Source organism: Pelodiscus sinensis, chromosome 21 (assembly GCF_049634645.1).
Source record: "Pelodiscus sinensis isolate JC-2024 chromosome 21, ASM4963464v1, whole genome shotgun sequence".
NCBI lineage: Eukaryota > Metazoa > Chordata > Testudines > Trionychidae > Pelodiscus > Pelodiscus sinensis.
Window position 1 is genome coordinate 23,368,898 of NC_134731.1, and position 72,089 is coordinate 23,440,986.

Sequence of the window (72,089 nt, forward strand, 5' to 3'; positions counted from 1 at the left end):
CTAGTCGTGATTTTATAGACCTCCTTCATATTCCTCCCTTAGTCTCTTCTCTGCAAAGCCACTCTGGCCTACAAAGCCCATATGCAGTCTCTGAGGGCCAGGAGCTCCTTGCACCAAATGCACACATACGCCACCTGCCCCCACTCAGCTGCTGAGCTTCTGCCTGCATTCTCTCCTACAGAAAATTAGATTATTGATGGGGTTATTATTTAAAACTAGCCAATTAGCCTGTCATAAGACAGGATTTTTAGGTCTCTCCTCCACGTCAGTCTTCTCTCCTGAGCCTCCAGTCTCTCGCTCCGTCCGTCTCATTCTCTCTCTCCTCCTCCTACTGCCTCCCCCTTCTCTTGCTCAGCTCTCCTCCGCCTCCTGCCTCTCTCTCTGTCTCTTCTCCTCCCTCTCTTGCCTCTCACTCGGGGGACCGCGGAGCCCAAACTCCCCGTGATGTAAGGGGAGCGCAGAGCCCAAATGGTCGCTTGCGTCACTTGCTCCCACACGATGGCCTGGCTGAGTGGCGCAAGCGGCCATTTGGGCCCCGCACTCCTCATGCAGCACGGGCTGCCCAGTGGGAACAGCCAGCATTTCAGCAACAGCACCGCCCAGAGGGAACAGCCAGCATTTCAGGTACCAGCGCCCCCCCCCCCCCCCCCCCAGAGGAAACAGCCAGCATTTCGGCATTACAGACTCACAGACACTGGGCTACTATATATATGACGAGCTAGTTTTGGTTTTAGTTTTCTTTAAATGTTTTAAAGAATCCCAAGTGTATATAGCCCCCTTCCAACTCCCCCTCTAAATTCCCTCATGAAACTCCCTGTTAGCTGCTCCTGTTCACTAAGCTCCCTGGTTGCTTACTAGCAGGCTTTATGTAGCTCTGGCCATTCCGATAGCCACACCCCCTGGTTAAGGCTTGACCAATGAACAGAGGCTTCTAGATTTCAAATCCTCGTTAGGATGCTCACAGCTTCCAACTGCTGGCCTTCAAACAAACCGGTCAGCACACGGATCTCCAAGCAAACAGAAAGACACATGCTCAGCACACAGTATATTTCAGGCAACCCGCAAGTAACCTCCAAATACAAACACACACTACAGACAGCCACTTACCCTAAAGGTCCTGTAATCGCTCCTCCTCCATGTGGAGAACTCCCTCACAAAACTCCCTGTTAGCCACTCGGGTTCGCTAATCCAGATGGCCCTCCTGGCCCCCTCTCTGTTTGGCCCCACCTGACACACCTATTCCCTGCTTCCCAGAAAAAGAATAGTTCTAGTATATTGGCTAATTTGGCTTTCTTCATGTGGTAGGGAACAGCTTACATCACAAACCGCCCTCTCCCCCCACACTCCTGCTTGCTTCGCTGAATCAGCCACAGCAAATGCGGCTCCTAACATTCGAAAAGTTGATCTTTTATTCTCTTTGTACGTTAATTAGTCTGGTTGGATTATGAGGATTTTCCATCTTTTCCATCAAGATTGTTTAGTTAGCATAGCCGATCAGTTAGTAAGTGCCCCATTGTCTGTTCGGTGTCTCTGGGTCCTTCCCTAAAGGAGCTGAATGTTAACAAAATGGCATTGAAGAAAAGGTTCCATACGTGTTTTGTGGAAACTTTCAACTGTAGCCCACTGGACTTGACTTGCTCTCTCTCCCAAGGTTTTGTCGTGGTCGGGGAAGGTGCGGTTCCCTGCTTAGCGGGTGGACAATGAGGGAATGAGAGTTGCAAGGACAACTTCCTGTTCAGCATCTGGCAGATTAGACCCAGAATACAGTCACACACCTTCTCTGCTTCCTACCCTCATCAACTGCATTGATGCTGATAATTAGCTGTCTGTAAAGCATTGTGAAACCCTGATAGAAAATACCAAATAGTGGCTAAATATTGTTCAGTTTGCTTCATGGTGAGAGCCTGTTGTAATATTCTTTTATTAATCAGAAATGCATTGGCTCAGAAGGTATCAATTAAATCATTACTTATAGATTTACGTCTATATACTTTTTTCAAATGTTCTAAATACTTGATTTATTTTTGCTTGTGTAGCTTTTCATCAAGTCATCTTTCTATTTAATTGAGCTAATAACTTTACTCCTGTCCTCCTCTTTGTTCCGTCTGGCAAGCAATTTCCCAGCCTCATCTCCCTGCTCATATATCCTCTTTTGATCTGGTTATTAGCATTTCATCTCCCTCTGCATTCAATATGTTGTATTCAAGTTGAGCTTTATTTAAGGAACTAATACCTTTTGGTGTGGTGGATGTCACACAATCCCTTTGCAATGTAACAATTTTATCTTTAGTTATTGCAAATTACTTGTGCTCCCCCCTCCCCTTTTTTTTTCATTTTCACTGATGTATGACCTTTCATAAGAAGTCTTAAAATAACTGAAAATGGAGAATGAAAATTGAGTTAAGCCCAGATTATAATGCACTAAAGTCCCCACTAACCAGGCTATGGGGAGAAATCAGCACAGAACTATATATTGAACTAGCTCACTTTTTGTTTCATACTTTCTCTATGAAATCCACTGGACACTTTCAGGTTTCAGGCTCCTAGGGCTGACGAAAACACATTTCTATAACATGACCATTTTGAAACAAAATACAGGACTGTGTAGCACTTTAAAGACTAACAAGATGGTTAGTCCATCTTGTTAATCTTTAAAGTGCTACATATTCCTGTATTTTGTTTCAGCTACACCAGACTAACACGACTACATTTCTATCACTATGACCATTTTGAGTATTTGAAAGTCTTGTTTTTGTTCATTGTGAAACTTCTTTAGCCCTCCTCTCCAAAAAAAGGGGGGGAGCAGAGAGAGAAACACACATCCCAGAATATTGGATAAGGCACCACCTTGACATGGGGGGAACCAAGGTAACAGATGCGGCAAGGAGTCCTGTGGCACCTTATAGACTAACTGAAGTGTAGGAGCATAAGCTTTCGTGGGCAAAGACCCACTTCGTCAGATGCATGTAGTGGAAATTTCCAGAGGCAGGTATAAATGTGCAGGCTAGGATCAGGCTGGAGATGACGAGGTGGATCCAATCAAGGAGGATGAGGCCCACTTCTAGTAGCTGATCTGGAGGTGTGAATTCCAAGAGAGCAGAAGCTGCTTTTGTAGTTAGCGAGCCATTCACAGTCTTTGTTTAATCCAGAGTTGATTGTGTCAAACTTGAGGATGAACTGTAGCTCAGCAGTTTCTCTTTGAAGTCTGGTCCTGAAGTTTTTTTGCTGCAGGATGGCTACCTTTAGATCTGCAATTGTGTGTCCAGGGAGATTGAAGTGTTCCCCTACAGGTTTTTGTATGTTGCCATTCATAATATCAGATTTGTGTCCATTGATTCTTTTACGTAGGGACTGTCCAGTTTGGCCAATGTATATAGCAGTGGGGCATTGTTGGCACATGATGGCATATATTACGTTGGTAGATGTGCAGGAGAATGTACCAGTGACAGTATGGCTGAAAAGGTAACAGATCTCACTCCACCTGTCTTAGCTGCAGTGAATATCTCCCCAAATAAACCATTCTATTACTCTATAGACAGCAGAAGATTCATGGTCAGTTAATAAAGTCATCTCACAGAAACAGTTTAGCCTAGCACACTATTAAATATCAAGAAAAGACTGAAAGGAGGTATAAAAGATCCCCAGGGCAAATAACCCAATGAGCCCTAAGCTAATAGTGAAAAATTACTAGAAAGGTTCTGAGCAGAAAAACTAGGATTTACAGCTTCAGCTGCACTTCCCAAATGAAGCCCTACATGGCCCTCTGCATATACAGCCTATTGCACGTCTCGGAGATAAATACTTTTCTCCAATGCCCATTGAACTTGATGGAGAGGCTCCTGCTAACTGTCAAGGCCCTGGGGAAGGGGCAAAATTCATTGCTGAGGTGCTATGTCTTGTCTGCCCTGTATTCAAACTTCTACTCCATGATGGGCATGGATTGCCGTGATCCAGACAGAAAAGTTTTTGACACGTCATTCTTCAAGGCAGGACAAGCTCCCCGTTGTCAATGAGGCGTATCCGGCTCACAGAAGTTGGCAAGAACAGGGCTGATAGTACAAAAACAATCACATCTAAGATGTACCAGGCACAGGCTGTAAGCACATCCCAGAGGGCCCACAACAGAACCCCTCGTTAAGAAACATCTTGGTGCCAACCTCCTTCCCGCAGAGAACAGGCCAACCTAGGGTCAGGACCGGGTCTAAACTGACAACGTGATAGATAGTGATCGAACCCCACGTACACGGTATTGGGTGGATCTAGGTAATGTCAGAGGGTGGCAACCTGATACGTCAGGAGTGGTGTGTAACTTGTTTGTACCCACGTATAAAAGTGTAAGCCAAAGAGTTGTCTTTGTCTGGCTTACAGGGCAGTGATGGAGTCTCATATCACCCCCTATCACAGAGTCAGTCCATTGTTATGGGGTAATATGTGTAGTGGCTTGGAAGAGTCAACTGACAACTATTATTTTACTTCATTTCACAATAAACCTGGCCGGATGCCTTTGATACTTATCTGATTTTGTGGGTTTGGGGGGGATCTCTGAGAGTCTGCTGTGCTGACTAATTGCACGTAGTCAACCGAGCAAACGGGAGCAAACGTAGAAACGCAAACAACCGACTGGTTACCATCGATGACAGACCCGGAAATCTGTTGGGACACCACGCCAATGAATCAGGACTGCTACACCTGGGGGAGGGAGGAGGAGGCTCAGGGGTGGGCAGTCCAGACAGGAAGTGGTGTGCCCCCAATCATCCCCTTTCACCTGCCTTCTGAGTCTCTCGTTTTCCTCGCACACCAAACCCTTACCTTAGTTATGCTAAAGGAAGCTCCATAACAAATTTGGTGGTCCTGGCTCTTGCCTTTTAGGAGTTATTAAACAAACATACAGATACCCAGACAGACTCATGCACAGACGCACAGACAGACAAACTCTCAAATATATAGTAGATGTGCTTGGTGGGGATATCCTGGCTGTGTTACACAATAGGCAGCTTCATACGGTAGATGCTCTTCCATACCTCCTTCATCTGAACTGCAAATTTTAGCCTGCCGCTTTGCCTTGCTGCTGCTTGAGATGTCTTTGGGGGTGACTTTCAGGCACCCTTATTTACAGTGTCTTTGCTGTCCCCGAAGGGCTAACCTGTGGGCATTTCTCAAGCCCACAACATGTCTGAGCTCTGAACACACAGCAAGTTTCGTTCTTTTTGCATGCCGTGATGATACACATACAGGGCTGCCAACAGAACAGCCAGCCCCCTGGGCAAAGTGTGGGGGTCACCACTGGCTCCCCCAGCCAGTCTTTCCATCCACCAGGAGACCAGCCACAATTAAAAGGGCCTCCGGGTCTCCAGCCACTGTCACAGTAGCAGCCGCTTTGTAACCATCAGGTCCCAGGGAAACTGCCCCATCTTCCCCACACCATTCCTGTTGACGGCCCTATACCATTTAAAAGAGGGTAGTAATACTTAGCAGACAACAACTTTTCCAATGATACCTCACAAGGTCTAGTTTGTGCACATTTTCTCACGCTACGCTGGTGCCCGTATTAGTACAGCTGGTCACCTTCCCTCTAGACTGCATTCCACTGTATACGCAAGCTTTTATTCCTCGAGGTGGATCAATCCATTGTTGCCGTGACATGTCACAAGGGGGTCAGAACAAGCCTGCAGGTAACTTAGATCAGGATCATGGAGGTTTGAAGCGGAAAACAAGAGCCTTGAATTTGACCAGGCGTTCGACAAGAGTCAGCGAAGGGAACGGAGCCTAGGGGATGGTGCCCCTGGTGGATTGTACTGCTGAGCAGCCGCCAGCATTCCTAAAAAGCAAACACACACACATGCACATATCATGGTCTCTTTGTCTATATGGGTATGTCTATACTACCACCCTAGTTCGAACTAGGGTGGTAATGTAGGCAACCAGAGTTGCAAATGAAGCCCGGGATTTGAATTTCCCAGGCTTCATTTGCATAAAGCCGGGCGCCGCCATTTTTAAATGTCCGCTAGTGCGGACTCCGTGCCATGCGGCTACACGCGGCACGGACTAGGTAGTTTGGACTATGCTTCCTAGTCCGAACTACCGTTACTCCTCGTTTCACGGTAGGAAGCCTAGTCCAAACTACCTAGTCCGTGCTGCGTGTAGCCGCGCGGCACGGAGTCCGCACTAGCAGATGCAGATATCAGCTTCCTAGTCCGAACTACCTAGTCCGTGCCGCGTGTAGCCGCGCGGCACGGAGTCCGCACTAGCGGACATTTAAAAATGGCGCCGGCCGGCTTTATGCAAATGAAGCCCGGGAAATTCAAATCCCAGGCTTCATTTGCAACTCCGGTTGCCTACATTACCACCCTAGTTCGAACTAGGGTGGTAGTGTAGACATACCCTATATTCTTCTAGCTGTTCTTCAGCAGAATCTTGGGTGGGCATCCAGTTACTTGCTTGGCCAGGCACAAGTTGAAACATAGTATTTTAAAAAATAACTAATAAGAGGAAACAGTATTAGAAATAGTATACACGTGCCACACCACCACTAGGTCTGCTCTGTGTGCCACCCTGCAGGACCAAAGCAAAAATGTTTCGGTCTAGTACAAACTTGTAACAGAGGCCCTCTCCCACATACAGTCCTTGCAGCGTGGGCCAGGCCCCCAATGGCTTTTGGTTCATTGGTGGAAAATAGCCATCCTCTCGGTGGTTGGATCCCAGGGATGAGCATTCTGGGCATTGGTATGAGGTTAACATCAGCCAGTCCCTTAAGGACTTTTGTTCTGCAGTTAAATGACCCCCGTCCCATGTCTCGTACTTTGTCCCAAGAGAAGCCTTTAACACTTTATTTAAACCCATTGGCTAGCCATGAAAAGTACCGAAGGAAACTGAGGCACGCAGGAACCATACAATATTACAGCAAATTCTCGCTTTGTCATAGGACGTTTTCAGATTTCCCTGGTTAACTACACTTCTGGCCCCTCCTGGGGTCTTTGAGTTTGCCCGCTTCCAGCCTCAGGCCGGGATAATGCAGGAAATGCGCTGGTTCACAATCCGCTGTCTATCAACCAGGGGTTTTCCAGTAGGTCTGACCTACGTCGGAGCCCTGCCATTCGGTTTGTTCTGGGAGGAATGCCTCGGATAGTGCTTGGATGCTTATGTTTTCTTTAGGCAGCATGAAAATAAAGCGCAGTTTCATTTAGCAGGCTCTCTTTCCCCCGGTGGTTGAAACCCTTCTGCAATTACCTTGGGAAAAGGTTCCCTTTGGATCTGATTTATGGCAACACTTTAAATGTAACACTTTGTGTTATTTTATGCAAATGTATTTAAGGAACATCAATGATCAAACTGAAAAATAGGGTAATATTGTATGCTTCGGGGAATGAACAAGTTAGAATGGCTAGAAATGCTGTAACTATGGCAACAAATTAAGAAAACTTATTCCAATTTTTCATTCCTTACATTCATGCATATTACATTATTCTCATAACTTACCGCTCAAACCCAAATAAGTAGGCAAATCATGCGTGTGAGCCAAGCTGTGGAGGTTTTTTTATACTGTAAAAGCAAGTGATCATGTCTAGGAAACTTTGGCAGGGGACATTGCTGGGTAACAATTGTGCTTGTCACAGCAAGGGAATTAAGAATGATGCTTGTCAAATCATTTTTTCTGTAGTCCCATTTCTGTTGTTCTGAGGGCCCTGTGGGTTGTTAATTTGTGGAGGCTAGAGTCAGTGGACTCAGTTTCTATCTACTCTATATTTGAGAAAGTTTGTCTGTTTGATCGAGAGCTGCTCCTGAACGGTCAGAGCTAGGACACAAAATTCAGTACAGTTTTCTCTGATCATAACTTAAAGCAACACAAGGGTTTGGTTGTGCCAGGAAAATGGGATGTGCCTGGAATGAGACTGCTTCTCAGAAAACCAGTGGAGCTGGTAGCACCAATATGGGTTCACTATTCACGAAAAAGATGTTCAATCTAGAAATTGAAAAGTCTGAGAAGTAGGAGCTGACTCTTACTTTTTAAATTGGTTTTGTTAGCATGTGAAAACCTAACAAGCCTATTGGAAGTAATTGCAACTTTACCATTTAGAAAACATGTATTAAGAATCAGCCCCCCCACACACCTGCACATTGAATGGATATATAAACTTTTCAGGCATGCACTTCTTTTAGGGGTTTTTTTTTTATTGAGAAACTTTCATAAATATCCCCACTTCAATAATGCACGTAAAAGACATTTTGATGTGTGAAAGCTCAAGAAGAGTTGGTAACATGATAAAAGCACAAGCCTGAAGGCAATGATAGCTAAAGGGAGATCCTGAAATCAGACAGAATACAAAGAAAGCTAAAATGACAAACATGTTTGATCTTATCTACTTAAACAGAAAATCGTTTCTGAGGCCTGTCGCATCCTATGAAAGAACTGATCAACCTCTTGGATTCCGATTCTTGCAGCTACGTTCGCTACTGAGAAAATTGCATGCTTTGCTCCTTGCAAATGAACTAATCCTATGTTTAGGGCATTAGGATCATTCATTCATTAAAATCTCAACCAGCATGTGTGGTTTTCTTTTTGTTCTTTTTTTCCCCTTCTTCCCAAAAAGGCATCTGAGGAGCATGACCTCTGCTTCAGCAAAGGAGGAATTGATTCCTTTAAAGGAACAATTTTGTTATGGCTGTCACTTCAGAAATGAGGCTAGAAATCCCAGTGTCATTTGGGCATGCAAAATTGGACTGCAGCTACAGGTTGAACCTCTCTTAACTGGGACTCTCTGGTCCGGCAACATCCTTGGTCCGGCAGGACCACAGGACCAGAGGGTCCCAGTGGAGGGCTGGTGGCTGGGAGCCCTACAGTGGGGTTAGAACCCATGGCAGTGAAACTGGGATCCCAGCAGTAGGGCAGCTACCTGGGTGCAGCAGGAAGTGGGGCAAGGGCAGTGGGGCTGGAGCCCAGCTGCAAAACTACCCAGTGAGACGAGGAGGCAGTGGGACCTGGCAGCCCCTCTACCGCCAAGCGGCTCAGCTGCATGGTGGGATGAGGAGGCAGTACAGCTGCCCCACGGAACCGGGAGCCTGACCACGGAGCTGCCTGCTGGTGGAGCTAGGAATCTGGCAGTGGGGTTGTTGCCTAGCAGAGCTGCCAAGTGAAGCCTGGAGGCAGCAGGGCTGCCAAGCACGGCTGAAGCCCAAGTGGAGATATCACCTGGAAGTGCAGCTGGACCCCAGCAAGTGGGGCTGTGTGTGCCGGAGGGGGGCTGCCAGCATGGGGCCAGGAGCCCTGCATGTGGAGGGGCTGGCAGGAGTGGGGCCATAGCTCAGGGGTTCGGTAACAAGGGGGAGCCAGAAATGACCTACCTTGGCCTGGCAAAATTCCTCCTCCTGGACGGGTCAGGTCCCAAGGGTGCCGCACCAAGGAGGTCCAACCTGTGCTTTGGGCCATTTCTGTATGACCGTTCAGGGAGATTGGCAGTGCCGTGATGTACAAAATGCTGATGCCCACAAGGAAAGCAAGCGGTGAACCTGGGTAACGAGCTTGCATGGTCCAGTGGCTCATTGTGGCCCTCCAGCGATTCAGACTGTGGTCTGGGCAGTTTGGGAGGCTGGGCAGGCATGTTTGTTTTCAAGTGAGATTCTGGGTTGAGTGTCTTCTCTTATCAGAGTTAGCGCGTCCCTTTGCCTCAGAAAGAAGACAGCGTCGCCTTGATTGACACGGATGCACATTCAAAATGAGTTTCCCAACCACAAGTCAGAGCCTTTTAACTTTCTTTTTCATCTAAGCGCCATTTCTACTGAAATGACACTGGGTACGTACCCACGTCTCCTCCTGGGAGCTAAGGAAAACTTTACCACAACCTTGAGCTGGCAAAGCACTTACATAGGTGCCAGTTCGTAAGTACCTGTCGACCTCCACGGGACCAGGCCCATGAATGAAGTCAAGCAGGTGTCTGGGTGCTTTGCAGTGTCAGGGCCAATGAGCAAATAAATCTTTGTCATTCGGGGAAAGAGCACCTGTGTAAACTCATACTCTGACAGACTCACTGGGCCCGACTCCATGCTTCCGGAAGGGGCGGGACCTTTGAGAAGAAGGGGCGGGGCCAGAACAGCCAACCCTCAGCAGTACCATCTGGGCTGTGCCACCCCTCTGAACGCTATCCAAAGCATGTTGTGGGGCTCTGGTGGCAATTTAAAGGGCCTGGGGGTGGCTGCCCCATTGAATTGCAGGGCCCTGCAATTCAATGGGGCAGCCACCCCCAGGCCCTTTAAATTGCCACCAGAGCCCCACAACATGGGCCAGTTGCTCCCTTTGCTCCCCTCCATCGGCGGGCCTGCTCCTGGCTCCACTCTACGTAGCATTCCTGTATTTTCCTTCCCACTAGGGGGAGCAGGCAGCTCACCCTAGTGGAAAATCAGAACATGGGGTGGAGGGAAATAGGTGTCTACATAAAACCAAGCTGCAAATAGCAGGAATGTCCTATAAAAATTGGGACAGGGAATGATCTTTCACTGAAAGATCATTTCTATGCCTAATATTTTTAGCCAATATGGTCCTAGAGCACATTTTGCATTGCTACTTCATAGCAATCAGAGCAGGCTGGATTCTGTCTGTCATTCTCCTCTGCTGCCTGTGAATCTCTTTCCTTCCCCCCTTTTTTTCTTATAACTAGTACATAGGGCTAAATGTCAGGGCAAAGGACCAATTGCCCCAGGGTCCAGCGATTCAAAAGGGCCGAGGTGTCAGGCATCCTGGAGCCTTTAAATCACCACCAGAGCACCACACTGCATGCTCCATGCAACTCTGAGGGTTGGCTGGCCCTAGCTCTGGCCCCGCCCCTCCCACCTGAGGCCCCACCCCTTCCAAGAGCATGGAGCTGTGCCCCCACCACACACAATTTTTCCCAAGCACCTTTCCTAGATCTGAAGAAGAGCTCTGCAAATCTCAAAAATGTCTCTGTCACCATCAGAAGTTGGTCCAATAAAAGGTATTAGCTCACCTACCTTGTCCCTCTGTGAGGTGTTATGGCCTCCTTGTGTCAGTGTCAGTGCCAGTATCAGTGTCAGTGCCAGAGCCCTATGGAGGGAGAAGTTGGCTTGTTTTGAGAACTGTCAGAACATGCTGATTCTGGATTTTTGAAAAGCAAGAGGAATAAGGCATGCTATTGGCTTATGTGGGGGGCGCTGCATCGGCTAAATTGCATGAACGCAGTTACAACGACAATAAATGTTCTTTTAATATTAATTTCCTTGTGAGGTGCTAAAACACCAGGATGCAGTTTGATCAAAAGAAGGGGAAGAGAAGATGTCTTGAGCACATGCCGTTCACACCATGAAAACTTACTGCAGTCTGTGGGAAGTGACCTTCAAATGAGTTTTTATTCGAGTGAAGAGGTCGGGGGGGTGGGGGGGTGGGACGTTGATGCTGATAATAAATTATCCACCGTTATCAGGAGAAACGGCAGATGGTACATAGGGCAGGTCTACACTAGAAGCGCTACATCGGATTACTCCACCTCGGTGAGAGAATATAGCATAAGAACGGCCTTACTGGGTCAGATCAAAGGTCTGTCTAGCTCAGTGTCCTGTCTTCCGACAGTGCCCCAGAGGGAATGAATAGAACAGAGGTGGAAGCTACATCAGTGGAAGAGCGTCTCACCAACATACACACCTGTGTAGGCAGCACGTGGGTCATTGTAACTTGCATCCCTCAGGACAGTGTCTTTTTCACAGCCCACAGGAATGTAAAGTAGACGGACTTAAATAGTAGCCTAGGCCTGCCTTTAGGGAACAGCCTCAGAGGGGTAGCCGAGTTAGTCTGTAACGGGAAAAACTTGCAAAACAATGATAATGCTGTGTTGTGTTGCCATTACAAAATAATGGAATGTGTGTGTTTGTGGTGCTCCTGTGAAAGGTGTAGCACAAGCAGCTGTAAAGCTCCAGGCAAGCTTCGGCACAGCTTGGAGGGTCACTCTCCATGTGAATGCGGTTCCAAAGGGTAGTAATGAAGATGCCTGCTGGGATGGAATGGAAGGGCTTGGATTTTAATTGTGTGGTGCTAGCCCTTGTCCATGAAGAGCACTGTTAAGATTAATCTAGTGACTTTGTGCTGGTTGCTGAGGGAAGGAACGGAGAGAGAATATGGGTGAGAGAAATAGAATAACAGTCAGTCTTTACTAATCCGGGCTAAGTTGAAACCAGAAATCTGGGAATGAAAGGTTCTGCTCCCCCTACTCATTTGTTGAACTATAACAGGGATGGGCAATCCATTCTGGGCAAAGAGCCAAGGGTATGTCTACGCTTGCACCCTAGTTCAAACTAGGGATGCAAATGCAGGCATTCGAAATCGCTAATGAAGCGGGGATTTCATTAGCATGATCTCGCCGGCGCGCTAGTTCGAATCACAACTGATTCGAACCAGGAAGTGTACGCCAGGATGCGTTAGTTTGAACCAACCCCCTTGGTTCGAACTAACGTTACTCCTCATAGTTCGAACTAGAGTGCAAGTGTAGACATAGTTGTCAAGCAAAAAAAAAAAAAGACCGCCCCTTTTCCCCTTTAAACGGAGCCCCCGGTCGCGTTTGGTAGAGGAAAAAAAAAAAGCTCTAAAAAAAAGGCTTTGCCCCTTTAAGAAAACACATTTAAATTAATTTTGAGGCTATTTGGCCACAATAGGCTCCCACCACCTGCTGCCATCTTTATTTCTGCAGGTTTCATGGTCACGCTAGACGGGCTCCCCTGCCCAGGTCAGCACAGGGAGCCGGAAGGAGAGGGCCATTTTGGGGGGCGTGGGAGTGGCTTTCAAGCCACGGGGCGGGGGCTTCATGAGCCGCACCTGGGGAGGGGGAAGAGCTGCATGCAGCTCACGAGTCTCGGGTTGGCCACAGCTGAACTACAGAATCATAGAATCCTAGGGCTGGAAGAGACCTCAGGAGTCATCAAGTCCAGCCCCCTGCCCAAGGCAGGACCAGTCCCAACTAAATCAACCCAGCCAGGGCTTTGTCAAGCCGAGACTTAAAAACCTCTAGGGATGGAGATTCCACCACCTCCCTAGGGAACCCATCCCAGTGCTTTACCACCCTCCTAGGGCAATAGTTTTTCCTAATATCCAACCTGGACCTCCCCCACTGTAACTTGAGACCATTGCTCCTTGTTCTGCATCCGTCACTACTGTGAACAGCCTCTCTCCATCCTCTTAGTTCAACCTTTCTGAAGAGAGGTTCCAATCTACTGGCCCGCCGACAGGGAGTGGCAATGGGCCAGTGGCCCCTGGGGCCCAGTGATTCAAAGGGGCCTGGTGCTCCCAGCTGCTGTGGCTGCTACCATGGCAACTGCCGTGGACCCTTTAAATTGCCGCTAGAGCACTAAGTGTGGTCCGTTGGGGTCCCATCCCTTCTGCCTGCAGCCAGGCCCCATCCCTTTCAGGAGCAGGGAGCCTCCCCATCTTGCCTAGGGGCCCACATAGGCTTTTGGCTCCTCTGTCCATCTAGTATTAATGTGATCAGACATCTTTATTTTAGGGGCTTTGTCTTGTATATACAACAATACACTGACCCGGAAAAGAAAAAAAAAAATCTCAATTTTTCACACTCCCATATCAAGCGTCTAAAAAAATGTGATGGATGCCTCTTGCCGACAAGTGCCAAACACCAATTAATTGCATGAACAAAAGCTACAGTCTAGTGCAATGAAATCTGCTGCAAGAGAGTGAGTAGGGCGGGTCAGTATTACCCATTTTCCATGTTTTGGGCCTTGTGAGACATTAAAAATGGATCACTGCTCTGTGGTGAGAAGCGGTTGTAATATTACTTCAGAGAATATCTGTTTCTTTGTTCACTAAAATCTCTGGCGTTCCATTAACGTCACACTTGCATGTACCACATTTGCAGTTCATTTGCGAATGCATATTGGTTGTTCCTTCTAATCTCCATCGCAGTACAAATCCCTTTCATGCTCTGTTTTCGACAACCAGTAACCTCTTGTTTTGTAGCTATTGTTCTTCCTCCCATTAAGTTAATACATTATTGAGATACATACACAAAAACAGTGTCTCTTCCTCTCCCTCTGCGCCCCCAATGATGTAGGAAAGTGCAGCAGAAGAAGGTGGGATATTTTTATTCACCTTTCAAGTTTACTTTTAAGTTTCAAGTTTGGGAGTTAGAGAACAGGAGCAGCTAACAAGGGAGTTTGGCGCGGGAGATCTCCAGGTGAAGGAGAAGCGATTACATGACCCATGTGGCAAGTGGTGGTCTGTAGTGTGTGTGTTGGTGTTAGGAGTGAACTTCCTGCATGATACTGTGTGCTAAGCTTGTTTGTGTGGAGGTCCATGTGCTAAGCTTGTTTGTTTGGTAGACCGTGTGTAGCAGGTCCGTGTGTAGCGGATCCGGCCTGCCAAGCCATTTGATCTGGCCTGCGGCCTACCCTGCCCAGACCCCAGGGCAGCCCGACACTGTTCAAAGTGGCTTTTGGCTTCCTTCTTTTCCCCTTCCCATGTGCGCAGGTCACTATATAACTCAGATCTTACCCAATAATGCAGTTGCCACTCCGTTAATATCTAAAGGATTTTTTTTATAAGAGAAGAGACTTAAAATGGTTAAGGAAATCAAATACATACAATCATTGCAGAGTTCTTGTGTCAGGCTGGAAGCAGTAACGGAATACACCGCTGGCTTGGAGTGTCTCTGGTAACTTCCAAAAGATTGGAAGCATTTCGGTCCATCGGTTAGAAACTTGGAATGCTCCTTTGAGTGGATGCAAAGAGTCCAGAGATCAGAACAAGAAAGAGACAAAAATGGAAATGCTTCTGGGGGTGGGTTATACCTTCTCCCAGAAAGCCTTAAATTGTGGAGAATTACAGGCACACGATAGAGTCCAGCATGTCATGAGCAAGTCGCATTGCCCTTTCCGTCTTTGATGGCTCATAGGATCAGCCCCATATTCTGACTAAATTGTCCACAGTAAGGCTCACTGGATGTCATCTACCACGTGAGTGTTACCCTGTTTGAAATGCGGACATGTAATCAATATTCAGTGTTAGACACAAAGATGATCCAGGCATACAAGCAGGATAATCGTGTTTGATAGACTGTAATGTTTCCATTGACACCATCTATGCCATAAATTGTACAATGTTTGCTGCGATGGTAGCTCAATGACATACATAATTGTAGTTCAATAACACAGGACCACTGTGACGTGTCCCGCGTGTCACTCCCACAAGCAGTTAATTAAATCCACATATTTCCCGCTGTGTGGCCTGTCTTTGTTTTCCGCACCCTTGGTATGAAGGGAGGGGAAGGGGGGCCCGGGTCTGCCCCCACTCACAGGCCCCAGCCCAGGGCCCTAAGGGCTAGGATCTAGAGAGACCCCGCCCGGCTGATGGGGTTCAAGACCGCAGCTCGCCAACCCACCAGCCCATCCAGGCTCTGCCCTGGGCCGATACCTTCCCCGCCCTTCCTGGGGCTACCCCGCGGCCGAGGCCCCGGACGGTTTCCTCACTGCAAGCCCGTGGGCCGGAGGTGCGTTTGGTCCATTGGACAGGATGGTTCCTTGTCCGCGGACCTGTTTTTCATCCCTGTTGCTGGGACCTGTGGAGGGGGAGGCTCTCTTCCTCCTTCTTCCCCTCTCTAGTGCGGGAGCCATTTTAAAAGTCCCGCCAGGGCCGTGACCCCGTCTGCCCCCGGAGGTCCCTCCCCCCACATCCGCAGTGCTTGGCATTGCCGCGGCAACATTCCAGACGCCCCGGCAACTTCGCGCTGACGCTGGGCGTCGTGTTCCTTGGTCGGGCCGGGCTGCCGGCTGCAGAGCGCGTCCCGGACTGCCCCTCCCGTGCGGGGCGGGCACGCTCCGTCACAACCACACATACCCCATGCTGGGGACTATGCTGAGGGAGAACCAACACTAATCCAAGAAGGATCATGTTCAGCTGACTTCGCAAATGGATGGGAATGTGTGAAGCTGATTGGCTGGATGCAGAGAGGAGATTCATTTCTTTGTGAGAAGTGGGATTCCGCTTGTTTGTCCTAGACACTGGGTTGAGTTCTAGGGGTGGGTATGGGCTGGGTGGGCAGAAGACTTAAGGCAAAAATTCCATAGACTATATCAGTAAGGATACAGTGGCGTAGAGAAGGAGCGGTGGGAGAGGGGGGCAGTTGCCCCTGGGCACCACACTAGGGGGGGCACCAATTTAGTCCCCCTCCACTCTCCTTGTCACCCTTTGGCTCACCTGCTCCTCCTCCGCCCACTGCCGCCTGGAGCCTCCTCCCCGCCTCACTGCCCCCAGCCTGACTCTCCTCCATCTCCACCGACGGGTTAGTGAGTGCACGGCCCGGCCCCAAACTGGAGGAGGCAGGGGAAGACATGGTACAACCCCCTCGCCCCCCAAGGTCGGGCCCAGCCGTGTGCCAGGTTCGGAGCCCCGCCACACGGTGGCGGCTCGGGGGAGGAGGGCGCAAATTATTCCTTTGCCCTCGGGCGCATAACACCCTCACCACACCTCGTTTCTAAGGATACAAGCAGAAGTAGACTTGAGAAAATGGGGCCCATGAGTAACAGCCCAGAGGTAGATTTGTAAATAGGAAAAGCAGGGTCAGTGGTGACACCAGGATTCGGCACAGTGAAGGCCGAGGAAGAATGAGATGGGAGTTGTGCATGAGGACTTTCTTAGTTGCACTTCTGTATTCTTGGACATCAAACCGGACGGAATTGGGACTTACTGCGTTTCTCTCAAAACGAACGTGCTTTTCCTCACAGTGATCCACATAGACTCTCTAGGAAACTCTGTCGGCTGATTTTAAACCACATAAGAACGTAAGAATGGACATACTGGGTCAGACCTAAGGTCCATCTAGCCCAGTAGTCTGCCTGCCAACAGTGGCCAGCACCAGGTGCCCCAGAGGGGGTGGGCCAAAGACAATGATCAAGTGATTGGTCTCATGCCATCCGTCTCCAGCCTCTGACAAACAGAGGCCAGGGACACCATTTACCTAATAGCCTTTTATGGACCTAACCTCCATGAATTTATCTAGCTTCTCTTTAAATTCTGTTATAGTTCTAGCCTTCACAGCCTCCTCTGGCAAGGAGTTCCACAGGTTGACTATGCGCTGTGTGAAGAAGAACTTTCGCTATTTGTTTTAAACCTGCTACCCATTACTTTCATTTGGTGTCCTCTAGTCCTTAATGAACATGGACAAAATCCCTTTTTTTTAAGCTAAAATCAGTGGAAACTGGTAGATCTAAAATATTTTAAGATTGTCCTGCATGTAAGGCCTGACCCAAAGTTGGAGTCTTGGGCCTGGCATTTTTGCTCAGCCTCTTAATCTCCTGCCACGTTTGTACAAAAATGCTAATTTTGTAATCCTTCATTTTAGTTCAGTCTAACCATTCCCCCTCTGATTCTATGGTAGGATTTTAGGCACACAGTCTTCAGAGTACAGGGTACTGTCAAATTCCATGGCCTTTCGGGTTGTGCTTTATAGCCTATTTTACTCCATTTCAAATGAAAAAGTCTTTTGAGGCTAAGAGATTGGTATTGTTTTAGGCATAATTTGTACTGACTGCTGAAGGATGAACTGTATTAAACAAATGATTTGTTTCTTTTCTTGCCATCAAAAATGCCCTCCAACAATTTTCCTGTGATAGTGTATTTCCCAGTTTCCCAAGATCTCTTCAGTGTGTGCCCATATGGTAAAATCTCTACCACTTCCATTTTTATTCCCTTCTTGTTTACATGCCATTTGTTCAGAATATCGGCCTTCAGGCTACATCCAGTTTTAATTTTTCTTTAATAACCCCATCAACATATTTCTCTTAACTACAACAGTAGACTTCAGCTGTCTGTTTTGTTTTTGTTGGCTTTTAATTCATTTACTGCCATCCGTTTTCTGGGAGAAAAAGATGCCTTGTTTGTAATCGCTCTAGCTGATATGTGGTTGAAGCACCGTGTATTCATTAAATAGCTGCTTGCACTTATCTGTTCAGTTATTGGGCAGTGAATCTGTTTAATGAGATCTTTATGCAGAGAGAGGATGCAATGGTTGTGTGCTTCAGGCATTCAGACGTTCAAGTTCCATTTCTGATTGTGCTACAGGCTTTCTGGATGGCCTTGGGCAAATCCCTTAGCCTCTCAGTTCACCCTGTCTTCCCAGTGCCTCATTTCACCCTCTGGGCAGGTAGAGATGATCAGGGCTATAGATGGGGGGAGAGGGGCAAAGGGAGTAGTTATCCTGGGATCCAGCAATTTACAGGACCCATTAAAATCACTGTTGGAGCTCCCTGTGGAATAGTCTGGGCCATGGGCAGCGCCGAGGGCTGGCTGGAGGAGGCTCTGCCCTTCCGTCTGAGGTACTGCTCCTTCTAGGAGCACAGAGCAGAGCTGCCTCTTCCCCCCGCTCCCCCCTCCCTGGCTATGTCTAGAGCGCACTCCTCTTCCGAAAAAGAGCGTCTAGACTACAAGCCGCTTTTTCAAAAGAGAGCCCCCAGGCAGTCTGGATTCTCTCTTTCGAAAAAGCACAGTTTGCATTCCACAGCGCCTTTTTTCGAAAGAGCACTTTCGAAAAAAGGCGTTCTTCCTCATAAAACGAGGTTTTCCGCGGTCGAAAAAACGGCTGCGTTCTTTCAATTTACTTTTGAAAGAATGCTGTAGCAGTCTGGACACAGGGGAAGTTTTTTCGAAAAAAAAAACCCCTGTAGTCTAGACACACCCACACATTGGCCAGGACCCAGCGAAGTCTGTGAACCATTTTGACTCACCACAGGGATCCAGGCCAGACCATAAAGAAGTACCACGCCCAACCCCCATGATAAACAACACACTGCTCTTGAAGGGAAAATACGGTTGTGTCTTCAAAGAGTGAGTTCGCTACCAAAGTCACAATACGCTAGTGGTCACCAACCAGTCGATCAGGATCGACTGGTAGATCTCGGAGCCTCTGACAGGTGATCTTGACGGATTTGGCCAAGAGGCTACCTAGTGCCAGCACTTCAGCTACCCCTCCCTGCGCTGCTGCTCATCTCCTCCCCTTAGCCTTGGAGCTGCCCCTCCCCCGGGGAACCTCCTGCTTTCTATGCACGGGAGGGAGAGGAGGATGCTGATGTCAAGGTGCCTTCTCTCCCACCCTGTATCCTATCTCCACAGAGCAGAGAGGAGGACTTTGGAGGGAATTTGCTGGCTGCTTTAGGGAGTGGTGCAGGGCCAGGGCAGGAGTGAGCCTGCATTAGCCCCACTGCACCAACCACCCAGGAGCCACAAGCAGTTCCCAGCTGGAACTCACATCCCAAACTCCGACCCTAGTCATGAACCCCCTCCTGCACCCTAAGTCCCTGTCCCAGCCCCGAGCACCCCGCATCCAAACACCCCCCCAGACCCTGCACCTAGAACCCCCTCCTAGATCCCAACTGCCTGCCCCAAGCTCAGCTCAGAGCCCCTCTCACACTCCAGATCCCTTAATCCAAGACCAGAGCCTGCGCCCCAACCCGCTGCCCCTGCCTGGTGAAAGTGAGTGAGGATGGGCAAGAGAGGGAGGATGGAGTGAGAAGGGGCAGGAAGGAGGCGGGGCCAGGGTATTTATATTTGAAGTAGATCTTGGATTGCATTTAAATTCAGAAAGTGATCTCGTGCTCAAAAAGGTTGGAGACCCCTGCAATACAGTGATGGCAAAAAGTAACTTCAAGGAGCATCCTTGCCAAGACACTCCCCTCACACAGGAGAGCTCCTATGCGAATGATTTGTCTGTCTTAGGCATTCATTACCTGCAGATCTTTTGCCTATATGAACCTTTACCTCCACTCACGTGTCATCTCTTCTCTTTCCCTTCTCTTTCTCGTCTGTTGATCCACGTCTCATCTCAGTTTCAGTGAGCATTTTGCGGCAGAGAATGTGTATTACTGTTTGTAAAGCACCATGTAAAATTATTGACCCAAGATAATGATTTCTTTTAATGCCAAGACTAAGCCCACTCTTTAGGCTGGCTGTACTTAGGGTTGTTTTGTACAAGCTATCCCAAATCCAAATCCATGCCACCAATTCCAGTATGGAGCCTTCAACATTGGCAAAATCCACACCAAACTTTTCAGTGCAATCAGCCCATTAGCAGAGATCTGGTTTCACGCAAATACTGCGAGCCTGTCACACAGAGACACGCCTTGCCGGGGATATGCCATACAAAGGCCGCTTTTAAAAATAAAACCTCAGCGAGCGCTGCCTTTAAATGTTTCATGGCTGCTAAATTATTTCCATTGTCAGACTTAATAGGACTTGTATTGCTAATTGCCTTAAATGCATCTTAATTCCTCCTAATTTTTCTACATATTTTCATAGTGGGGCTAAAAAGGATCAAATTGAGCAATTATGTAAATTGCATTCAAGTAGTTTGCATAAAAAATTGGTCCCCCAGGAAAATAATTGTGTATTTTATCCACATACAGAGGTGGTCCTCTGAGCGTTGCTCTAAAGCCCCTCAGTGCTGTGTTCCCTATGTATTGCTGTTCCTAACCAGAATACAGTAACCTTAGTAATTCTGTAAGGCTGTGTCTACAGCAGTGTTATTTCGGAATAACGTCAGTGATTCCGAAAAAACGTAGTGCATGTCTACACAGCCAGCCCGTTATTTCAACATCAATTTGAAATAACAAGCTTCTTACTCCGACTCCTGAAACCCTCATGGTATGAGGAGTAAGGGAAGTTGCGGGAAAGAGTGTTCTTTTTCAAAATGACTGCGGTGTAGGCAATGCCAAAAGTCGAAATAAGCGATTTCGACGTAGCAACGCAATTAGCGTAGCTCAAGTCGCATTGCTTATTTTGAGTTGAGCCCTGCTGTGCAGATGTGCCCTAATAGAGTTAGAGTCATCCAGTGAATGTTGCAGCCAGTGGAATTGATGGCAAAACACAGAACTAGATCAGTCCCCAATAGCCTAGTTTGATGGGGATAAATTATTACTCTAGGTGGGCCATTGGTGCCGGCGCTCCCATGCAGCATGCACTGATTTCACCCAAGGGGAGAAGAAGCAGCAATAAGAAACATGATACAGCAGATGGGACTTTTCAGAAATATCATCAGGATGGATGCACCATGGTGATTCTGCCAGCCTGCTAATATTAAAGGTAAAACCATGCAAGAGGAACGGGCAAATGGCTGCATCATTTGTCTGAATAAAATCCTCCCTTAGCTGAACAATTTCTTTAAAAAAAATTACACAAATTAGCTTTCAAGATGCCCAAATCTGGGTTTTTGCACTGCGCATACATTCTATGATGACAGAAGATTTGACAGTGGAGAAAAGCTATCGCAAACTAAAAATCCTGCCCCGTTATGCCAAAGGTAGATTGTTAGTGACACTTTTGTTAATATTTACTGAGTGGCCAGGAGAGAGGAAGCCCCAGTGGTTATGGCCAAGCCTGGGGCTTTGCAGACCAGGATTCAATTTCTTGCTCCATCAGATTCCCTTCGGGACCTTGAAAAAGTTACTACAATTCACTGAGATCAATAGGAGGTGCCTAAACACCTTGGTGCAGGTGCTAAATGAGGAAAGGAAGCAGTCTGGACTGATTATGAATGTCGATAAAACAAAGACAATGGTATTTGGAGATAACGAAATAGGAAGGAAGATCCGTGTAGATGGGCTCGAACTAGAGAACGCAGAGAAGTTCATGTATTTGGGGAGCAACATGATGTATGATCTAGACAGTAAGAAGGAAATAGCGACTAGAATAGCAAAATCAAGAGTGAGTTTGAAGGCGATTAGCTTAGGAACGAAGCTGAGCATCTTGAAAACGTGTATTTAGCAGCATGTTGCATGGATGTGAGACATGGGTGATAACGAAAGATCCGAAGAGAAGGATATTGGTGTTCGAGAGGAGTTGTTATAGAAAGGTCACCAATGAGGAATTATATAGGAAGATACAGCCGAAAGAGAACCTGCTGCAGAAGGTTATACAACAGAAGTTACAGCTATTCGGCCATATCTGCAAAATGAACGGTGAGAAGGAAAAAGGAAGGGGGACACTACTTACTTCATAACCACTGAAGGTGCTAACAGCTCTGTGAGTGGTATCCATCCTGTTTTAGTATCTATCTATTTACTTTGATCTGATTAGGTTTAAGTACCCATTCTCCAGATACTTAATGATGCCTTGTCTCACCCTCCCCTTCCGTTTTCCTTTTTTTCTTTTTCTCCCCCCTCTCCTTCCCCTCTCCTACTTATTTCGAGTTTTCATATTCCCTAGTCATAACTCCGGTCATCTGAAGAAGTGGGCTGTGCCCATGAAAGCTCACGATACCATCTACATGTTTTGTTAGTCTATAAAGTACTACCAAACTATTTGTTGTTTTTTTCTGTAACAGACTAACTCAGCTATCTCCTTGAAGCTTCAGGGGTTGCATGGGTTTATCTTACATTAGCTTAAAAACCAGCAAGTAGTCCTGCAGCACCTTTGAGACTAACAAAAAAATGTAGATGGTATCATGAGCTTTCATCTGAAGAAGTGGCTTGTGCTCACCAAAGCTCATGATACCAACAAAAAAATGTAGATGGTATCATGAGCTTTGGTGAGCACAAGCCACTTCTTCAGATGAAAGCTCATGATACCATCTACATTTTTTCGTTAGTCTCTAAAGTGAAACAGGACTACTTGCTGGTTTTTAAGTTTTTTCTGTCACAGACTAACACAGCTACCCCTCTTAAATGTTTTTACATTGGCTTGTGCAACATACAGTGCAACTTGTGTAGGCAAAGACAAACACTAACACTCAACACTTTCCCAAGTCTTTCCCTGGGCCAGAGAATATGAAAATGAACCAATAAAGGCCACCATCAAAGGAAAGTTTGCTATTATGTAATAGTCATACATAATGGCAAGAAATCTAGGGTAGTGTGGAAGGTTCCAACCCCCATATTGCCAGCCTTCCAACCCAAAGTCAGGTTGAGACCTACATTAACATTGGGAGGATTAAAGAGCCTTCTGTAAAGATACGGCTACACTGTTGCTTTTTTTTTATTATCCTTTTGTCAGAAAAGGCTTTTCTGACATTTGGCCCATCTAGACTGGGCCAAATATCAGGAAAAATCCTCTTTCAGAAGCCCCCTTATTCCTCATGGAACAAGGAATTCAGGGGCTTCCGAAAGAGCACATTTGCTCTTCCAGAAAAAAAACCAGAAGAGCAAACTCGTCCCTGGATGTGGAAGAGTTTTTCTGGGATACCTCCAGTATCCCAGAAAAACTCTTGTAGTCTAGCTGTACCCTAAGAATAGAGCTATTTTAATTTATTGTCCTGGCCAAATTCCAGTTCAGGTAACTGAATTCTTCCCAGAGAAAGAAAATACCATAGTTAAATTGGAAAAGATGGGAAGATATGTTTTGATATTTTTTTTAAGTTTGTTTTGGGGTTTTTTTTTTGCTTTGCTTTGTTTTGCTTTGTTTTTGCTCCCTGACCTTTCATGAATTGCAAAAGTAGACAAGGGTTTATTCACCTCCGAAATACTGCTCCTTTTCAAGAGCCTATCCTTGTTATACCCGAATATAGATGTACTTCTAATTGTTTTGTTGAATATCACTGAGAATGCAATCTGTCAAGTTACAGCCAATGTGCTGGAAAACAGAATTTTTCCTGGGGTCATTTGTATTTGACAATTTAACACGATACCTGTTAAAGCCATTTTGTTACATTCCAAGAACATGCTGTGCAGCAACTTTGGTGTTTATATACAAAAGCAGTGCGGAATGGATCCAGTGGGAGCAGACCAAGTCATATAAATGATTTAAGAGGGTCATTCTGCAGTTGCATAATGCTTTTAGCACCATTACCAGTTCCTTTTTGGCGTTGCTAAGGCTGAGAGTGGTGCTACTTCATCCTAAGCATCATGAAGCGGTTTATGCCTTCAGCATTTTAGATGGAACAGCATAGCAAAACATCTCTGAACCATAAGTGAATACACAACATTGTTTTCTGTCTAGAAATGTATGAAACCCATTCTGAAAAAAAAAGACTCACTGAAAAGCTGTGTTGCATTAGAAGCAGCTGAGATGATTGCTCTAAAAGCAAGTCTAGACTGTGATTAATTAAACCTTCATCAGGATGGCTCAGAGTGATGAACTGTCTACATTTAATGTGGGCAAAAATTGAAGTATAAATCAGAGGTTGACAACTGCTGGCGTGCAGCCCATCAGAGTCAGGGTACTCCAGTGGGCCACAAGATAGCGTCTTTACATTGAGTGTCCACAGCCATGGCCCTACAGCTCTCAGTGGCAGTGGTTTGCCACTCCTCAGAAAGGAAGCTGAAGGGGAGCAACTTGGGCATCGCTTCATAGGATTGGGGACCGAAACTTGACTCCCAAAGGTAAGTTGGTAGAGTTAGAACATAAGAATAGAACATAAGAACGGCCATATTGGGTCAGACCAAAGGTCCATCCAGCCCAGTATCCTGTCTACCGACAGTGGCCAATGCCAGGTGCCCCAGAGGGAGTGAACCGAACAGGTAATGATCAAGCCATCTCTCTCCTGCCATCCTTCTCCACCCTCTGACAAACAGAGGCTAGGACACCATTCCTTACCCATCCTGGCTAATAGCCATTAATGGACTTAACCTCCATGCATTTATCTAGTTCACTTTTAAACCCTGTTATAGTCCTAGTCTTCACAACCTCCTCAGGCAAGGAGTTCCACAGGTTGACTGTGCGCTATGTGACAAAGAACTTCCTTTTATTTGTTTTAAACCTGCTGCCCATTAATTTCATTTGGTGCCCCCTAATTCTTATATTATGGGAACAAGTAAATAACTTTTCCTTATTCACATTCTCCACACCACTCATGATTTTATAGACCTCTATCATATCCCTCCTTCGTCTCCTCTTTTCCAAGCTGAAAAGTCCCAGCCTCTTTAATGTCTCCTCATATGGGACCCATTCAAAACCCCTCATCATTTTAGTTGCCCTTCTCTGAAATGTTTTTAATGCCAGTCTATCTTTTTTGAGATGAGGCGACCACATCTGAACGCAGTATTCAAGATGTGGGCGTATCATGGATTTATATAAGGGCAATAAAATATTCTCCGTCTTATTCTCTACCCCTTTTTTAATGATTCCTAAAATCCTGTTTGCTCTTTTGACTGCCTCTGCACACTGTGTGGATGTCTTCAAAGTGATGCAAATTGCATATCTTATTTCCATCTTATTTCAACATAGTTTATTTTGTGATTTGGCGCTGACTACACAGCACCAAATTTCAAAATAACCCGCTATTCTGAAAAGTCCCTTACTCCTCGTGGAATGAGGTTTACAGGGACGTCGGAATAGGGAGCACGAAATAACGGGCTTGCTGCTAAGATGCAGGATAGCTGCATTGCATTGTAGATGTACCCTGATGGTCCCAGAGCCTGTTGCCCTCTAAACTCAGGATTCAAGCTGAAAAGGAATTTTCTGACTATGGTTTTGTCATAAAATGCCACTTAGTTAAACCCAAGGGAGAAGATGAGCTTTTGAAACTGTCAGTGTCCCTTTTAGAAAATTTCAAAAAAACAAGTTTTGATTTTATGGCCAAATGAATGATAGTTTATACAAAAAATGGTTAAATGTCCCAAGATTCTTGAAAACAAAAAGTTCTGACTACCCACACTGGATTGATTTATTGTATGATTAGCTTATGCAATTTTGAAAAGATTTTCATCCCAATTTGAGAGAGGAGGGTTTTGGTTTTTTTTAAATCAGAGTTGTTTTAAAAAAAATTAGAGACATGCAAACCATTTTCTAACCAACTCAAACTGGGGCTGGTTCTTAATATTTCAATGAATCAAGCAAGCAAGCAATAGCAGGAATATCCCGAGTAAACATTCTGTGGTTGCCTCACATCAGAGCCGGCGTTCTTAGAGGTCTTTTTTAGGATGGGAACCCCCATGTGGTTGGGAAAGGCCTTATGGGTTTCTAATACCTTTGTTAGCAGAATTAACAAAGTGACAAACATTTCAACCCATTTGTAATGGGGTCGCACTCACCTCTCGCACACGCACTCCCCTGGCCAAGTGCATATGCCTGTGCTCTGTTTATGGAGGCGTTTCCGTGACTCAGCCCTCTGGTCCAGTCACACAGCCTGTTGGCAAAATAAAACAAACCCCTTCCAGAGTACAAGTCCTACAGAGTCTCCCTCAGTGCCCTTGTTAATGTCTCTCAGTTTGTTCCCGCTCTGGAATAGAGCGGTGCCCCCAGGACTTCCTAGAGCAGGGGTCTCCAACCTTTTTGAGCATGAGATCACTTTTTGAATTTAAATGCAATCCAAGATCTACTTCAAATATAAATACCCTGGCCCCGCCTCCTTCCTGCCCTTTCTCCAAGGCCCCGCCCCTGCTCACTCCATCCTCCCTCTCTTGCCCATCCTCACTCACTTTCACCAACAGGGGCAGCAGGTTGGGGCGCAGGCTCTGGTCTTGGATTAAGGGATCTGGAGTGTGAGAGGGGCTCTGAGCTGAGCTTGGGGCAGGCAGTTGGGATCTAGGAGGGGGTTCTAGGTGCAGGGTCTGGGGGGGTGTTTGGATGCAGGGTGCTCGGGGCTGGGACAGGGACTTAGGGTGCAGGAGGGGGTTCATGACTAGGGTCGGAGTTTGGGATGTGAGTTCCAGCTGGGAACTGCTTGTGGCTCCTGGGTGGTTGGTGCAGTGGGGCTAAGGCAGGCTCACTCCTGCCTTGGCCCTGCACCACTCCCTAAGGCAGCCAGCAAATTCCCTCCGAAGTCCTCCTCTCTGCTCTGTGGAAATAGGATACAGGGTAGGAGACAAGGCACCTTGACATCAGCATCCTCCTCTCCCTCCCGTGCATAGAAAGCAGGAGGTTCCCCAGGGGGAAGGGCAGCCCCAAGGCTAAGGGGAGGAGATGAGCAGCAGTGCAGGGAGGGGTAGGTGAAGTGCTGGCACTAGGTAGCCTCTGGGCCAAACCCGTCAAGATCACCTGTCAGATGCTCCGAGATCTACCAGTCGATCCCGATCGACTGGTTTGTGACCACTGTCCTAAAGAGAGGGTCTTCGCCCTCTCTGGGCTCTTCTGGTTCCAGTTCAGTTCCCGCTCTCTGGGATGCCTTAGTATCCAGGCCACTTCTCCCCGTGGCTAATGGCAGTTTTGCTCTCTACTCTGGGACCTAGCCCAGAGACCCTGTAGATAGCTGCTGTTTGCTGTTTCCATTCCACAGCTACTCTAATTCCCTATGACTTTGTGCTGTCTTTGCCCAGTCCTCAGGGCTCTGTCTTGTTTGCCATAAGCTCTCCAACTTGAGTTGTCCACGGCACCGCTACTGTCACCCGGTTTCACTCTGTGAACTCCTCAAAGCAACCAACTGCTGCTCTGTTCTGCAGCTCCTTTTATATGGCTTTCCTAGCTCCTTTTATATGGCTTTCCTAGCCCCTGATTGGCTGTGTCTCCAAAAGCCACTCTAGCTTGCTTGGAGGACCTCTCTATTGCTTTTTGGGGGGGCAGGGTGTGGCAGGACCACAAGGACTCCAGTGGCAGGTCTCAGGGCCTAGTCCACCCATTGACACCCTCAAAGAAGGTAGAATATACTTGGGATTGGTCCTGCCTTGGAATTGATGACCTCCTGGGGTCTCTTCCAGCTCTATGATTCTATGAATATACAACGAGCATCTAAGCACCCATATATTTGCACCACCGCTCATGGAATGACCCAAAGGGTAAGCTTCATCTTCTTCATCACCTCCAATGATCATCAGGCTGGCACCTCCTAAGGCACACAAACTGCTATTCAGCTTTTATAAAGTGTTATGCTGTCACCTACTATCCTAATACATATTGGCTACGTCTACTCTGGTGGTTTCTTGCGCAAGAACACTTGTTCTTGCGCAAAAACTTGCTGCGTGTCTACACTGCATGCGCGTTCTTGTGCAAGTAAATTTACAGTCTAGTGTCGGAAAACAGGGCTTCTTCCGGAAGAATAGTGATAGAAATGTAGCCGTGTTAGCATGGTGTAGCTGGAACAAAAAACAGGACTATGTAGCACTTTAAAGACTAACAAGATGGTTTATTAGGTGATGAGCTTTCGTGAGCCAGACCCACTTCCTCAGATCAAATAGTGGAAGAAAATTGTCTCAACCATATATACCAAAGGATACAATTTAAAAAAATGAACATATATGAAAAGGACAAATCAGATTTCAGAACAGAAGGGGGATGGGGGTAAAGGTAAATATCTGTGAGCTAATGATATTAGCGGTGATAATTGGGGAAGCTATCTTTGTAATGGGTCAGATAATTAATGTCTTTGTTTAAACCTAAGTGTAAAGTGTCGAATTTAAGCATGAATGACAGTTCAGAGGATTCTCTTTCAAGTGTGGTCTGAAAAGGTCTTTGAAGCAGGATGCAGGTAATCAAGTCGTTGAGACAGTGTCCTTTCTGGTTGAAATGGCAAGAAACTGTTTTTTCTTTGTGATCCTGTCTAATATCTGTTTTGTGGGCATTGATCCTTTGGCGAAGTGTCTGAGACGTCTGACTTCCAGAAGAGTTATTCCTTTCCCCATGAGGAATAAGCCCTCTTGCACAAGAGTTCTTGCAACATGAATTTATTGCGCAAGAAACCCTTATGGCTAAAATGGCCATCAGAGCTTTTTTGCGCAAGAGAGCATCCACACTGCCATAGATGCTCTTGCGCAAAAGCACATCTCTTGCGCAAATGCACATGCCAGTGTAGACGCGCTCTTGTGGAAGACTTTTTGCACAAGAACTCTTCTGCAAAACAGTTCTTGCACAAGAAGCTGCCAGTGTAGACATAGCCATTCTGTCAGGGTTTCAAGCCATTTTCCTTCTGTGTTTCCTTAGCTAATATTGTTCAGGTGCCCTTCTGCCATAGATTACTAGGCCTTTTACTTCATGCTCATTAGTGTATATGTCAGTTACCATGAGAGTCAAGATGGGTGAAGTACTATATGTGATGGGCACTCCCTCGCCCCCATGCTTTATGAAATGGACTTATGATACAAATATGCATAACTCAAGGATGCTTTGGACAAGTTACCTCGTGTGACCTAGCAATCTTAGGGTACGTCTAAACTACATGCCTCCGTCGACGGAGGCATGTAGATTAGCCAGATCGGCAGAGGGAAATGAAGCCGCGATTAAAATAATCGCGGCTTCATTTAAATTTAAATGGTTGCCCCGCTCTGCCGATCAGCTGATTGACAGCAGATCGGGGCAGTCTGGACGCGCCGCGCCGACAAAGAAGCCTTTCCTGATCGGCACAAGTAAACCTGGTTTCACGAGGCATACCTGTGCCAATCAAGAAAGGCTTCTTTGTCGACGCGGTGCGTCCAGACTGCCCCGATCTGCCGACAAACAGCTGATCGGCAGAGCGGGGCAGCCATTTAAATTTAAATGAAGCCGCGATTATTTTAATCGCGGCTTCATTTCCCTCTGCCGATCTGGCTAATCTACATGCCTCCGTCGACGGAGGCATGTAGTCTAGACACACCCTTAATGTCATATCCACTGGGTCTGTATATCTTATTTTGGTGAATGTATCATTCTTGGGTGTAAAGTTAGACACATGCAGTATGAAATAGTTTATGGTTTTAAATGTGCAAAGGCAAGCCATCAAGGGTGTTTCCATCAATGTCTGGTCAACTGTAAACAGCTTCTTTTGTCCTTTGAGCCTTAACAGTGGTTGGTCCTTGGCTTCTAAGTCATCAGACAATTTCTGATGTTCATAACTTGAGATATCTAAAGCTGATATCAACTAGCATTTTGTGTTGCCCTATGAACAGTTTACCAAACATCATTCTATCTTGAGATACCATCTGATAAAACATCTGATAAACAAACAAAAGGAAAAACTTGAAAAACAACAAATGGTCTGGTAGCACTTTATAGACTAACAAAACATGTAGATGGTATCATGAGCTTTCGTGGGCACAGCCCACTTCTTCAGATGACCGGAGTTTTACAAACAAAAGGAAGTTTTTCCTTCACTCAGCACACAGTCAACCTGTGGAACTCCTTGCCAGAGGATGCAGTGAAGGCTAGAACTTTAACAGGGTTCAAAAAAGAGCTAGATAGATTCATGGAGGCTAGGTCCATCAATGGCTATTAGCCAGGATGGGTAGGAATGGTGTCCCTAGCCTCTGTTTCTCTTGAAGTGGGTGACCAGGGAGGATCACATGTGATCTCTCCTTCTGGGGCATCTGGTATTGGCCACTATCAGCAGACAGGATACTGGGCTAGATGGACCTTTGGTCTGACTCAGTTCTTAGGCCCTTATGAGTCATTTATAGGTTAGATACTTACGTGCTGTGCTGAAGCCTTGGGCCTCAGTTAATTACGCTCAGATATTGCTTCTATAGGCTTATAGGGTTGGAAGAGACCTCTGGAGTTATCTAGTCTAACCCTTTGCTCAAAGCAGACCCAACCAATCTAAATCATCCCAGCCAGGGCTTTGTCAAAACCTCTAGGGATGGAGATTCCACCACCTCCCTAGGGAACCCTTTCCAGTGCTTCCCCACCCTCCTAGGGAAATAGTTTTTCCTAAATCCATTCTAGACCTACCCCTCAGCAATGTAGACCTCTGTTCCTAGTTTTGTCATCTGTCACCATTGAGAATAGCCTCTCTGGATCCCCCTTCAGGTAGTTACATGCCACTATCACTCTTCTCTTCTGCAAACTAAGGGTATGTCTACACTACCCTCCTAGTTCGAACTAGGAGGGTAATGTATGCATACCGCACTTGCTAATGAAGCCCGGGATTTGAATTTCCCGGGCTTCATTAGCATAAGCGGGGAGCCGCCATTTTTAAATCCCCGCTGCTTCGAACCCCGTGTAGCGCGGCTACACGGGGCTCGAACTAGGTAGTTCGGACTAGGGTGCCTATTCCGAACTACCGGTACACCTCGTTTCACGAGGAGTAAGGGTAGTTCGGAATAGGACCCTAGTCCGAACTACCTAGTTCGAGCCCCGTGTAGCCGCGCTACACGGGGTTCGAAGCAGCGGGGATTTAAAAATGGCGGCTCCCCGCTTATGCTAATGAAGCCCGGGAAATTCAAATCCCGGGCTTCATTAGCAAGTGCGGTATGCATACATTACCCCGCTAGTTCGAACTAGCGGGGTAGTGTAGACATACCCATAATCAGCCTCATAAGTCATGCCTAAATCATAAGCCCCCTAGTCATTTTTGTTGCCCTCTTCTGGACTCCCTCCAATGTTCACACATCCTTTCTGTAGTGGGGGGACAAAACTGGACACACTACTCCACCTGTGGCATCACCAGTGCCAAATAGAGGGAAATAATCACTTCCCTCTATCTATTGTGACTCGTAGGCATCTGAATTACTGCCGTAAGCCATTCCCATATCTTATTTTATATGTATACCTAGCTGGTACCTATATCCATTTGCTGTCCTTTGGAGGCAATTGGGCCTGTTTCTGGCTGGCTGTTGAATTGAGTAACAGTATTTTACATTGGCCTAACCCTTTCTCTCCATCTCACAACTGGAAAGTTATCAGGTAATGAGCCGTCAGGGTCATTATAATATAGGTGCTGCGCACACACAAATTATATCTGAATATACAAATGCACTGTGAAATATTAGTACCGTGGTGGCCACAGTGATAAATTACTATAAAAATTCCATTTTCTTTTTGTTATTAGCCCCCGTGCCTTGCTTTTATTGCACATATTGCACAGATCATTGTGTTTACAATTAAATTGCATTGTCGGAAGGCAAAACACAAATTTAAAAAAAAAATACCTTTAAGGATGTTTTTCAGTGTAAAAATATCGGTAGCAGAGAGTTGTCATAATAGTTGTCAAATATGGGTATTTCTTTGTGTTTAGAAAGGTTTAATCTATAGTGACACTATAGTTTCTCCTCCATAAAAACAGATTCTGATCTGATTCTTAACATGAGCGAGGAAAAACAAACTGGAATCCTAGTGCAAGTTAAACGACATCCCCCTAAGCACAGTCACAGGGCATAACAACTGGGTAATAACATTCAGATTGCTATTAGCAGACAATACTTTTTGCATTGCACTCTAGAGATTTTTGCATGGAACTGATGTGTTCTGACTGACGCTGCATGAAGAACCACCATCATCTCAGTTATTGTATATAATCTTTAAACTCTCTTGAAAGAGATGTGCCAAATGCTGAAAGTATAAGGCTTTGGGAACCCCTATGAGGCAACACGAGCGATTTTCCTGTTTACCATGAGTAAATCATTGCAAGTAATGCTGTTGCACATAATACTTATACAGGACAGTCTCAGACTCAGGGAAATGTGTCGAGGCATAGAATATGTTGAACTCAAATAGCTTCATCTAAGAGACTGAAGTAGATATTACAAGTGAACTAAAAGCATTAATTTGAATTAATATAGTGGCTTTTCATGGACATTTTTAGCTGTCTAAAAACTAAAACATAAATTTCTGTTAGTCCGTATTACTCTATTTCAGTGAAAGCAAAAAGGAGTCTGGTAGTCCTTTAAAAACTAACAAGTTTATTAGGAAGCTTCAGGGGGTATCCGAGTTAGTCTGTACAGGATACACTTTAAAAACAACAAATGGTCCGGTAGCACTTTAAAGACTAACAAAACATGTAGATGGTATCATGAGCTTTCATGGGCACAGCCCGTTTCTTCAGATGACCAGAGTTTTGAGTTTAGGATGTACAGACCCAATAATAATAATAATAATAAATAAATAGGAGAGAAGGGAAAAGGGGGTGGGAAACAAGGAGCAGAAGATATGAAAGGGAAGATATCAAAGGGAAAAACAAGTCGGCAGAACTGGTAACCTATAAGCACCTGAAAATTGGATAGTTAAAAGAAGCACATAAGGATCATAGGATAGCAATAGATAGGAAGGGTACTAATCCAAGAATCTACATAGACAAAGAGCTGTTGGCACCTTCATTGAATGTTAGGTTGATAATGTCCCCGCCTTCCACTATCTCGATCGAGGAGGTAATCAGTGTGAGAATTGAATTTGTGGATTAATTGTAATTCTAACTCCTCTCTGTGTATTTAGCTTGTAGAATTGGTTTGTGACAAGACAGCCACCTGGAGATCTTTTAAAGAGTGATTAGGTAGATTGAAGTTTCTCCAACAGGTTTCTGTATGTTCCCTTTACATATATCTGATTTGCGTCTATTGATTCTTTCCCGTAGGGACTGTCCAGTTTGTCCAATATATATAGCAGTGGGGCATTGCTGACATTTGATGGCATAGATCAAATTACTGGATGTACAGTTAAATGAGCCTTTGATTGGGTAGCTTATGTTGTTGGCTCCAGTGATGAATTCGCTTGTATAGATATGTGGGCAGAGTTGGCACTGCGGCTGATTGCAGGGCGGGATTCCTGGATGCTTATGACGTGATTGTGTAGCATGGTGACCAGAAAGTTTATTAGGGTATTAAAAGCTTTCGTGAGATTCAACTCACTTCCTCAGATGCTGAAGAGCAAAAGAAAGACGGAGGAGGGGAGGAAAGGATACAGAGATGGGGCTGTGACATCAGTGCTAATTCAATCAGAAAGGTTGTGGTTCAGCTCCAACAGTGATGAGAAAGTGAGGATACCTGAATGGGAAATGACATACTGTCATGCGAGAATCACTCCATTGCATTTCTTTAAACCTTGGTTCAAAGGGTGTGAAATTCGCAAATGAATTCCAGCTCGGCAGTTTCTCTCTGCAGTCTGTCTCTGAAGAGTTTTGTCTGAGTATGGCAAATCAAAAGAGCCTAACGCTAATGATTATTGAAAGCAATATTTGAGCAACACAAATTCAACCAGCTTTGTCATACGCGCAGACAGCCTTGCCAGACCCATGGGCAAAGTTGGGCAGGGAGGGCTTGGCTCCACGCTCCTGGAAGGAGCAAGTCCTCAGGAAGAAGGGGTGGGGCCGGGAGCAACCAGGCCCTGGAGCCTGAGGCATGCCCAGAGCACGCTGTGTGGCATTCCAGAGGTGATTTTAAGAGCCCTGGGCTCTAGGGGGCCCAGAGCAATTGTCCCCTTTGCCCCAGTTGCTATGCCTGTGCTTAAAAGGGTCCATGATTGATAATGGGCATGATATCAGATCTATTGTTATAGAAGAGGGTGACGAAAAGACAACTCAACCTCTTTGTCCTGCTGCAAAAGGATTAAGTGGCTTTGGATGACTTTCACAGACAGGTATTATTCTTCCTGGATATGCAGGAGATGGAGGTGACTGCTTTGGGAGACGTCATGGAAGAAGAAGAAATCCTAGGGATAGACTAGTCTGAACTGATTTTCTTTTTCTGGTGGTGCCTAAAGTCAAAATCCAGAACAATACCTAATATGTGGACTGTATTATAGAGTAATTTGGGAAAAGTGTCCACGCAAGTAGACAGACAGGGAAAGTAAGCATGCCTCTCTTCACCGTGCTTTGTATTCAGTTCTTTTCTTTTGTTTTGCCGAAAAAAAGCAAAATTCAGAAAAGTCCATTTTATTCCCTAAAAGTACTTAAAGCCAGAGCATAGAAATGCAGTCCAATTACTGTCCTGGAACTGTGCATAGGTTTTCCCCAGCTTTGCATAATTACTATTTTCTTCCTCCCCTATCTGCTTTATATCTGCTGATACAGATGTGGAATCAAGGCACGTCTAAACTACACGTTTTTTGTCGAAAGAGGATATGCAAATTTCACGGGAATTTGCATATCGTCTTCCAATCTCCCTTTCGAAAGCCTCGTTTTTTCAGGAAGAGCAGTTTTTTCGAAAAAGTGTTTTTTTTCTGAAAAAAACACGTCCAGACTACTTTCACTTTCGAAAGATTCTCTTTCAAATGTGAGATCGGAGATGTGCATATCCTCTTTCAAAAATTCTATGTAGTCTAGACATAGCCTCAGATACAAATTTTGTATCTACAACACTGCACATTTGCAGATAGCCATGGGTGTGGCTGCAGATATGGATGTGGAGGCAAATTTTTGTATCTGTGCAGAGTTCTATCTGGTCTTAGCGTATCAGATGTGCAAAGTCCTGCATTCCACCTCGATACTTTCTCCATTACATCCACTATATGCTCCATGGGCCAATGCCCCCTTTCAGGTCCTCAACTACTCCTTTCCTACCTGTTCTTCCTTCCCTCATATCTAAAAAATAACCTCAAGCTTCTGACTGCATCTAATAAAATAATGGTTTCGAAACCAGACAACTAACAGGTGATGGAGTGGTAAGATGGGGAAAGGTTGTGGCAGACGTTTGATGTGGGCATGTGACAATGAGGGAGGGAAGTGGAAATGCAAGGGGAAGTGTGACTCTCATTCAGAAATACTCCTCTGCCCCAAACATAGTCTCTGTAAAACTCAGGGCATGGTTCGGGGTGCTCCCAAGGTAAATGGGAGCACCCTGAAGTGATTTGATTGCTTCCATATTGCTGCATAGCGTAAGGCTGTCTACTTTATTAAAATTAGCAGCTATGCCTTGTGATGAAAAAGCCTTTCCCTCCTCTCATTGGAGTTATACAATTCAAAAATCCAGGCTAGAGGCTGCAGCCAGACTTTAATTGAATTGCGTGGCATTCTGAATGATAATGCACTTGTCTTCTCTCTAAATCAGGCATGAAGGAATTATTAAGCAGAAGGATAAACAGAGGGGAAAACGAAAATGAATGTTTCTGGAAAACAAATCAAATCTTTCTCAAATGTATTTGCTGGGCATTTCAGCTCATAGACGTCTGTCTTGGAAAGACTCATTTATGTGACCCTAAACCAAGCCACAAATCTTCATTCCTTAAACTCCATCCCCTGCTGTTTCTAACGGAAGACTATAAACTTGCCCAGTGCATTAAAATCATTACTACTATTAACCTCTGTATAAACAAGTAAGGTAGAAGATGGATTATGGAGGATAAAGCTCATGTTTACACACATTTATCTTCTGTAACTAGACATCTGGGGGTGGAGAAAAACACAAAGATCTAGGCAAGAGAAATTGATTTATGCTCACGTGTTTGCTGTTTGTAATGAGATCAGAAAGTGGATCTGATCAAGTGATAATTTTCTATGTCACTTACAGGTTTTAAGAATGAAAATAGCAATTATTGACATCTTTATATGTCAAAGGTTGTTAAACAAGGTATGCTCAGGGACTTTTATTGCAACAAATACTCATATCACACTGAAAGACCAGTGTTCCAAGTTCAGATTCCAGCTTAATTGTCGTTCACAATTTAGAATTACATTACATGATACATTAACTGCAGTCTCTGCCTAATTTACAGGAACTTCTTTGGGGTAAGGTTATGAAAGAACAAAGATGGTAGATTTGGTTATTGTTCCTTCTTGGAAATGGCAGTCCCTCCAAATTGGTGCTAATTTCGCTAGCAAGTGAAGAGCTCCCCTCTGTTCATTGTACTATATCCGTGGGCAGAGAATTTCAGTGTACAGCTTTGACAGTTCTTTAACCTAGACTTTCACCTGTATATATTTGAACACTTATGAAGTGCCTATGCATGCGCACGCTCTCTCTTTGTTTATATAAATATTTAAAGTAGATAATGGCAGCTGCTGTGATATCATGTCTGGTGTGTTCTCTTAGGATTTCATGGTTGGACTGTACTACCACAGGGCTCATTTTTAGAATATCTTTTCCCTCAGATGGCATTTTATTATAATTCTTCAGTTGTTCCATAAACTTGGAAAAATGGTGGGCCTTTGTACTAAATTAATTCAGTGGAACCAGTCCATTTATCCACATTTACGCTGGAAGAACCACAGGTAGTGTGAGCTGAACTTATTGTTCTGTTTCTGAATTAACATGAACTCCAGGACTTTGCCTAATATCAGGATTGTGTTTCTGGAATAAGCTGAGGAAGGTGCTTCTTCACAGTTACAAAAATAGATGGGGACGTTAAAAATGTGTCATCTTCTCTTTTATGTCCAGTTCTTAATTCTCATTCATGTTTATCTTATTTTATTTTCTTCCCACAGTCTAAGTGTTTTTCACACTGGCTAGCACTTGGGCGGTGAGCTATAAAGTAAATTTTCAGACTGTCTCCTGATGATACAACACTGCTTAGTAATGCTGGGCAAATAAGCCATCTCTTTAAATGGTAAATCATTTCATCAGGGCTGCTAAATTTTACCTGATTTTTATTAGATGCCATATCTGCCCCCTTCCCTATTTAAAAATGAAAAGAAATATTTCACAAAACCTCTGATTTGTCTTTGGATCAATACAAATGTCTGTAAAATGACCTAAACAGAAGATTCCCCCCCAGATAACTGGAATGCTTTTGAAAAATAGGTAGAACTGTTAAATCTCTCTTAAAGCCATTGTGACGTGTCCTACAGTAATCCACAATTCCCCACATATGCAAACTGGATGAATTTGAGGCAAGTGGAAGGTTTTTCTTTAATATTCCCCATAACTAAAATTCACATGTGGAATTCCCATGAAGAAAGTTGAGGGTTTCCACGGAAAGTGTTCCAAAATGGAAACTGAAATGTGAGAAGAGTTGTAGATTACTTTACAATCTGCCACAATGGCTTTAGATGAGATTTGTGGCATGTTGAGGGTTTTTGTCTAATGTGCCCCAGAAATGAGATTCACATGTGAGGAGAGTGAAAGGCATTGTGACACATTCTACAGTAATCCAAAATCCTCTAAACACCTCAATTTCGGTTTTGGAACACTTTCTGTAGAAATTCTCAAATTTCAGTTAAAGCTATTTTGACACGTTCCACAGTAATGCACAACTCTCCTCACGTATGCCTTTCACTTCTGAGGTGCTTTAATCAGAAACCCTCAATTTGGCTCAAACCTTTTTAAAAGAGATTGTGACATGTTCTACTCTAATCTCCATCTCTCCTCACATCTGAATTCAAGCCATTGTGACACATTGTACTGTAATCCACAACTCGCCAAACACATTGATTTCACTTTTGGAACTCTTTTGGTAGAAATTCTCAATTTGCCTCTAATCTCAGTTAAAGATATTTTGACACATTGGACAGTGGGGCACAATTACCCCCCATATGTGACTTTCCCTGCTGGGGCACTAATCAGAAAGCCTCAGTGTGTCTCAAGTCTCTTTGAAAGTAATTGGGACACATTGTACTGTATTGTACAAGTCTCCAAACACCTACGTTTCTGTTTTGGAACACTTTCTGTAGAAACTCTAAACTTGCTACAAATCTCAGTTTAAGCCCATTGTGACACATTGGACTATCCTCATATGTACATTTCGCTTCTGCGGTACTTCACTCAGAAATCCTCAAAAGCTTCTGAAGTCTGGTAGCACTTTATAGACTAACAAAACATGTAGATGGGATCATGAACTTTCATGGGCACAGCCCACTTCTTCATGTTGGACACTATCGTCCAACGTATCAGAATGTCTTTAACTGAGATTTGAGGCAAGTTTGGAGTGTTGTGGATTAATGGAGAATGTGTCACAATAGCGAACGTGTTACAACGTGCCACAGTATCCTTAACAGAGATTTGAGACAAATTGTGCGTTTCTGAATAAAGTGCCCCTGAAGCGAAATGTACCAGTTAGGAGAGCTGTACATTACTGTAAAACGTGTCAAAATATCTTTACCTGCAATTTGAGGCTAGTTGAGAATTTCAGCAGAAAATCTTCTAAAACTGAAACTGAAGTGTCTGAAGTTTTTTGGATTACTGTAAAACGTGTCACAATGGCTTTAACTGAGATCTGAGGTATGCTGAGAGTTTCTACAAATAGTGTCCCAAAAACCAACATTAAGCTGTGAAGTGAGCTGTATATTACAGTAGAATTTTCACAATGGCTTTAAGTGAGATTTGCGGCAAATTGATGATTTCTTATTTAAGTGCTTCAGAAGCAAAAAGCACATGTGAGGAGAGTTATGGATTTCTGTAGTGTGCCACAATGGATTTAATTGAGCGTGGAGGTAAATTGAGGGTTTCTGATTAAAGTGCCCTTGAAGAGAAATGCGCATCTGACAAGAGTTCTGCATTACTGTACAACGTGTCAAAATGACTTTAACTGAGGTTTGAGGCATGTTGATTCCTGTGTAACATGTGACAATGGTTGAACTGAGAATTGTCGCAGAACCAAAATTGATAGATGAGGAGAGTTGGGGATTACTGCAGAACATTTAACAGCACTTCAAATATGATTGTGAAAAGTTCAGTGTTATAGTGGAAAGTGTTTTCAGGACCAAAATTGACATGTGAAGGCAGTTTAGGATTACTGCAGAATGTGTCACAATTGCTTTAACTGAGATTTGAGCTTTTCCACAGAAAGCGTCCTAGAACCAAAACTGACATGTGAGGAGAGTTGTGGGTTGCAGTATAACGTGTCACAAGGACTTTCATTGAGATTTGAGGCAAATTGAGGGTTTCTGCTGAAAGGGTCCATAAAACCGACACTGATATGTGAGGAGAGTTTCACATTAGTGCAAAACTTGTCACAGTGGAGTAAATGAGATTTGGAGAAAGTTCGTAGTTTCTGTCTCAAGTTTTTCAGAGCCCAAAGTGAACTATGAGGACAGTTGAGAGTTGCTTTAGAATGTATCACAATGGCTTTAACTAAGATTTGAAGGAAGTTGAGGGTTTCTCCAGAAAGGGTGTGTCTAGACTACATGCCTCCGTCGACGGAGGCATGTAGATTAGCCAGATCGGCAGAGGGAAATGAAGCCGCGATTAAAATAATCACGGCTTCATTTAAATTTAAATGGCTGCCCCGCTCTGCCGATCAGCTGTTTGTCGGCAGATCAGGGCAGTCTGGACGCGCCGCGCCGACAAAGAAGCCTTTCTTGATCGGCACAGGTATGCCTCGTGAAACCAGGTTTACCTGTGCCGATCAAGAAAGGCTTCTTTGTCGGCGCGTCGTGTCCAGACTGCCCCGATCTGCCGACAAACAGCTGATCGGCAGAGCGGGGCAGCCATTTAAATTTAAATGAAGCCGCGATTATTTTAATCGCGGCTTCATTTCCCTCTGCTGATCTGGCTAATCTACATGCCTCCGTCGACGGAGGCATGTAGTTTAGACATACCCAAAGTGTCCCAAAATCAAAATTGAGATGTGAGGAGAGGGGTTGATTACTACAGAACTTGTCACCATAGAGTCGTGCCCTTATCTGAACTATATGTGATTTATCTATACCAGCAAACCTTTCTATTATAGGATCAGAGTAAACCAGCAAAAAAGTTCTGAGTGGAATAAACTATCCCAGCAAAAGTATTCTACACTAGTGATTTGTTCAGTTTAAACAAAAAAATCTCCTAACAGAAATCATGTCTCTAATAGCCTACATAGACAAAAATATGTAGTGTAGAACTGATCTCACTTCATGAAAGCAAAGCTAGGAGGAAAGCGGCTGGAAAACTATGGTTGTAGAGTAGACTTCATTCTTCCTTTCTCAGGGGTCTCAGTGCTACTGGGTTATACCTGTATAATTTTAGCCCATCATAAAAAGACCTTAAAATAGCCCTTTTACAAAGTCTCTGCATCTACACAGCAGTGTTATTTCCCAATAACAGCTGTTTTTTTCCAAAATAACAATGTGAGCGTCTACACAGCAGTTCCATTACTTTGAAATAAATTCAAAATAACTGATGGCTTATTCCGATTTCTGTAAACCTCATTCCACAAGGAATAACGCCTATTCTGAAATAGCTATTTCAGAATAGCAGTATTGTGGATGCTCCACTGCTGTTATTTCAAAATAGCTCCGTCCTAGGGCCATTCAAACTCCCCAGTGCTTCCTGGGGCTGTAAATTGGGGTAGCACATCCACATTTGGGGAGCTTGCCTCAAACTACTTTCGAGGCTTCCATGTAGTGTAGACATGCTATTTTGAAATAAACTATTTCTCAGTATTTCTTTCAGAATAGATTATTTTGAAATAAGCATGCAATGTAGACATACCCTAGGATAATACAGAAATATGTAAAACTTGCTTTCCTTTGTCTTTAGTTGGAATGCCACTGCTATTCTATATTATATTTTCTGTATGAATACTTTTCTCCTTTCTGACTACATTTCACATTCAATGTCTTTTAACAAGATTGAAAAGTACTATAAGTTTTATCAAGGACTTTTCCTCAAGGGAGAATGAAAGTACATTACATTTAACATGGTGGCTCTGTCTCTTTCCCCCTTCTCTCCCATCCTTCACTGTTTGCTGAAAAACTTGCCTGTTGAAAAGGAGAAATGTCGGCCAGAAATCTCCGATTTGTCACAAACTGAAATTAAGTACTTGAGCAATGAAAGCAGAACATTGGAAGTCTTTGAATTTTGCCTTCCTAATGGTGAGTCTTTAAAAGCCCTATAACTATTCACAGAGAAAGAAGTTTAAGAAAATGTCATACAAACTCAGTCATTGGCTTGGCTGTCAAATTGCTATTGTGATCCTCTCACAGTACACAAGAGCAAGGAAGCAGAAGGACTGAGGGCCAATAGTTGCAAAAAGGAAGGAAATAGTTGCAGTTCTGTGGCAAGACGCACTGTTGACACTAATTTCTCTCACAGGGTTCTCCACACTTCTGAAAATAAGGATTTGCAAAAGAAACAGCTGAGGAGGCAGTGAAGAACCAGCTAGCAATGATGAGCCATCCCAGGGGTTGGGAATTCTGCTTTAAAAGCCCATGGTTTTGTGAACCCTAATACTGTGTTAGAGCTGAGACGAACTCTTTCAAGGGGGACAGCCAATGGCTAAGGCTGTTTTGAGAGCAGTAATATATAGAAAAGCAAAGCCAAGGCATTACTATCATAGAATCATATAGAATCATAGAATACTAGGGCTGGCAGGGACCTTGAGAGGTCATCGAGTCCAGTCTAACCTACTCTTAAATATCTCTAGAAATGGAGATTCCACAACCTCTCAAGGCAATTTATTCCAGTGTTTAACCACGCTGACAGTTAGGAACTTTTTCCTAATGGCCAACCTAAATCTCCCTTGCTGCGGTTTAACCCCATTTCTTCTTGTTCTATCCTTAGAGGCCAGGAAGAACAATTTTTCTTCTTCTTCCTTGTGACACCCTTTTTAGATACCTGAAAACTGCTATCATGTCCCCTCTCAATCTTCTCTTTTCCAAACTAAACAGGCCCAATTCTTTCAGTCTTCCTTCATAGGTCATGTTCTCTAGACCTTTAATCATGCTTGTTGCTCTTCTCTGGACCTTCTCCAATTTCTCCACATCTTTCTTGAAATGTGGTGCCCAAACTGGACACAATATTCCAACTGAGGCCTAATCAGCGCAGAGTAGAGCGGAAGAATGACTTCTCGTGTCTTGCTCACAACACACCTCTTAATGCATCCTAGAATCATGTTTGCCTAACTGGAGAGTTAGGTTGGTGTACACTTTAATCTGCATAGTCACTTATGAAGAGATCTTCAAGTTGCTGTTCTGTTACAGACCAATTCCGCAAGCCAAATACACAGGGAAGGGTTGGAACTACAATTTAGTCACATGTTTAATTCTCATGCAAATGGTTTGAATCGAGACACCGGATGGCTGGGACATTATCAACCTACCAAACAATGCGGGTGGCAATGGTTCTTCGTCTGTGTAGATTCTGGTGTTAGTATTCTTCCTCTCTAAGGCTGTGTCTAGACTACATGCCTCTGTCGGCAGAGGCATGTAGATTAGACAGATCAGCAAAGGCAAATGAAACCGCGATTTAAATGATCGCGGCTTCATTTACATTTACATGGCTGCCGCGCTGAGCCGACAAACAGCTGATCAGCTGTTTGTCGGCTCGCCGCTAGTCTGGACGTTTCCCCTGTCGACATCAAAGCCCTTTGTCGGCAGCCCCGTTATTCCTCGTGGAATGAGGTTTACCGGGGCTGCCGACAAAGGGCTTTGATGTCGACAGGGGGAACGTCCAGACTAGCGGCGAGCCGACAAACAGCTAATCAGCTGTTTGTCGGCTCAGCGCGGCAGCCATGTAAATGTAAATGAAGTCGCGATCATTTAAATCGCGGCTTCATTTACCTTTGCTGAACAAACAAATCTACATGCCTCTGCCGACAGAGGCATGTAGTGTAGACGTACCCCATATGCTAACTAACGGTCCTTTAACTATCCAGTCTTTAGGTATTTAGAGACTATCAATTTTGCTTGTTACATACAGCTCGGTTTTCCCTTTGATATTTATAAACCCACTGCCTCATTTTGTTCCCCTCCCTCTTCCATTTTTTTCCTCTGCCTTCCCTCTCTGCTCCCCTATTTAATTTTGGCTGTGGACATCCAACACTCCGGTCATCTGAAGAATTGGGCTGTGCCTACAAAAGTTCATGATACCATCTACATGTTTTGTTAGTCTTTAAAGTGCTACCAGACTATTTGTTGTTTTTTAAGTTTATGGAAAGAGAAATGTTACAGGAGGGTAGAAAGCAATTCGACCTACTTTACTGCAGTTTACCAGTCTAAGACAGAACAAATGTATTTCTTCCTGATGTCTGCATTTACTTGTATTTAATACCCAAGTTCACTCGTTAATCAGTTTGCAGAAAGTGCCTTCTAGTCATAACATTACGTCCGTCATACTACGAAATATTCATACAGCGTTTTCATGCTTAGGCGCTCTAGAAAACAGCAGTTACAGCTGAGGAAAGAGAGACGATAGAATGACTAATGCTGTGTCGGAGGGAGATAGCATGGAGAATAGAAGTCATGGCTTTTCCTTCTATCACATTTCAGCTCTCGCTGATGTAGTGCTGTTGTAAACACAGAGGTGTCCAATCCTGTTGGCTGAATTCTATTAAAGAACAGCTAAAATAATGATTAAACACAGTTCTAAAAATGGTTGAAAGGCCAACCTAGATAGCTAATAACAAGAACATGAGTGGAGGGAAAAAAGATTAACGTACTTGGAGTTTTCCCTTAGTGTGCATGAAAGTCAGTACAAAGGCACTAATAACCTCTTCAAGCACAGTATACTTTCCCTTTGGGACAATAGTTCAAGGCCAGAAAGAGGATTTTTATATTGTATAGGGACATTAGCTCTTTTATTATGAAAACTAACAATTTCAGCTCTTTCATGCAAGACTAACCACCTTAATTTACCTGTGGGCTTGCACCTAAGTTAGGGTAATTTAGAAGTACCAGGAAAATACACTTCAAGGCCTCCATCTAAAGGCTCCCCGTTTTCACTTTATGTTCTTCATAACATAGGAATAGGAAATAAAGGATTTCTTTACCGTTTAGGCAGCTTGCCAAAACATATTTTAAAAACATGTACAAATTAATCTCATGTGGAAAATTCATTCAGCAGCCTCAAAAGCCAAATGAGTGGTAATTATTTTGAACACAATGTGGTGGCAATCAGGCAAGATTTGATCATGCTTTTAAATGTATGCCTAAATTTTTAAGAAGTAAGATAATTATGAATTATGAAAATAACTCTGACAATGCCACGGCAAAGCTGCTGCTTGTGAATCAAGAGGGCCATTCTTCAAGTAGAGAGGGAGGCGTTTCAGCACCTGCGTGGGAAAAATCAGACGTAGTCACTGAGTACTTGACTAATCTTTTTTTTGTTTCGTGTATCATATAATACTAGAGGATGACTTGTAAATATTAGAAAGGTTTTCCTATTTCTACATTTCAACTATGCTAGCCTTCTCTAGCTACACAAATCACTGAAGCTTATTTACTCACTCTCTTTTTTCATCCTCCCCTCCATTTTTTTTCGTATCCCTCCGCCCTCCTCCTTCCCTTATTTATTCTTGGATCAGGACTTCCAACACTCCAGTCATCTGAAGAAGTGGGTTGTGCCCACGAAAGCTCATGATACCATCTACATGTTTGGTTAGTCTTTAAGGTGCTACTAGACTATTAGTCTGTAACAGGAAAAACTTAAAAAACAACAAACTCAGCCACCCCTCTGAAGCTTTTGAATATTCTCTTCAGTTCATATTCACATTTGTAAAATTATTCAATCACAAGCAAAATATGAGTCATTGGCGTAAAACTGTAACCAAAAAATGCAAATGTAACTCTGGGGGTGTGTCTAGACTACATGGCTCCGTCGACAGAGCCATGTAGATGAGGCAGGACAACAAAAATAATTGCTGCTTCATTTAAATCAAAATGGCCACCACGCTGCACCGATCAACTGTTTGTTGGCACAGCCTGGCAGTCTAGACAGGGATCTGCCAACCCCAGAACCCTTCGTCGGCAGATCCTTTGTGCCTCATGAAACGAGGCTTAAATCGCCGCTTCATTTCCCTTTTCCGAATAAACTAAGCTACATGGCTCTGTCGACGGAGCCATGTAGTTTAGACGTACCCTGGGATATATTAGTGTTGTACACAAGCTATGAGATGTAATTCTTCAGCGTTACTATTTGCTGATTTGGCCTCAACTGGAGTATTGTGTCCAGTCCTAGGAACTATATTTCAGGAAAGATGTGGACACATTCACAAAAGTCCAGAGAAGAGCATCTAAATGATTCAAAGTTTAGAGAACATGACCTGTAAGCAATGATCCCTCTAATCTTTTCCATCCTTGTGTGGAATATGTTTTTATGTGCCCTGAGGCGGCTGCAAATATTCACAATGAGTAAAACCCAAAAAACGTAGCTTTGGGTGCTCTGCTCTCAATTGGCCAGGATTTGACTCTCTCCTGTGCGTCTGCACAAGGGCATTGCCTCCAGGGAACACAGCCTGTGATAGAAGATTGAGAGGGAACATAACAGTTTTCAAATACATAAAGTTTGTTTCAAAGAGACGGGAGAAATGTTGTTCTCATTAACTTCTGAGGATCGGAGAAAAGGCCGTGGGTTTCAACTGCAGCAAGGGCCATTTAAGTTGGACTTTAGGAAAATCTTCTGAACTGTCAGAGCGGTTAAGCCTTTAGAGACATTTTGGAATCACCTTCCTTGGAGATTTGTTTTTTAAAGAGAAAGCCAGGAAAAAAAAACCTGTCAGGGATGGCCTTCATAATACTTCATACTTGGTATGTTTACACAGCAAAGTTATTTCGAAATAACAGCCGTTATTTCGAAATAACTATCCTAGCATCTACACAGCCATTCCATTATTTCGAAATTAAATCAAAATAGCAGAGGGCTAATTTTGAATTTGGTAAACCTCATTCCACGAGGAATAACGCCAATTTCGAAATTGCTATTTCAAAATAAGTGCTTATTTCGAAATAGGGGGCCTCCAGCCTTCCCAGGGTGCCCTGGTGGCCACTCTGGCCTCAACCAAGAACACTCCTCTCCCCGGAGCCCGTAAATGGGTAGACTCTGGCCACAGTGCCTGTGTCAGCTCCAAGCCTGCCAGCCCAGAGCCAGCAGTAATTGCCCCTGACCCAGTGGCCCCAAAACATGAGCCAGCAAGCCACTGGCAGCCAGCCCTCCACCACTTCCCAGGAGCAGTCTGCCAGCTCCCAGAGCCTACCAGGGCCCGGAGAAGGTGGGCACCTTCCTGGTCCAGGGTGGAGATCATGGACCTTATTCAGATTTGGGGGGAATTCCCCCAATGTCCATGATCTCTGCACTAGATGGAGGAATGCGGCCATCTTTGGCAGGATAGCTGCCAGCCTGGCCACCAAAAGCCATATGCAAACCCAGGAGCAGGTTTGCATGAAAATCAAGTTGGTCCAGCGAGACCCCCAACCCTGAGCCCTGAGCTTCCCCTCCCCCTTCTTCCCCTTGCTTCCCCCTTCCAGCTCCCTCCTCCCAGGTTTCCCCCTCCCCTCTTCCACCTTCTCCTCTCTCACCTCCATTCCCCAGTCTCACCAGAGTTTCATTCCCTACCCCCAGTTTTGTTAAATAAAGAAAGTTTGTGTTTGTGAAAATACGTGTATTTTATTTTACATCAGGAAGGAGGGTTAGGGAGGAGTAAGTGGAAGGATGTGAGGGAGGAATGAGGCACAAGCCCCCAGTGGGGCAGACCAGGGAGGCTCTTAGTATCCAGGAGGCCCTGCGGGAGAGCTTCCACCCTGAGGAGCACTGACAGCGCCCTGATGGACCTACTGGATGGTAGCCTGCAGAAAGTGCAGCCAGGCTCACATGTCCAAGAGAAGCACCAGAGTGCCCAGGGGCAGCTCCGGCTCCATGTTGCAGAGTGCTGTGATGTACCGAGTGAGGGCAACCAGAGCACACAGACAAAATGCTTTGCGGTCCCTCATGAGGTAGGCAAGCAAGCAGGGAAACCTGAGAACTAGCTGTCCAGGGGGGTCCCTTTAAGCACAGGCCTCAGATAGCCTCAGGCAGCAACCACACAAAGTGACTCCTGACCTGATGCCCTGCTGGACCTGTTTCTGGCCGGCTTTAAATGCGTGAGTGTGGACACACTATTTTGAAATGCATTTTGTGTATAGACGCGTTATTTCAAAATAAGCTATTTCAAAATAACTATTTCAAAATTAGATATTTCGAAATAACGCTGTTGTGTAGACATACCCCCTGCCTTGACTAGATGACCTCTCAAAATCCCTTCCAGTCCTATGATTCTATCCCATTTTTGTTGCTTTTTTTGGGTCTTCAAACTAAGCTCATCTACACATATCTGAGGGAATGGGTTCATTTTTCAAGGGTAAAGCTTGAAAAGCTTTGAAGCAATATCAACTTTTACTCTTCATGCACTTGGCAAATATTACTATTATCACTCTTTTCTCCCTCCCCATCTTGCCCCAGCAGTCAAGGCAGCAGAAAAGAATGGGGTTCACATCAGGTCAGCTAGAATAAACAAATGAAACTCTAGCAAAGCGGAGAAGGCATGTTTGCCCCGTAAAATAAAAACAAGTCTCAGAGTGATCATCTATATGCCGTGGTATTGTAGCAGAGTCAGTTCCACAATATTATAGAGTAAAGGTGGGTGAACTGGGTCTTTCATTGGGCCAACTTCTGTTGGTGAGACAGATGCTAGTTTGGATTTTTAGGTATGGGTTTGTGTTCTATGGTTTCCCCCTCCCTCCATGTGTCGTTATTCTCATAAGGATCTTGCACAAAAGGAGGGTTTTGTGCAAAGCGGAAGCGACTACACTGCTTCTTTTTGCGCAAAAACCCCTTGTGCAAAAAGAATCGGCAGCAAATATGCCAATGACATCGCGACTCCTGCTAATGAGTCCCTCATTAGCATATTTCCTGCCGCAAAAACTTGCAGTGTAGACAAATGGTGTTCACTTTCAGAAGGGACGTGGCTTTTCTCCAGCTTTTCTCATTCATCAAAGAGAAACACCCGAGGGATGGAAAATACCTGGCTCACAATGAGAAACGTAAGCGATGACTTAATCAGCGTCTAAAGTACGTACCAGTGTACAAGCTTCCTTGATGTCTGCACGTTGCTCTGTACATTCGCCACTGTGGTTAGTACTTGGAGTTTTCCTTGAGCATGCATGAAAGTCGGTACAAAGGTGCCAATAAACTAAATGGAGTCCGTGACACCAAATCATTCCTGGTGTAGCCTGACTGACCTAGTGGGGTAGAGTGTCCTCCACGCGCCTAATACGGTATCCTTGCTCTGTGTTCTGGAGCACTGGGTCCTGTCAGAGACAGGCTGTTGGACTAGATGACACTCAGGTGCTTCTGTAAGAGCTGAGAAAAATGGTTAGGGTTTGGGTAAGAAAGGCAGGGCTGGCAACAGACTCAGCTACACCTCGGACCATGTGGGGGAAGCTCAGCTCCAGGCTCTCCAGAAGGTGGGGACTCAGGTGGAAGGGGCTATTCTCCCTCACCCAGCCCTCAGTGCTGCCCGGATGACATCGCGCAGGGCTCCAGCACTGATTTAAGGTACCCGGAGCTCTGCCCCCTGCTGCTGCCATGGTATCACTTGTGGAGGCTGGAGTCCTGGCCCTAGTAAATCAACCATCCCTTTTGCTCCACCCCCATTGGTTGGATTGGAGTCAGTGGTGTGCTGTCATTTTAAATTATTGTTAGCATCCAGCACAAATTGTTAAAAAAAAACCAAGGGGGGAGGGGTGCGTGGTGAGAAAGAGGGGTTGCCTCCTGGCTAAGTACCTGATTAGTACTCAAAAATAATGACAACAATTATAACAAAAAATTTCCGTGTGATCTTGGGCAAGTCACTTAACCTCTTTGTACCTCAGTTTCTCTTCTGTAAAATACTGCTTTTCTCCTGCCTCTTTGGCTATAAGGCTGTACACTCTTTGGGGGCAGGGACTATAAAGATGTACAGCACCTAGCACAATGGGATTCATTCTGCTGGAGTATACCTAATCGTGTGTGTGTATGTGTGTGTGTGTACACCATGCACCCTGATTAGAAATGCAGGTTTTACTTAGGACTTGATAGACAGGATCTTTGGTCCTTTAGTCCAATGTTTCTCAAGCAGTGGTACGAGTACCCTTAGAGAAGGCTGGGGAGGCGGGTATGTCAACACAATGGAAATTTGGAGAAAACTGACTTTTTGTTTTAAGTTTTGCAGCACTTTATTATTTTTGTACTTTTTACACCCAAAAATTTCATCGCCCGCCCGGCTACAATTAAGTTGTTTAAACAAAGGTGTGGCAATGGTAGAAAACAATTGTGTGTGTCTGAAAACTGCAGGTACTGGGGGTACTTATAATATTTTTAAAGGGGTACTTTATAAAAAAAAAAGGTTGAGAAACACTGCTTTAGTTCAGTGTTCTATCTCTGATGATAGGCAGTACCAGATGTTTCAGAGGACTGTGTCAGCACTGCTTGTTACTCACTCAGCGTCTTACTACTAACACATATTTGAATAATTTAATGGAAGGATACAATTGCTGGACCTATAGGCCGATCGAGAGTGAAAGATATGATTATTTAATGAAATCCCATTTAGTTCTCAAGGAAGCTTCAGCATAAGGACCAGAAAGGCCAGGGACAGGCTGTAACAGCTTGTGCACTCACTGGGTTTGAAAACGGCCCATGTTTTACCCTCACAGACGAGATGAAAATATCCTGGCTTGCTGTGCCATGAAACCTGGGTTGGGCAATAATTTTTGCAGTGTGGCCACTGAGTGAATGTTGTTATGTGGTCATGGGCTGGCTCCACCCCCAGAAGGGGAGGGGCTTGGGGAAGAAGGGGCGGGGCTGGAGACTAGTTATTACTAGTTGTCAATGATATAGCTGCTCTGGGCCCTGCCATGGTAGCTCTGTGACTGGGAAACAGGTGCCATTTAAATTCTGCTGTCTGAGCCACTGCCTGGGAATTCGGTGTCAGGGCAGCAGGATGCAATCCGCAGGCCGGATCGAAGTGACAGGCAAGCCGGATCCAGCTCCTGAGCCGCATTTTACCCAACCTGGCATGAAACACTCTGTTGTCCTATTTCAGGGAGTTTTCATCGCTTTACAACTCTTTTTAAAAACATACAGCTCAAAGGCTACGTCTAGACGGCAGGCTTCTTTCGAAAGAAGGTTTCTGTGGAAGAGATCTTCCAAAAAAGCCTCTTCCAAAAGAGCGCGTCCACACACAGAAGCACATTGAAAAAGCGATCTGTTTTTGCGAAAGAGAGCAACCAGACTGACTGGACGCTCTCTCACATAAAGGGCCGCCCGCAATCACTTCAGCCAGAGCTTTAGGTCACCGGTTGCTTCCAAGTGCTGGTGCCGGAGCTTTGCAGAGACACGCGCTTAACGGGGCCCCCCTGGAGAAGTCGTTTCTCTGTGTCTGCTGCCTTCTTGCTACCTCTTCGAGAGACAGCAAAGCTCTCGCAGTGTCTGCTGTGGTTGCCCCGCTTTTTTGGACACCACAGCTTTTCTCTAGGTGCCATGGAGCTGGAGCTGCCCCTGGGCATGGGATGGCCCCACACAGCCAGGCTGCAGTTTCTATAGCACTTTGTGCCAGCTGCTTTCCTGGTCTTGACCGAGCTGGACCCCAAGCTCATTCTGGGGACCCCTCTCTCTGGCAACCCCACCCCACAGTGGAGAGGTGTTTTTGGAGGCTGGACACCAGTTCCGACTGGTGGGATCGACTGGTCATGGAGCAGAGGGACGATCAGCAGTGGTTCTAAAACTTCCACATGCGGAAGGCCACCTTCTTGGAGCTATGTGCCTGGCACCCTCTCCCGCCATCCCCCTGGAGAAGCAGGTCACAATCGCCACCAGGAAGCTCACCACCCCCGACAGCTACCAGTCAGTGGGCAACCAGTTTGGCTTGGGGAAGTCCACCATTGGGGCCCTCGTCATGGAGGTAACGCATTCTGTAGTTGTAGACATACCCAAAGATGCCCTTTCTTTCTGTCTCAGGGGGAGCTGTGTTAGTCTGTGACTTTAAACACAAATCGTTCTGTGGCACCTTAGAGACGAATAAGCTCATCTAAAGTGGGTTGTGCCCATGACAGCTTATGATCCTATATATATTTTTGTTAGTCTCTAAGGGTATATCTACACTAGCCCTCTAGTTCGAACTAGGGAGGCTAATGTAGGCATTCGAAGTTGCAAATGAAGCCCGGGATTTAAATATCTCAGGCTTCATTTGCATCTTCCCAGGCACCGGCATTTTTAAATGTCCCTTAGTCCGAACTCCATGCCGCGTGTAGCCACGGGCACGGAGTTTGGACTAAGGGACATTTAAAAATGGCAGCGCCCGGGAACATGCAAATGAAGCCCAGGATATTTAAATCCCGGGCTTCATTTGCAACTTTGAATGCCTACATTAGCCTCACTAGTTCGAACTAGGGGGCTAGTGTAGACATACCCTAAGGTATTATAGGACTACACTTTCTTTCTGGGGAACAGGCTGAAATTCCTGGTAGGGTTCCCATGGAATAGCTTGCCAGCCTAACGCAGCAGGGTCTACCAAAATAAGTGATGCATAGAAACAAACATTACCACATGATGGGGCATTTACAGCACATGTGTCTCAAAGGCTATAATTTTGAGACAGTGAATGCAACCCGTGTCTTATTTGACAACTGCAGATGGGTTGTCACTAGCTGCGGGTGACTTTGATTGACAACTTTATGACGTACATTAACAAATTTAGCCAATAAATTACCCACAGGATTTATTGGGTGGATAAATTGGCCTCGCAGAAATACACTGCAGGTGGAGTGAAAGTCATGATTTTTTTCATTCAAAATCTTGGGGTTTTTGAAGCTTTTTTTGTAAGAAAAAAAAGGTGGTCTTTTTGCTGGCAATTGGTAAGTTGCACACATTTTGGTTTTGAAAATGTTCAGTTTTTTAAAAAAAACTGAAATAAAAAATGTCAGTTTCAAAATGTTTTGAATTTTTGGTTGTAGTGTGAGGTTTTGTTTGCTGCTTGTTTTTTTCTACGTTTATCCCCATTGATCTTTTTCCCCCTTGAATGCAATAGAGTGAATGACCTTTCTTTTTTTTTTTTCTTTTGCTTGTTTGTAACACTTTAGAACAGTGATAGAATGCTATTAGGAAAACAGAATCACACTTCAGCAGCCCAGCTGACCATGGATGTTCAGGGTTACCAATGAGTTCCAGCATGGAGCATGCAGGAGATCCTGGATCTGATTGCTGTGTGTAGGCAGAACTCCAAAGCAGCAGAAAAAAAGCTGATATCTATGCCAAAATCACAAATGCAAATGAAGATCTCTTCTGCAAAAAGCTTCTTGTGCAGAAACCCTGCAATGTAGACAAAGCCGTAGGTACCCATGAGGGCTGTACTTTGCAAGCATTCAATCACACGTGTTTTCTAAGTGGAAGCCAAGGAACAAGAACCCCAACCCGATCCTTGCCTTACCTGCCACCCAACCGAGCCCAGCTGCCCCATGCTGTGCCGTGTGTACTCACCTGGTAGGCACTTAAAACGATAACTTTGGCCTGCCACATAACACATGCTTTTTGGGCAGCACAGTGCATTGTAAAAGAGTGAACCTTCTGTGTTTCGCAAGGTATCTTCTCTAAAGTCTAATTCTGTAGCTTTTTCCCCCACCACAGTGACAACAATGACTCTGTTGCCTGCTCCCTAAGATCTCCCAGCACTTTGGTTATCACCGATCAGAAAGCAAAAACATGCATGAGATGAATTGTTTAATGAGCAAATGCAAGCCACCCACAATGACCAAGCAGACCTGAACAAGTGGAGGAATGATATTACAGCTCAGATGCACCAAATATGAGGAGCGGAAAACACGTAGGGGGCGAGAGGAGATCTGGAGGCTAGGGAAGGTGCAAACAGGAAAAACATTTGGAGCAGAGTCCCCCTGCACCCTGGAATAAATCAGCTTTCCTCTTCACCACGTTCCCTGGCCTCCTTTCTCCAGGGCACCCTAGAATTCAGAGCGGGGGAAGGGTGTCGTCACGGGCAGTCTTTCACTCAACCCCTTTCAATATGCTCCATTTATTGCCCTGGTGTCTGACCACTCATAATGAGCAGCTAGGTGAGCCTATCCCCTCCCCTCCTGGAAATGGCACCCTTAACCCCGCCTACACTCACACCTGAATCCTCTCCCTGAATCCTGCACCCCCACATCCACACTACTCAGACCCTCCCATACCCACAGCCCCGTGTCCTGAATCCAGAGAGGACATTCACCTTCCACTTTAAAAGAGGTTAAAGGGGGAGTTCGAAAAAGTGTTCCATTTCAAACCCTGCACAAAGAACATAACGTCGCACTGTTTCACAGATTTTTCATATGGAGAGTTGCTATCCCAAGCTGTACTCCCTTATCCTGTAACATTCCCAGTGAAGGAAGTAATTACTCATGTGTGTGTCCGATGTCATCTCCTCCAAAAATAATGTTCCATTGAAATCTAATTTCCATACTGCAAGGAAGATAAAACGTTATTTGTTGGAAGAAAGTTTTGATTCTATGTCTTGGGAACATCTCCTTGAATTTTTATACACACAGCAACAGTAAATTCAACATGATGTCTCCATGTTTCAAAATTCCTATTACATAAGCATTTATCTCTGAACTGTAGTTTCTGAAGTGTCAAGTGCTCTGTTAAGTAAAAACAAGCATAATGTTGAAGACAATATCTTTAAAAAATCATACACACAAAATACCTCTCCATAATATATTCAAAGTGGCAGAGAATGCTTTGATTAAGGGAAGAGAAGCCAAGGAACTTGCAAGGATAATTCATGTTTCACTGCTAATAGTCAAGGCTCCAAGTCAAGTCCTGTTAGTTTTTTTTATTTCTTGTTTTAATTTAAACAGCTCTGCATTTCACAGAATATATATCCAAACTGGTTCTGCTACTTTAGACTAAATGTGTGAAAATGCTGAATGACAGAATTACCTAAGGGTAATAAATCTGCCAAGTGTTTTGTTAAACAGCCATTGAGTTTAAAACACATCTCAGAGTACTAGAATAACAATAGGCTACTGTACTATATAGCGCATTAATTATATAGTTGACAAGAAAATTACCCTTCAAATCAACATTAGTAAAAACTTTACTAAATCTGTTTTGCTCTATCATTAAATATATTGTCATCCAGAGGTTTTACCGGCCTTTCTTCACAATTACGATTTAAGCAGCATGGCGATTAAATGTTTAAGCCTGATTACTTTGGTACATCACTTAATATAGTTGCCATCTTCCTAAATTTTACTATAACAACTAAATACTTTGAGGAGCTGCCTTTTTAGTAGTTCTGGCTTTTTTAGTATTGAATTTTGGTAAACATTAAGGCTATGTCTACACTGGCATGATTTCCTAAAATGTTTTTAACGGAAAACTTTTCCGTTAAAAGCATTTTCAGAAAAGCGCATCTAGATTGGCAGGATGCTTTTCTGCAAAAGCACTTTTTGTGGAAAAGCGTCCGTAGCCAATCTAGACGCGGTTTTCCGCAAAAAAGCCCCGATCGCCTAGTTTTTCCGGAAAAGCACTGATGATTTTACATGAGATCGTCAGTGCTTTTCCGGAAATTCAAGTGGCCAGTGTAGACAGCTGGCAAGCTTTTCCGCAAAAGCAGATGATTTTGCAGAAAAACTTGCCAGTCTAGACACAACCTAATAGTTGTTTGAATGTGTCACATGACTACACAGCGGCGCTAGCTCGAAATAAGCTACACAATTTGAGCTATGCAAATTGTGTAGTTTATTTTGCATTTATTTCAAAAATAACCCGCTATTCCAAAACGTCCCTTACTGCTCATGGAATGAGGTTTATGGGGACATCAGAATAGCAAGCCCGCTATATTTCGATATAATAGGCTTGCTGTGAAGATGCAGGACAGCTATTTTGGGATGCTCTGGTATCCCAAAATAGCATTACAGTGTAGATGTAATATCTGCTCTTACAGATAGCTGATAACCAGTCTGAAGGAGAAGCATCAGTATTTGAAAAACTCTCCCACACAAGTGAAATGACAAGGTATGCCACGTCTCGAAGGCAACACAAAGATATTGCAGATTAATTTGGGAAGAAAGAACAGTGTGAATAAATGCTGGTAGGCTGTGAACAAAATGAATGGATTCTATCTATATGTGGCAAACTAAAAATTCAGTGCATGAACAAATAAAGAAACAGTTATTTGACAGCAAGCTCTGTAGCTAATTAGTTCAATGACTAGGAAAGGCTCTCAAAACTAACAACTCACCCAATACTTCTTCACCCAAAAGATATGATGACCTACCTTTGCTGAATACATATTATTTTTCATCTCCCACATCGATGTTAACAGGCCGAGCCCTGCAGAGATACAAAATTTGTATCCACAAAAATGAGCTGTGGATAACTCCGTCTACATCCACAGACGGATGAGGATACCTGCTGATATAAAGCAGATAGCCACACTTTTGCAGGGTTCTAGATGCAAAGTTTGTATGTGCATCTGCAAAAATGAACCACAGATATCTGAGTCCATATCCACCAATGCAGATACCTGTGGATGTCAAGCAGATATCCATGGTTTTGCAGGGCTCTACTAACAGAGAAGCCTGAGGGTATGTCTACACTAGCCCCCTAGTTCGAACTAGGGAGGCTAATGTAGGCATTTGAAGTTGCAAATGAAGCCCGGGATTTAAATATCCCGGGCTTCATTTGCATCTTCCCGAGCATCGCCATTTTTAAAAGTCCCTTAGTCCAAACTCCATGCCCACGGCTACATGCAGCACGGAGTAGGTAGTTCGAATTAGGATCTCTAATTCAAACTACGAACTCCGTGCCCACGGCTACATGCAGCATGGAGTAGGTAGTTCGAATTAGAGATCATAATTCGAACTACCTACTCTGTGCCACATGTAGCCGCGGGCACGGAGTTCGGACTAAAGGACTTTTTAAAATGGCGGCACCCGGGAAGATGCAAATGAAGCCCGGGATATTCAAATCCCGGGCTTCATTTGCAACTTTGAATGCCTACATTAACCACCCTAGTTCGAACTAGGGGGCTAGTGTAGACATACCCTCAGTGTGGCCCACAGTGATGAAAAACTGACTCAAACCCCAAACCAGAAAAGGATTTTTGCACTAGCCACCATGTACAATGAGAATGTTACAGTGAATGCAAATCAGTTTCCCATGACCAAGGATGGTTAGACATACACTCAAAATCAGGTAACTCTTTAGTGTTTTTTTTTTTAAATTCACATTCTTAGATTTTAAAGTCTTTGAGGTGGGGAACCTCTTTTTGTACCATGAGCTCATCATCAGATGAAGTGGGTTTTACCCACGAAATCTCACGATACTATATATATTTGTTAGTTTCCAAGGGCATGTCTATACGAGGAAACAATTTCAAAATAAGTTTTTTCGAAATAACTCCCAAAATAGCTATTGCGAACTAGCACATCCACACCACAAGGCACCATCGAAATAGCGCAGAATTATTTCAGAATAGCGCATACACAGTGATTGGCGTCTGCCTGGCATTTAAAGTCCCCCGGAAACACTCCAGGTGGAGCATCAGGAAAGCAGTCACTTCCTTTAGTTGTTACTTGAGGCTAGCTGAGCCTGGTGATTAAGCACGAGAGTCCCCTCTAGAGCTGTGTCTCAGACTCTTCTCCATTGCTTACCTCCTGGAGAGACAGCAAACTCACACGGCATGCTCAGGTTTCCCTTGCGGACACCACGGCACTGACAACATGGAGCCAGAGCTGCTGCAAAGCAGCGCCAAGCTCTTAGACCCAGAGGCAGATGACTGTTTTGCGGGGCCCCGGGCAGCGTAACTCCGCGGGGCCCCCCCTTTGCCACGACGCATGCGCGGGGCTTTTTTAAGTGCGGGGCCCGGGGCGGCCGCCCCGTTCGCCCTGCCCTATATCCACCCCTGCTTAGACCTCCTGATACGACTCCTGGCACAGTTTTTTCTATTGGGCTTTTCATGATCCAGTCCAGACAGAGTTTTCAAACCATTTTTTTAAGAAAATGGCCATGTGAATGTAAATAATAAATGAATTGCTTGTGACTTCTAAATGGATGAAAAGGTTGGTGTATCTGCTAGTGTCTTTATTCATCTAAAACTAAAAGGAGTAGGAAATGGAATGTAAACTAAAGTAATAAATCTTGTATCCAGAATGGAGTAGGTTCCAATGAAGTTTTCAAAAAAAACCCAAACAGATAATCTCTTCAGATCCTCTCATGCTGCCAAGATAAATCGGCAGGAAATGTTTGCGTTTTTAGATAGACCCTCTCTGCCAACTATTCAGTGTGACAAAGTTAATAATAGTTTATATTTTAATTGTATGGAGCTGGGGTGAGGCCCCCACTGAAATTTAGGGTGTGTCTAAACTGCATGGCTCCATCGAGCAATGTAGATTAGGTTGATCAGCTGTTTGTCGGCTCAGTGTAGCAGCCATTTAAATTTAAATGAAGCCGCGATTATTTAAATCGTGGCTTCATTTCCCTTTGCCAAACAAACAAATCTACATGGCTCTGTCGACGGAGCCATGTAATTTAGACATACCCTTAGTGTGAAACTCTCACCTACACTGACACATTTTGTCTCCAAAAAACCCCAGGTTTTTTTGTGACAAAAACCTCTGCACGTTCAAATGACAATGTGACAAATGTTGTGACTTATGGCCATTTTTGGTGATGAAAAACTTCCAGCTCCATGAGGGACTTTTGTCTCTGCACTATTGACAATCCTGCAGTGTGTACTAAGTAGGTTTTTGGTCAAGTTGATTGGACTCCAGCATGTATCCCACAAGGCCCTGCTTAGCCACGTAATGTTTGCAGGCAAACAGATGCTTCCCTCCCATCTGCAAACCTCAGAAACTTTAACTCCACTTCCTGTATCTGTAGAATATTGTGTGGTGCTGCTCATGGCATCTTCTTAAGGAAACAGAGGTGGTGGTTCTCGAGTCAAACACTCTCCTGCTATTGCATCTAATTGGTTTTCGGGGGGAAGAATCGGTGCAGTCAGAGCTGCGAGTGACCCATAGGAAATGGGATATGTACAGTCGCATTTCTTGAGCCTTCTGTGAGAAGGGGTATGAGCGAGACACCATGTCATGCAGAGCCAAGATCAAGGAACTCTGACAGGTGTACCAGAAGGTGAAGGAGGCAATCATATGATCTGGTGCTACACCCCAATCATGCCAGTTTTATAATGAACTGGAAGGAATTCTGGGTGGGGACCCCACGACCCCAAACCCTAGGACAATGGTTAGTTCTCGGAGAAAAGAGTCAGAAATACTTGTCCTGGATACACAGACACAAGTTGATGAAGAGATTGAAGAGGGCCAGGAGGTAAGGGTCAATTCAGTGACAGCCCGTGTGCCAGGTGTAATAGAACAGGTGGTCTGGGGCGTTGCTGTGAGGCTCAAATTAGGGCAAACTTCTTAGAGACAGGGCTACTTACAGCCCAAGACTGGAGTCCTCCTCATAAGGCTCTAAACCAATCACCCAGAGCACTACAGCTGTCACCCTGGCCAGCAAGAGGTCTCATAAACAATCCCCTTAGATATGCCAGCTTTACCTGTGCCACAACCAGCACTGCTCTTGACACAGATGAGAGGTTAAGTAAACCAATCTCATCAACAAAGCCCTGGCCGGGTTGATTGAGTTGGGATTGGTCCTGTCTAGAGCAGAGGGCTGGACTTGATGACCTTCTGAGGTCTCTTCCAGTTCTATGATTCTGTGAACTCCAAACAGGTTCTCCTTGACCCAAAGGACTAGCCACAGTCCCAGATCAATGTATACATTAGATCTTACCCAAAAGAGTATGCTGGACCAATCCCTTAGAATCTACAATAAAAAGGTTTATTAATAAAAGAAAGAAAAAGTTGTTAAAGAAATTACATTACATACTTGGTGCAGGGTCTTAGCAGAGATGTAACCAACTGCCAGCTGAAAAGTCTCTGGAGTATATCCTATGTTAGGAGGGGTCCGCAAATCCTTCTGGGCCCTTAAACCCAGGAAGAAGCATTTGAACTTCTTCCAATGGGTACCCCCAAGCTCTTTTTTACCACAAGAGAGCTTGAAAAAAAAAGAGAGAAAGCAAACTGCAATCTCTGATAGCTGACCTCTCAGTCTTAGGCATGCACTCACAGACTTCCTGTTACTTTCCAGGACACAAGAATAAAATCCTCCCCTTTAAAAAGGTGATTTTATTAACAAAAAAATATATATACTCTGTGCCCATATAGTATGGGGTGTGTGTGTGCAGAACAGCTTGTTAATGTGTTTGCAGATGGAGCGGGAATCTTGCCTGCACAACTCCATGAAGCTCTCACATAGGAACTCTTTGAACCTTCTCATAAGGTTTTGGGGAGGCCAGCCTTAATCCATCCTCAACGGTAGGACACCTTCCCACACCAAGCCACCTGTAAGTGGTCTGGTGTCATTGAACTACAAAGCACTGCAGAATAAGGCCCAGGTGGCTGACGCAGCGGGACGCGATGGAGGGGCACTGGAGAAAGCAGGTGGTGGGCTCAGTGGTATGATCAGCCCATCCAGTGACCATCTCAAGGGGATCTCTGTGACCCAACCTGTCACAGTGAGTTCTTGTGTTTTATATGCTTAGTGTGTGTTAAAAGACAGACCAGTGCTGCGGCTATAATTAAGGTTCAGCAGGTTGCTGTTTCCATTATAAAGCCCAATGTTAAGGGTTTTATAAAGTCTGCAGCTCCAAATCAGATCAGGTTGAAACTTGACATTCAAGTTATTAGTGCGGAGATCCAATTTGGGCTTATCTACTTATCAAAAATACGTTTAAACCCACTCAGCTGCTGCTGAATTACAGAGGTCTAAAAGCATAGGGGCACTTTTTCAGATGTTCTTTTCTCAGTTTTGAGGTTAACTGTACTCTCAGGATCTAATTGAGCTTTGGCTCAGGTAAGTATGGGCAACTCCCAATAACATTAACAGGACAGCTTGCTGTGTTTTGCTAGGACTAATTTGGCCATACATACTCCCTATTTATTGGCAGGAATTCTTTTATATTGAATAAAATCAACAAGGAGTCCAGTGGCAATAATTTACTAAGCAACTAGGGCATAAGCTTTTGTAAGATACAACTCTTTTCCTCAGACGTTGAAGAGAAAAAAAAGAAAGGAGGGGTTACAGAGATGGGAGTGGGACATCAGAGCTAATTAAATGAGAATGGATGTGGCTTATTTCCAACAGGTATGAGGTGAGCATACCTGAATGGGAAAGTACCTGTTGTAATATGAGAACTGTCTGTGGTTTTGTTTGTTGTTGTTTTGGGTTTTTTTGCCTGAGAATGGCAACTTGCTGTCAACTCACAGGGGCATAGCCAAACAGGATTATGGGTTCTCTTCACAACAGAGTCGATTAGGGATAGTTGCTTATATTAATCTCACTACATCACTACTATTACGGAGTTAATACTGCCAAGTGGTTACACACTACTGCAAAGTGACACATCAATAAGCGCAGGCAGAGCAATGCATAAGAGAGCAACAGGCACTTAGAAATGCTTACCCCCCCTTCAGCCTGCGGGGAATCCCGTTCCTGTCACCTTACACCAGGCCACAGTGGACGTGGCTCCAGCTGGGGGAATCCAGAGCACCCTCCGAGGTCTAGGTCCCTGGTGAGATTCATCGGGCCCTATAACAGCTATACTACAGGGGTGCGTCTAGACTGGCAAGATTTTGCGCAAAAGCAAGTGCTTTTGCACAAAAACTTGCCAGCTGTCTACACTGGCCACTTGAATTTGCAAAAGAGCACTGACTGTGTAATGTACAAAATCAGTGCTTCTTGCACAAATACTTTCACGCTCCCACTTGGGAAAAAGCCCTCTTGCACAAGAATACTTGCGTAAGAGGGCCAGTGTAGACAAGGAAGATTTGTTTTGCACAAAAAAGCCCCGATGGCTAAAATGGCGATCGGGGCTTTCTTGCGCAAAATCACGTCTAGACTGGCCACAGATGCTTTTGCACAAAAGCACTTTTTGCGCAAAAGCATCCGTGCCAATCTAGACACGCTTTTGCGGAAATACTTTTAACGGAAAACCGTTTCCGTTAAAAGTATTTCTGCAAAATCATGCCAGTCTAGACGCAGCCCAGCTGTTTACTGGGTGTGCGCATACTGGCCCAATGCCACTCTCAACATTCCCACGGGACTGAGAACTGAGGTCATGTTATTTATCCCATACTCAGCTCTCAGCTAGGCATAGGGCTACAGCTGATAAAGGCCACCTGATAAAGAATACCTGGTTTTTCCGCCTGCAGGGTTCATGACTGGCCTAATGGAATAGAACTTTAACCCCTGCAGGGCTACATATGACTTACACTACACTTGCAAGTCAGAAACTGTGTCCAGGGAGGTTAAAGTGCTCCCCCCACTGTTTTTTGTATGTTGCCATTCTTAATATCTGATTTGTGTCCATTTATTTTTTCCCTCGAGACAGTCTGGTTGGTCCGATGCAGAGGGGCATTGTTGGCACATGATGGCATAGATCACATTAGTAGATATGCAGGTGAACAAACCTTTGATGTGGATAGCTGATGTGATTAGGTCTTGTGATAGTGTCATTAGAGTAGACGTGTGGACAGAGCTGGCAACTGGGTTTGTTGCAGGGATAAGCTTCTGCATTAATGTTTCTGTTGTGGGGTGTGAAGTTGCTGGTGACAGCCCCGCAACCTAACACAAATACCACCAACTTCACACCCAACCCTCCCCCTACAAAACTATCCAAATAAATTTTTTCTTCAGTCAGGTCAGTGACATCCCCAAAACTCATTACAGTGATTCACTTCTTTCTCAGCCCAGGAATTCAGTGAGCCCTATCTTGTTTCAGGGGAACGTTTGTGGGAGAAAGGTGGCAGTAACAATACAGTACATGTCTGGCAATCTGAGTGGAGTGACAGGGCATGCTGATAAAACATCCAGGTGTTGTTTTCTGAACGGTTTTATTGTACACCGTATTTCAACAAAAAGCCGCTCAAGAACTCTATCCTTTGGAGGGATCAACAGCATAAATATAATTGAAGGCTACTGCATTGAGCCTGCTGGTTATAAATCAGAGGTGTACATTCTAGGTTGTACGGGAATGTGCGTGGTGTGCCTGACATGTACACTTATGAGATATAAGCAACCTTATCAGGAGAATTACTAAGTATTTGTCAACAAGATGTCAATCTTACTGTACAATGTGACCTTCTTCATCCTAGAGGTTGGCAATAGGATAGTTGACTGCAGTTTTACATGTCCCAGGGGCAGAAGACACAAGCAATATAAATACTGCCCCCACAAGTATTTCAGGGCCTTGTGTACACTGGGTAAATTCACTGGCAGCATTATTCCACTATAGCCAGGTCTCCACTTCCAGAGAAAGTAGACCTAAGATACACACTCCAGCTACAAGAATAGAGCAAGAGTCAACATACCTTAGATTGAATTTCCACAGAGTCCCCACTGTGGGAAGCTGAAAAGAAAAACTCTCCCATCAACTTCTCTTACTTTTTGCAATCTGGTGGAGTCAACAGAGGCACCATCAGTGATCGATTTAACGAGTCTTTACTAGACCCACTAAATCAAACCCTGGGAGCTTCAATCTTGGGGTAAGTGAAGACAAGCTCTATAATTTAGCTATTCTGGAATACGTTTTTTCCCATATGGACACCCATTCTGAAATAAATGTGATTTGATTCTGGAATATTTACTCACTTTTGCAAGTAGAGTAATTATTCTGGAATATAGTCACATTTATTCTAGAATGGAGTGTAAACAGAGGGAGCTATTCTAGTACACAATTTCCTTGTGTAGCAAATTGATCTGGAGATATGGACACGTTCAGACCACATCTTCACTCTGAAGAAGATCAACGCTGCCGCGATCAATCTTTTGGAGTTCAACTTAGCGATTTAGAGTTCTATTTAAGACTCGTTTAATCGAACTCAGAGAGTGCCCCCGCTGGCATCCAGTACTCCTGCTCTTGCAAGGAGTAAGGGAAGCTGATGGGAGCATTTGCTCACAATGGGTTCCCATTGTGGAGATGCCGCCAAGTTTGGTTTAAGGTAAATCCACTCCAGCTTTGTAGACTCGCCTGTGTCTACAGATCTAGGGGACAATGTGTGTACTGTAATTTGAAAATCACAAGTAATTGATTTGTGAAGCATCTTCAGAAAAAACGGCGAGGAGTCCTGTGGCACCTTATAGACTAACTGAAGTGTAGGAGCATAAGCTTTCGTGGGCAAAGACCCACTTCATCAGATGAATGTCATCTGACAAAGTGGGTCTTTGCCCATGAAAGCTTATGCTCCTACACTTCAGTTAGTCTATAAGGTGCCACAGGACTCCTCACCACTTTTGCAGATTTAGACTAACACGGCTACCCCTCTGATACTTCAGAAAAAAAACATGCAATTCCTTTACTATGACATTAATGGAGACAAAACTAATATTACAAACGTAATCTCTCAAGGCTACGCACACCAGATGGGATGGTGAGTGAGGTTTAGCCACGTTCACCGCTACACAACCAAATGCAGAAGGAAATTTAAAGCTGCATTTCATTTCTGTATTTAGATCTGCCGGGATCCTGCACCACTGACGTCAGACATCAATGCGAGCAGGATTGAAATCTCGTGTCAAGGAAAAGCTGATCAAGACACTTGAAAAGAATATTAAAATTATAAAAACAAATCCAATGAGAAATGGGCCTTTTACTACCAATTCTGTGGAGGTATATAAGGCAGAGAACAAGGAATCCAAAGAGATAATGGATGGATGAAGTTCTTAATCATCAATTTATGGGCCATGGTTCTTCTCTTACCCCCATGAGAATCTACAGTCAATACAGTTACAACAGTGAGAGAGTAAAAAATCAGACCCAGGCATTTTACAACACATTCCCCCACCCCACTTGGATAGTCATGTAGCTTTTACTTATTTATTTGTTTACTACCAGACTTACCAGCCCTGCCCGAGTCTGGCCCGGGGGGAAAGGCTCACCTGGGATTGGAGGGGTGTGTGGCCTGGAACTTGGCAGGGGTCTGGCCCAGGGACATGGGAGGAGGAGCCAGGCTGGGCTTTGGAGCTGGGGGTTGGGATCCTGGGGGGCTTACAGGCCTCTCCCAGGCCAGTGCTCCCCGGGTCCAGCCTGGGGAGGTGGGGGAGAAGGGGAGGGCCACACAGGCCTCCTTTGCTAATGCTCCCTGACTGGGTGAGGGGGCCGCACAGGCCTCCCCCAGTGGTATTCCCTCAGACTGAGGGTCAAAGGGAAAGGGGGGGGTCCTCGCAAACCTTCCCTGCTGCCGCTCCCCAGACCCAGCCTGGGGCCAAAGGGCAGAAAGGAAAAAGGGGGGGTCCTTGTAGGCTTCCCCTGGCATTGCTCCCTCGGCCCAACCCGGGAGGCTGCACAGGCCTCCCCAAGCAGCACTCCCCAGACCCAGTGCAGGGAGGGGAGAAGAGGGGGCTGCACAGGTTGTCCCAAAGCAGCCACACGGCCCATCCCAATGGTGCAGGTGGAGGGGAGCACCCCTGGTCCTGTCGGGGCTGCTGGGGTAGACTGGTGGTGGTGGAGTCAAGGAGTCATGGTTTTAGGCAAGGAGGTCCACTTGCCTGTGGCAGACAAGATGGCAGAGCCCCACCCCTAGCAGACCATGCCATTGCTAGTGCAGCTGCCCCTGTGGTCCCTCTATAACTCTCCCCTCAGCTCACTGCCCCCAGTGGTCAGTATGAGGTTCACACCCACCCAGCCCTCCCGGGGCCAGTTCTCTTCCCCTCCAGAATACCCCTTCAGGCCACCGAGGGTCTGTTTGGTACCCCCCCATCTTTCCCCCGCAGGCCACCAGAGCAGCCCGCCTGGGGCCTGTTCTCTCTTCTCCCTCCGGTGCTGTGACCAAGGGCCAGGAGCGGGGAAAGAGTTTGGGGTAGGGGTCCCTAGAGTCCCAACCCTGCTGACCACTCCCTTGATGGTGTGGCTGCCCCCACTGGACACTCTCAGTGTCACGCTCCTCGGAATAGCCACTCCTCCCCTTGCATGTTATGGAGAACTGTCCCTTTCCCAGGGCTTCTGGTTCTCCTGGCACAACCAAACTCTGGCTTTGCTTTAAGTTAGGAGAAGAGGAAGCTGTTTCCCACGTTCGGTGGCTCTAGCTCTTACTCTTCAGGAGGAGTTCCTGAAAAAATGGACTCACAGACACACAGACAGAGAAGCTGGCAATGCCTATGAAGGCTAATGATGATAAATCACAACAAAATGAGAAGGTGAACCCATTTAACTTGCTAAAACATCTCCAATGTGTTATGGAATGTTCAATATTGATTTTGATTCAACTAGACCTTCATTAAAATTATCTGTTCTACCCAGCTGCCAAATATACCTGCTCAATAATATCCAAATTCATTATGTTTTATTTTAATCATATTTCATTTTAAAATTTAATTTTACCCACATATTAGCTTCATATTACTTATGCAAATATAGGCTTTATGGCTATATTAGCTATAATTCGTTATTTTCCCTACTGCCTGAGTGAAGGAATTTGTACCTTTGGAGTACATCCAGCATTTTTAATTGATGATAGGTGAGTCTACATTTCATTCAAAACATTTGCACATACAAATGAAATACCATTAGCATAAATTTCTAATATACTTTCCATACTTAGGGCTAGTTTGCAACTTAATCTGTAGTCCAAATGAGGGATAATGCATAGAAGCAACATCCTAGGAGCAATCTAGGGAGGGAAATATGGCTCTCACAATTGGCACTGGAGGGAATTAATCTCATTTCCATTCTGCTCCATTTTATCTGTGATGGCTGGTAGGTTGGGGAAGTGTAGAGCCAAAATTCCATCTAGTCTCCACCTCTCTTTGCCCATCTATCAGCTCCCTGCAGGTGGAAGATGGAAGCAATGACTGTACCATGTCTACTTTCCCCACACGGTGTAATGGACAGGAGGAGTGCTGACCAGCACCTGGTGACTAAGGGGTTAACTCAGGTAGCTATCAAAGGTTTTGGCTGGGGGGCTGGGAGAACCAATCAAGATCGAGGGTTGAAATTTGAATTGGATGTAGGTTCCCTGCTTTCTTTGTGTGGAAGAGATAAACCAGGGGTTGAGAGACACAGAATGATATAAACCCAGGGAGGACAACTATGTCCCCATGGAATTCAGGGCATGGGAGAGGACTGAACAAAGAGAAAATTAGAAGTAAGTACAGCCTCTCTCCGAGTTATGGACCAAACACTTGGCCGTAACTCAATCTGTTCATAACTTGGACCCCATTGAGTTACACGCGACCACGCTGTTCATAAGCACGGGTTGCGTTCGTAACTCGGGGACCGCCTTTACGAACACTCCATGGGAGCTTTGGTCGTAAGTGCGAACGGTTGTAACTCAACCGTTCGCAACTCGGGGAGCGGCAGTAACCAGGAAATGTGAATCCAGTTGTGTTCAGGGCAATTTTTCTTTATTTTGTGGTTTGGTTTGAACTGCTCTGTGTGAATCTATGCCACCCCTCCCTCTTTTCCATCTAAGCATTGTGCCAGAGTTTTTCTCTGTTTGAATTTATTTTCCTTAGTTGCTCTGTAACATCTAGCAACCAAGCATGCTCTCTCCAGTTTATCTTTGGTTTTGTAATAAAAATCACTTCTTTTAAGGCGATGATTTGATTATGGCACCCTGGAAGGTCTGTCTGTGGGTATCTGCAGGGCTCTGACTGAGAGGTCAGCTACCAGAGACTGCAGCTTGTTTTTCTCTTTTCTTTTTTGCAAGCTCTTTTGGGGTAAAAGAGTTTTGGGTTCTCTTGGGGGTGATTTCAAGTTCAAGTTCACCCTCGGTTTTGGGGATAAAAAGCACTTGATGGTGACAGCAAATCTCCCAAAATCTGTGTTTTGAGATTCTGGGGGGAAGTTTTGATAACCAGTGTCTATAGGGGCAAGGTTTTGAGCATTTTGTGGGCCCCCACCTTCTGTACCATGAGGGTACATCTAGACTATGTTCTTCTATCAAAAGGAGATATGCAAATGTGGTGCTAATTTGCATATTTTCTGATCACTTTTTCAAAAGCTTTTTTTTTTCGTAAAAGAAAGCAGTTTAGACACGATTCAAAAAAACCCCACCTTTTTCAAAACAACTCTGCACGCCTCATTTTTGAGGAAGAAGGGTTCTTTTGAAAAAGGGGTTTTTTTCCCTGAAAGAACCGTGTCTAAACTTTTCAAACCGTGTCTTTTTCAACAACAAAAAGTGCTTTCGAAAAAGCAATAGGAAGAAAATATGCAAATTAGTGCCAAACTTGCATATCTCCTTTTGAAAGAAGAACATAGTCTAGATGTACTCTGAGTGCCAGAGTGGGGAACAACCCTGAAACATGGACTCAGTCTGTGGGTTGGTATCTCCTTATCACCAAATCAAAGGGAACATCAAATCTTTGTTCCAAATGGCAAAACTGAGGACACAATAGCTTTTGGAGGGGGAAAACCTTGGGCATTTTCACTCAACCCCGTTTATTTGCATCTCAGTATTAACCTCACTTGAGGCCAGGTCTATGCTATGTGAGAAAGTGAAACTAAGATACACAGCTCCAGCTATGAAAATAGTGTAGCTGGAGTCAAGGTACCTTAGTTTGGCTTTCTGTGGCATCCCCACTGTGGGAAGTCGATGGAAGAAACTCTCCCGTCGACTTTCCTTACTCCTGGCAACCTCATGGCATACCAGGGTTAACAGGGGCACTATCAGCAGTCAATTTAGTAGATCCTTACTAGACCCTGTAAGAGTTCGGCCCTGCCCAGTGCTCAGGCCTGTACTCCCTGGCCCAGCAGCCCTTTTAAGACCAGGGGCCTGAAGGCGGGCCGGCAAACAAACAGCTCTCCAAGTCAAATAGTGGCATTGGCCCTGGTTCAGAGTGGGGCAGGCAACCTAACAGTTTTCACAGCACAAGTGGGAAGGGGCAGACTGCCACCCAATATTGGGATGGCAGGGGGGACGAGGGCCCTCCCTACTCCACCGTGTCCCAGCCCAGGGCCCCAGCAGTGGCAGCCTTGGCGTCCGTTGGGGTCAGCAGGGAATCCATTTCGAAACATGCTGACAGCTTAAAGGGTGATCAGGTTCACCTGACCATCCTCCTCTTTCCCTGGGCCACTTCCGATCTCCCTCTCAGTTTGTACCTGGTTCCCAGGCAGTAGCGGGTTCACAGGGTCTGTATAGTCCAAGTTTAGACGTAGGGAGAAAAGGTCTCCTCCTCAAAGCCTGGGCCTAGTGGCCTTGGCCAGTCGTCTGCCTCAGCCAACTCCTTAGCATCTCCAGAGTAGACCTCAGCTCTCTCTGACAGCTGGCCCCCTACTGAGCTTCCGGGCTCAGCTTTTATACTTCCCGCCCCTCCCCCCAGGCCTGGATTTAAAGGGGCAAGCTCCGTCTCTGCCCACCCAGGCTCAGGGAAGGGTTGTTCTTCCTCGAGGTCAGTGAGTGGCCAACCATGCTCACTACAGACCCGCTAAATCAAACGCAAAAGACAGAGCTCTAAAGAGGTGATCTCTGGGTAAGTATAGACAAGGCCTAAAAGATATGATTAGTAATGGGACATTGCAATTACAGACATGTGTGACGGTCAAAATAACTGTGTGTTCACAAAGGACCCTTTACCTCTTCTGTACTCACAACCAGGCAGAATCAGGCCTTAATTTCTCTTAAATATTAATATAAAATGTTGAGCATATTTCTTTGTGTTCTAAACAGGATTGTATGAATTAAGAACAGATGTATGTTTACTTTATAATGTCCTTAGTCACATAAGGACTCTGAGTATCTTCCCCCATCTCCTAGAGAACAAGACATTTTAATTAACCAGTTATATTACTAAAAAAGCAATATAATTTCTAGGTCAAACAATTGTGTGGCACAGCTATTAGAATCAAATTAGCAAGATGTACCTTGTGTTTTCCTTTCGCATGCCAAAACGACCTCCAGTGCAGATAATCAGCCTGGCTTCTCTGTGGCAATGAAAGACACAAGTGCAACAAAATAACAAGCCTGGGATCAGGAATATGAATTACGCCTTCCCACCTGTCTGCCCTCCAATGGTCCAGATTTATAGAAGAGTATTCACAATGTCTGGGGGTTTTTTTTAGTTTGGTTTAGAAAAAATCTATCAAATAACCACAAATACTGACAAAAGGAGAGGAAGACATGGGACGGGGCCTCCGGTGGTTCAATTCTTGACACAGCCACAGGCTTCCTGGGTGATCTTGGATGACCTCTCTGTGCTTCACCTCCCCAATGGTAAACCAGAGAAATGATTCTCCTGCCTCTTCTCTCTAGCTTGTCTATTTCAAGCATGAGCTCAGGACTGGAATGTGTATTTATGCAGAAGCCACTACAAAGGAGTTCAGATTGACAGGGCATTTAAGGTATACTTGAGTATAAATCAGGGCTGCCAATGGGAGGGAGGCAAGCTGGCAGCTGCCCTAGAGCCAAGCCAGGGCCAGTCCTAACCAATCGGCGGCTTCAGGCGACTGCCCAGTTCGCCTATAGGGTTGCCAGATGGTTTCAAAACAAATACCGGTCAAAAATTTGTCAACCAAAAAAAAAAAAAAACCTGGGGAAACATTGTTGAGCAAAAAAAGGGGGGGAGGTTGGGGAGTAACCAAGGAAACCTGGGAGGAGGATTTGGAGGGTTGGGCCAAAATGTGGTCATGGCCCACCCCTACGACCGGCTCTGTCAGCGGCCCCTTGAAAATGGCAGCTATTCCAATGGGTTTTGGCACTCTAAGTGAACTATTGCTCTATTCAATATAGAGAAAAAAGAGAAGTCTGAAATGAAATGTTACGTTTATGGACTTGGCATTTGAAAGGAACAATGTAAAAATAGAAAAACAAATATTTGTATTGATTTTTTTGTTACTTTTCATGCATCCGGACACAATTACACTCTACTCGTGAGCAGAGTTCCTCTAAGCTGTGCAGCAGCACAGTTTCACAGGTGATTGGTCAGCCCCGCCCAATCAGAGGCTCAGGGCGGAGCTGACTGACTGGGTGGGGCTGACTAATCAGCTGTGAAGCTCTGCTGCCCCCTAGCTGAGAGGGAACACTGCTTGTGATTCTCCTTTTAACCTCTAACCGAATTTCTCAAGTCGAATACAATTCCAATTCTTCATGAGCCCAGCTTCTTTGGGATCCTGGCTCCTCACAGCAAATCAGCTCTTATGGGTGTCTGACCGGACTTCAGTGGTGAGCAACACTGACTCAGCTGTAAGACCGACCAATACTGGGCTACTGAGAGTGACTGAACTGTCAGACCCCCGTCCCCAGGCAGCAAACCCAGGCGGGGCTCTTTTGAAGCTATGTGGTGACACAGTGTAATGGAATTTACATACACAGCCGTGCTCCTCAATGGGAAATAAATATTGTACTTCTCAAACAGGACACTATTGCCATGTCAGAAGCTGAGTTTTATTATTTGATACCTTTGCTTATAAGAGATAACATATTAACATAGATATTTTAAATAGAGAAAAAAATTCACTACTGTCTAATCTGGTGTCCCATAAAACCTGGTGCCCTACGTCTATAGGGCTGGGCTAGCCCTGCCACTGGGCTTGTTATGAGTAAGGTTTGTAGTTGTGTCAATGGCATTACTCACGTCACAGACACACGTCCAAGCTTTTTAAATGGTACCAAACATCATATTGAATTTGATTGGTCTCTGTCATTCTACGGGGATGAGGGTCTGATCCAAAGACTTTGATCAGGAATTTAGAGAGTGATTTCCAAAAGCACTAAGGCCCAGCTCCTCAAATATTTCAATGGGAGCGAGGCAGCAAATGCCTTTGAAGCTCAGCAGAATTTGTGCACTAAGGCCTAGGTCCTCAATCCAACTGATGTCCCCAGGTCACTTTTGAAAATTCCTGATTTAAGCAGAGGTAAATTGTCAGGACCCAAAAGCAGCTGAGGCTTTGCTCCTGGACTTTCACATTGGCCTAAGTCATAACAAAGTGAAGATTTCAGGATTTGGGGCGAAGATTGTACGAGCTTTCGGGCAGTGTCTGTATTGTGCATGTTTCTCTAACTTACCCTCTCTAAATACTAATATGTAGGTAGGTAGATATGTCAATATGGTATCAACATTATCGTCGTTGTTGTTGTTCTTCAAAAGAAAAAAATACAGTTTTACCATTTCTCTCTCTGATGGAAGAGTTTGAGCCTTTATTGTAAAATATAAAAACAAAATAAAGGCAGATACGATTCTGAAGCCCTGAGTCAGTTTTCAACTATCCAGGACATATTCTCTCTGAAGTCAGTGGAAGTTTTGCCAGCTTTTGTAAAGGGACAAGTATGTTGCAATTTAACACACCTGACAGTAGCCAGATGTGGGGGAAATGCTGAACACCCCACCGTGTGAAAATCAGGAATTCTAAAGGTATCTGAATTTAAGAATCCAAAAATGGGGGCATCCACAATGTGTCACCACTCTTGAAATTTTAGATTCAAAACTAAAAATAACCGCTTTTGAAATTTTCAACAAAACAAAACGTATTCTTTACTTTGTGCCAACAGTCTGTGCTCCACAGCGTTACTGCCTGACAACAGTGTGCCGCAAACTGACTCCATTTGAAAAGCAATCTGGATTTGTCTGAATAAGACATTTATCCTTCAAAGGCCAGGGCGCTAGAGCACACGGCCTGTGAAAGCTAACAGATCAATTGCGCTTAACCCTTGAACTACGCAGCATTATTACATCTTCCATGGTTCCGAAGGTGTAAAACCTCTTCTAAGCACAACAATAACAAATTCTACCATGCAGGAGAACAGCTGAAGTGGAAGAAATATGTTAACCACCACTGTAATGGGCTAGTGCCTGAATTCTCAAGATATATAGCTCTTATTTCTATAGTGCACCATATGTTGCCTTAATATGATCCTCAATGTAAGGTTTTCACTCAGATGTGAAGTAATTGTTCCCCTAACAACATCAGGGAAATG

At 44.9% G+C, this 72,089-nt stretch overlaps 2 long non-coding RNA genes across 2 annotated transcripts; one reads left to right on the top strand and one right to left on the bottom strand.

The window, feature by feature from the left end:
* Positions 1–10,979: 10,979 nt before the first annotated feature.
* LOC142819252 (uncharacterized) lies at positions 10,980–15,680 on the bottom strand. The gene is made up of 3 exons (XR_012897069.1): positions 15,538–15,680; positions 14,591–14,973; positions 10,980–11,053 (listed from the first exon to the last, which is right to left on the bottom strand). It is a non-coding gene; the product is annotated as an uncharacterized LOC142819252 (long non-coding RNA).
* A 158-nt stretch (positions 15,681–15,838) lies between these two features.
* On the top strand, positions 15,839–53,163 carry LOC112543557 (uncharacterized). The gene is made up of 3 exons (XR_003086782.2): positions 15,839–15,970; positions 20,918–21,076; positions 52,203–53,163. It is a non-coding gene; the product is annotated as an uncharacterized LOC112543557 (long non-coding RNA).
* The last annotated feature ends 18,926 nt before the right edge of the window (positions 53,164–72,089 follow it).